This window comes from Mesoplodon mirus (assembly GCF_964341445.2).
Source record: "Mesoplodon mirus genome assembly, chromosome: 6".
NCBI classification, from domain to species: domain Eukaryota; kingdom Metazoa; phylum Chordata; class Mammalia; order Artiodactyla; family Ziphiidae; genus Mesoplodon; species Mesoplodon mirus.
This window is the reverse complement of record NC_138982.1, coordinates 111,041,262-111,113,350: the sequence shown is the minus strand read 5'-3', so window position 1 is coordinate 111,113,350 and position 72,089 is coordinate 111,041,262. Positions and strand designations below refer to the sequence as shown.

The 72,089-nt window shown below is 34.0% G+C and overlaps 1 pseudogene across 1 annotated transcript; it reads right to left on the bottom strand.

The window, feature by feature from the left end:
* Positions 1-70,433: 70,433 nt before the first annotated feature.
* Positions 70,434-71,436, bottom strand: LOC309806008 (small ribosomal subunit protein eS6-like; annotated as a pseudogene). Its single transcript has one exon. The product of its transcript is annotated as a small ribosomal subunit protein eS6-like (transcript).
* Positions 71,437-72,089: the final 653 nt, after the last annotated feature.

The window sequence follows — 72,089 nt, the reverse complement described above, 5'->3', positions numbered from 1 at the left end:
TGGAAAAATCAATAAAACCAAAAGGTTTTTTTTGAAAAATATTGACCTGTAAATAAACCTAAAAAGGAAAAAGAGAGAGAGGATTAAAATTAACAAATTAAATAACTGAAAATTGGATATCATTATAATCACTACAGAGATTAAAAATATTTTAAGGGAATACTATTAACAATTATGTGCTTTCATTAGAAAAATTAAATGAGATAGACAATTTCATAGAGAGTCACAAATAACTGAAACTGAAGAAGCAGAAAATATAAATAGACCGATAACACACTAAAAATGCACTAGTAACTAGAGAATTTCCACAAAGAAATGTCTAGGCCCAGATGGGCTCACACATGAATTATATCAGACATTTAAAGTAGAAATAATGACAACACTTAAAGAAACAACAAAAAAAAAGAAAATGAATCACTTGTAAACACCTTTTAGGAGACAAGTATTACTCTGAGATCAAAGTCAGGCAAAGAAACAGAAGGAAAAACAAAGGAAAATAACAATAACAAAAAATGCAAACTCATATTTCTCATGATTATAGATGTAAAAATTCTTAATAAAGGAGTATTAAATCATTTCAACAACCTGTAAAAGTTGTTATACAGAATGCAGAAATATACTTTGTCATAAGAATGAAAAGTTGGTATACATCCAAAAATCAATTAATAAAAAAATTAATAGAATAAAATACAAAAAATGCCCTCCCTTAACCACTCCCAAAACTGTTAGAATAGCCAAAATCCATATCACAACCAAATGCTGGTGAGTATGGGGAGGAATAGAAACTCTCATTCATGGCTAGTGAGAATGCAAAATTGTATACTGCCACTATGGAAGATAATTTAGTGGTTTCTTACAAAATTAAAATATTCTTACTGTACGAAGAAGCAATCTTACTCCTTGGTATTTACCCAAAGAGTGAAAACTTATGTCCACATGAAAACCTGCACACAGATGACTATAGTAGTTTTATTGATGGTTTCTAAAAGTTGGAAGCAACCAAGATGTACTTCATTAGGTAAATGGATAAATAAATGGTGGTACATCTGCACAGTGGAATATTATTCAGCACTTAAAAAAAAGCTATCAAGTCATGAAAAAAATGGGGGAATCTTAAATACATATTATTAAATGAAAGAAGCCAGTCTGAAAACTCAACATACCATATGATTCCAACCAGATGACATTCTAGAAAAAGGAAAACTATGGAGACAATAAAATCCAGGGGTTAGAGGTTAAGGAGGGCTGAATAGGTGGAGCCCAAGAATTTGTAGAGCAGTGAAGCTACTCTATGACACTATAATGGTGGGTGCATGTCATTATACATTTGCTCAAACCCATAGAATGTACAACACCAAGAGTGAACCATAATGTAAACAAAGGATTCTGGGTGGTAATGATGTGTCAATGTAGGCTCATCGATTGTAACAAATGTATTACTCTGGTGGAGAATGTTGATATTAAGGGAGGTTATGCATGTGTGTGTGTGTGTGTGTAGGGGGTAATGGGAAATCTCTGTACCTTCCAATCAATTTTGCTGTACACCTAAAACTACTCTTAAGAAAAGCTCTCAACAGTGTAGTAATTCAGACGTTTTTCAACCTTAGAGTGGACATCTATGAAGATTCTACAGGTAACATCATACTTAAAAGTAAAGACTGAATGCTTGTCCCCTAAGGTGAGGAGCTATTCAAGGATGTCTGTGCTTGTCACTTCTCTTCAACATTGTACAGAAGGCTATAGCCAAAGGAATTAGTAGTAAGAAAGGGGAGTGAAGATAAAAGGAAAAGAAATAATTAAAAGGCATCCATATTAGGAAGAAAGAGGTAAAAATGCCATTGTTTACAGACAACTTGATCCTATATGAAGCAAACCCTAAGGTATTCTGTACTAGAACTACTAAACAAATTCAGCAATATTACCACATATAAGATTAATATATAGAGTTTGTTTTTATATAATAGCAATAAAATCTAAAAATGAATTTAATAAATTAATTCCAGTCATAACAGTATCACAAAGAATAAGATACTTAAGTATAACTTTAATCAAAGAAGTATAAGAGGGGCTTTCCTGGTGGAGCAGTTGTTGAGAGTCCACCTGCCAATGCAGGACTCATGGGTTCGAGCCCTGGTCTGGGAAGATCCCACATGCCACGGAGCAGCTGGCCCCGTGAACCACAATTACTGAGCCTGGGCCTATGGAGTCTGTGCACCACAACAAGATATGCCGCAATGGTGAGAGGCCCGTGCACCACAATGAGGAGTGGCCCCCACTTGCCACAACTAGAGAAAGCCCTCACACAGAAATGAAGACCCAACACAGCCATAAATAAATAAATAAAAATTTTAAAAAAGTATGAGTAGTATACTAAAAACTATAAAATATTACTAACAGAACTTAAAATCTCAATAAATGGAGACATATTCCATGTTCATGGATTAGAAAACTCAATATTGTTAAGATGAAATTCTCCCCAGTTTGATCTACATGTTCAATGAAATCCCTATCAACATATCAGCAGTTTTTTTTAGACTTATACTTCCTGATTTCAAAACTTACTATAAAGTGTAAAACTACAGTAATCAATACTGTGTGGTACTGGTATAACAACAGACATGTAGATAAATGGAATAGAATTGAGAGTCCAGAAATATATCCTCAGAACATAACAGATTTTGGACAAAGGTATGAATAACATGAATGGAAAAATGGTAATATTTTAAACAAATACATTTAATAATTGTATACATACATACAAAAACATACATACATAAAAATTCATTTAAGATTTAATATAGACCTAAGTGGAAAAGGTATAACTATGAAACTTTTGGAAGAAAATGTAGAAGAAAATCTTCTTAAACTTGAATTATGCAAAAAGTTCTTGCATAATGATATGAGGCAAGATATGATGCCAAAAGCATATTACAATTAGAAAAAATGTCTTCCTCATCCCAATAAATAAAATTATTGAATCTGCCTATTTTTTATATCATGCTTAAAAAAGTTACTTAGATGTTCCCTATAATATAGTGATTAAGCTATGCGTTTCCACTCTCTTCACTTCAACATTTTGTGGAATTCCTTGAATTGCAATAAGACAAAAACAACAAATAAAGTGTATATAGATTAGAAAGAAAGAATATGTTTTAATTCACAGGTCATATAATTATGTGTAAAGAAAAATCCAAAAAGACTTCAAGAAAACTCCATCAATGAATATTTTAAATTAGCATGATCACAGGATACAAGGCCAATTTACCAAAATTAATTATATCTATAAATTAGCAATAGATGCTTGGAATATGAAGTTCTAAAAATAATAATGTTTAATATTTAAAGATAAATTGAACAAAATATGTTTAAGACCTGAATACTAAAACTACAACATTCAGGTTGAAATTACAGAGGATCCAAATAAATAGAGATAGGTAATTTTCAAAGAATAGAAAACTCAATATGACTAAGATATCAATTTTTTACAGTAGATTTGTTGATTCAACATATTCCCAATCAAATTCTATCAGGGACATGTAATAGGTAACTGACTCAAAAATATTTATGAAAATGTAAGTAACCTATAATAGCTGAAACAAAATTGATTATAGAAGAAAAAGATGTAAGATTTCACTATCTGATTTCAAGGCTTACTTTAAGAACATATAAAAATCAATGAAATAATAAGAGTTCAAAATCAAAGCCATGCATATATGATAGATTGACAAAGTTACTGATGTAATGCAGTGGGGTATAAAATTATTTTCAACAAATGGCTCAGAAACAACTCTTGTTTTTAATAGAGAGAAATACCTTGATCCTTAACAGAGGCTATGCCCAGAAATTAACTAAATCTTGATAAAATATCTACATGTAATGGCTGAAACTCTAAAATACCTAGGAGAAAATCTTGGTAAACTTGGGTTGGGCATAATTTCCTTTGATGAAATACAGAAAGTATGAACAACAATAGAAAAGAAATAATTAATACATTAGACTTTTGGTCATTGAAAGTGATCATTAATAAGATGAAAATCCAAGTCCTGGAGAGCAATATAACAACAATTATAAAAAACAGAAAACAGCAGATTACATATGTTCACATTAAAATGGAGAATACGATTGATATTTTTATGAAAGTCACCATTTGCCATTTCATCAGAATAAGTATAATTATGATAAATATCGCCAGCCTTTTTGCAACAGTAGCAGTAGCGTAATACAGGTAACTTTCTACTTTTTAATTCTTCTGGGTTTATTTTTACTACCTGTTGTAATAGAGGGGATAGAATTGTGGAATCCAAGCTCTGGAATCTTATTGGTGAGAGTCAAGCAGGACATAGGATTTTAAAATTAGATGTAAATACAGTACCATGTGTAAAATAGATAGCTAGTGGGAACCTGCTGTATAAGGGGCTCAGCTCGGTGCTCTGTGATGACCTAGATGGGTGGGATGGGAGGCAGGGAAGTCCAAGAGGGAAAGGATATATGTATACATATAGCTGATTCACTTTGTTATAAAGCAGAAACCAACACACCATTGTAAAGCAATTATACTCCAATAAAGATGTTTAAAAAAATAAATATAGGACATGTACTTTTTTGTCTGACAATTATCTTGTGGTCTCTAACAATGCACTATTTTAATATGAACATATTCTTTCCTTTCTTTCTACAGTCTCAATTATGTATTGGGTAATTTTCTTCAATATAATTGTTACCTCCTATAAGATGAAAACATATATTCTGTAAGCAGTATCACTTTGTCATCCACTATACTTCTGTACTATACTCATTAACCCAGAAATAAAGTGGCATTATATGTTTTTAAAAATGCAATCTTAATGCTGCCTATGTTTACAAACACTGATCACCAACAACACAGTTCAGTCATTGACAAAGCACATTAATTCCAGGTACATTAGTGTATAAAGGCAGAAGACATGTTTCCCACTGTGGTCAAATAGAAAAATGTCAATTACAAAAGGTTAGGTGAACACAATAGCCAGAATATTTAGAAAGATATCCACATGCTATGACCTTTCACCTAAGATGGTAATGTTGGGTGGTATGTGAAAGCAAACCTAACTTCTGGAATTTTTTAAGTCTTTTCTAATGCTTAATAATAAAGTCACAGTAGTATATTGTATAATATCAGTGAATTTGTAAAGAAAGGAACATAGAAAATAACTATTCACAGGTCTATCATTTTCTAAGTGCATCAGCCTTACACAATCTTCAATATTTGAATCTTCTTCATCTTATGAGTGAGGTTCAATGACCAGACCTGAAAGTTCCATTGGGATAGTACAGGATTAATGGTCTTGTACTGCTTGTGTGCTGACATACTCTGCTGATTACTGTGCAAATCCTACCTTTCTCATTAATGGTAGAGAAGGGAAGAGCACTCTTTTCAACTTCTATCACAACTTATTTTCTGCTGTAAAAATGTTCTAGTCAACTCCTAGTAGAAAAGAATTACAAGATTTGTAGTCACTTGATCCTGTTTAAAGGTCATCAAGGATGAATAAATCAAAATGTTTAAGGAGAGTAATATGTCCATAGTTGAGGAAGACAGTTTACAAAGTTTTCAATACAAAAAAAGGTTAATTCAAAGAAGACCTTCTTATTGACAACCAGGAATGTTCAGTATTGCTTAGTTAGAAATTTGTCACTGAAAGTTTCAAAACAATACTTTGAGGGCTTCCCTGGTGGTGCAATGGTTGAGAGTCTGCCTGCCAATTCAGGGGACACGGGTTTGTGCCCCGGTCCGGGAAGATCCCACATGCCGCGGAGTGGCTGGGCCCATGAGCCATGGCTGCTGAGCCTGCGCATCCAGAGCCTGTGCTCTGGCAATGAGAGAGGCCACAACAGGGAGAGACCCGTGTACCACAAAACAAAACAAAACAAACAAACAAACAAAAACCAAAAAACACCAAACAAACAAACAAACAAAAAAACAACTTTGAGACACCCTAGGACATCAGGCAAATTTTACTTGTCACATGCCCAAGTAGTCTCAGGACATAATTAGGAGCTTCCAGTTGGATGTCACTACAGGTAGGGAAATCAAGTCGGAAATGGGTTGCTGACCTACCTACGTGCTTAAGAGAAAAACAAATGTCAACAATATATTGCTCCAAAGTGACTGTGGCCCTATGGACCTCTCAACTTGCAGTTGGTATCAGAAGTCTTAGGCAGACTTGGCAGTCTGGCAAAATGAAAACTAAGAGTTTGTATAAACCTGGATAATATCTTAGGTGGAAGAGATATTTATTTGATGGTTCTATATATGATTTGGCATTCTGATTAGTCATGTCAAATAACTGGTTTACATTTCCTAATCACTGTGTACTATTTGACATGAACACCATCACTTTCATCAACCTGTGTAATGGTCAATGTTATGTATCAACTTACCTAAGCTGTAATCTCCAGTTATTCAATCAAAAACTAATCTAGATTTTGCTGTGAATGTGTTCTGTTGATGTACTAAACTTCACAGTCAAATGACTTTAAAGGAGATTATTCCAGGTATTCTGGATGGGTCTTATTCAATTAGTTTAACAGCCTTAAAAAGCAGAGCTGAAGCTTCCCTGCAGAAGAAGAAATTCCCCCTGTGGATAGTAGCTCCAGCTTATGACTGAGAGTCCTAGTCTGTGATTCCTGATGTTGTGGCCTACAGATTTTGGACATATCTTGCCTCTCTCACATTTGCATATATCAATCCCATGCAATGATTCTCTTAACATGTATCCCTATGATTTTGTTTCTCTCATTGATATCTGATTCAACTTGGAAAACAATAATTTTATTTTAAGCAAAAGGTCATATGTATTATTTGAAATTATCCTCTGTCTCTAAGAGCAAAACTTCATTTTAATAAAATTAATTCACTTACATGTTTAACAAAGTTTGGTAGAGTTATAAATATGTTTTGGTCAACTATGTGTGTGCTTGTTGAAATGCAAAGTTAAATAAAACAAAAATCCTGCCCTCAAAGATTTGTGTGAAAATATGTTTATGAATACCTAAAATACAAGGTAGGAAATGTGAAGCACTATAAAACCTAGGCAGGTAAATTACTGTGAGAGCTCTGATGAAGAAAATATTACTTCCATTTGGGGGAATTTGATTTTCCCTCAAAGTTATATAATAGAATTTCATCTCAATCCATACTCAACCTTTGACTTTGGTGTTGAAACAAGCCATAGTGGTACTTATTGTATAGTCAGCTATGTGGGGACACTTAACAGAGACAAGCCGTTCACTTCCCATGAACCAAGGTTATTCCACAATGATTTTGTGTCACAATTGACATGAACCACATTTGAAAGAGTCTGAAAGGTGAAAGGATCACTAGAAACATCCATGAATCTTGTAAAAGATTACTTTTGTGGAATAGGATTTTTTAGTATTACTAACATACAACTTAGAAATGACAGATAGCATAAGAGTTCAAATGTCACTGATAACTTTCATTTTCTGCATCTTGAGAGAGGAGAAAGCACATTTAATCTTGTCTACTCTTGGGGTTTGGGTTTTTCTGTATAAGATTCATTATTATAATAAATGGGTTGCTAGAATATGTGTTAGAAAATTATTTAAATATTCCTTACATGATGTTGTACTGCAATTTTAGCATGATGGACTTGAGATATTTTACACTTAAATAAATAAAATGCAAAATTGTCTTCTCTGCTCCAGAGAGTATATGGATAATAACAATAATTTTAAAAGCTTTTAAAATTTAGAAACTCAACATGAGAAATACTGACCCAAGTGCTAAAAACAAAACAAAAAAATTGAAGGTCACCTATCTACTCTCTATGAACGTGCATATTTAATATGCACTGACATTCACTTTTCAGTCTGAAAAATCATTTCTAAATTGACATGGTACTAATTATTCACTGGAGATGTTTTCTGAACACCAGCTTTTCTTGATGATTCCATATTTTCATAGATCTGGAAGTTAAACTTTTCTTTCTGCAGCAAAAACTTTCTTACTAAAGACTACTGGAGTTTTAATTAGAAGAAATATACTAGCACTGAGAAAACTGGGTTCTCCTTATGTAGCCTTTTTCATTAAAATCGCCATACAATCTCAAGCAAGATCTGGGCCTCAATTTTCTCAACTTGTTTGAACTACATGAACTAATATTATTGTTTTGTATTTTAGTCTTTTGTCTTTATCATATGCTTCTTGATTCATAGAACAGTAAAGTATAAGTCTGTTGAGAAACAATGTAAAATGGCCTTTTCTTATATACATATTAATAACAATATAATAAGTTTTTGACCTATAAACTGCATCCTCTCTGTGCGTCAAGATTCTTCTTAACTCAGTCCATTCTTCACAGCAAAAATAATAATTTTCATAATATGTCATTTGAACATATAACTACCACATTAAAATGTATTCCATGGCCCCTTGTTAACTATCAAATGAGATCTAGGCCAAAACTAGTAAAACTTGTCAAATCACTGGTCTAAGAATATAGATTTTGATTTAGAGTCCTAGTTTCAAATCCTTTTCTAACACTTATTAGATATATGTCTCAATTTCAACATCTGTAAAATAGTGACAGTAACATTGTATATTCCATAGGATGATAGGGAAAATAACAAATGTTATATTTGAAAACTGCTTGGAACTATGCTTATTACTTGTAAGCATTCAATATATATCACCTATTACTAGTAGCAGTATCATTCCCAATGCCTTTCTGTTCCTTACATATGTTCCTGTTTTATGTCTCAATCTTTTCTTATACTATCAATCTTTCAAGACCAACTTAATGTCAATTCCTCTAATAATAATTCCAAGTAGTCAATTAATATTTATTAATGATGGAGTATGTTTTATCCCTTATAAATACATGAAAGGAATTTATAATCTTGTAGTGAACCTTACAAGTAAAAACAAAATTCAGTAAATTAATTAGATATGCATGAAATTTAGAAGGACATAATAGAGAATATAAGCCTGTATTTGGGAATCACAGAAAAGAATGTTTAAGTTTGATGAGTAAATGAATAGAACATGTCCAAGTTATTAGAGCATTCCGAGTTGAGAGAAACTGACAAGGTCATTCCAAAAACAAGGAATTGCTTATGAAAAAGACAGAATACTTGGCATGATTAGTTGACTAAAACTGCAACTGAATATAATTTACTTAATCTCCTTAATTTTCTTCTAATACTTACCTAATATCTAGGTGAATCTAACTATTGTCTTATTTTTTCCAACTTTAAAATGGGGATAATAATAGTGCAAATATCATAAATATTTTCTGAGGACTAAATGAGTTCATGTAGAAAAAATGATTACATCAATATCTAACACAAAATTCCAGCCGATTATTAAGTTATATGAAAAAAATATCATTATCATTATTATCATCATCTTGGCAAGAAAGTAGAGAGGTGATGGGGTGGGAACTTGGGTAGCCATTGATGGGGCAGGAAATGGGACCCATTACAAAGGATCTTGATCAAGAATGGCCTTTTATATCTATCATCTTATAAAATAATTTGGATTTTATCACTGAACCTTAGAAAGTCATGGAATTCTTTGGGACAGGGAGTGAAGGATCATATTTTCAAGTAAGAATGATAATCTGTAAAACACAGCCACCAAGATGGTCCTCAGTGATGCTATTTCCTGGTTTTCATGCTCTTATTTTTTCTGTCTCCTCTCCCCTTTATACCAGAGTTTGTTTCCATGAGTTATAGGTTATGGCACATATGATGATATATGACTTCTAAGGCTAAATCCTATAAGACATGTCTCTGTCTTAGAACACTCACCCTGGGTGACATCAGTTGCCATGTGAAAAGGAAACCAAAACATCCCTAAGAAGAGTCCACTGGTGAGGAACTGAAACTTCCTGCCAATAACTAATGAGAAACTGAGGCATGCAGCCAACAACCATGTTAGTAAGCCATCTTGGGAAGGGCTGCTTCTTCAGCTTTATTTAGACTGTCAGATAGCTACAGTGCTGGTTGATGCCCTGACCACAGTCTATGAGAGACCCTAGCCAGAACCAGTAATCTAAGCTGTTGTTGAGTTCTTACTGTAAAGAAACTATGAAATAATAAATGTTTGTTCTTTTATGTTGCCAAATTTGGGGATACTTTGTAACATAGTATTAGGTAAGTAATAAAAAGTTCAAGAAACTTTCATTGATATATATATTTTTTCCACTTGTTTACCAGAGCAGAAGCATTGTATTTGAATATAATTTACCTTCCCTGGTTATAAGTCAAGAACTGCTAATAAATGTGCTTATTAGGATGCTTTGCTCATAATACTTAAGGAATAAGTGAATTAGTGCATTTGTACCATCACATGAGAATTACAATGATGAATATTTAAATGAATTAAAGGAAAATCTAATTATGAAACAGTATATAGTCAAAATACCAGTCAATTTTGCTAGACTCACAAAAATATTTGAACATTTGATAGGAGGCTCCAACACAATATTTTAAATTCTATTAGTATGTTAAAACAAACTTTAATTTGCCTGCATCTAAGTTTTCTTTTATTGTCTGGGGAAAAATATTAATCATAGTTTTTCATTTCTTTGAGGAAAAACAATTTTCATTGGTTTCTTGCTTTGAATATAAAAGAAAGATATTGTGTGTTGCAATGACACTGCAGCTAGATATTGCCGAGAAAATTTTCCTACTTAAAGTCATTAAATGGCAGAAACCATATGGATGCTATCATGAGATGATTGTGATAATAAGCAATGGCTGCAAAACAGTGGGGAGGGCCTAGCTGAGACTGAGATGAAGAATATGTGATACAACCAATATAAGATTAACAAGATTGAATATGTCTTACATAGTAACTGTTTGACTAACATTAAGTTATGTATATAAAATCCATCTCCATGTGAATGAGAACATTTCATAATAGCAGGATCCTGACTGAGAAAACCATACATGGAAAGTTATTTTTAAAAGGCATGAAATTTTGTATTTCTAAAATTAATCAATCCTCCTCAACCCCAGTGGCATGATTAGGACTCATATTGTAATCTTCTGTTTCTCCCCTATGGGTTTCTATGTTACAACTAACTGCATTATTAACAGTCCTCAAGTGTATCTTAACTGTCTGTTATAGAACATTGAAACAACTGAATAATAGAAGTTATTTTCAAATGCAGATGCAAAATACACCCAAATAGACCATGTGTAGTTCCTTAGAACAAATTTCAACAAATTTCAAAAGATTGAAATCATACAGAGTATGCTATCTACTATGATAAAATAAAATTAAAAATGAATAAAACAAGGAAACCAAAGATACCAAAATAATTAAAAATTAAATCATATACTTCAAAATAGTTCACAAGTATAAAAAAATAAAAATATGATAAAAATAAAACAGCAAAACTTGTAGGCTCTAGCTAAATTGATACTTAAAAAGAAATTATTCTTTTTACATCTACATATGAGAAACACTGCATATTTCTGTCTCTTTCTCCATTTTGAATACTACAAATGCTAAGAAAAGTGGATGCAATCATCCTTTATTAAAAACAAATGAAAAGAGCCAATAAAAACAAATGAAATTTTGCTTTGATTCAAGCAAAACTGATCCAGAAAAAACATAAAATTCATCAAGATCAGGCTTCCCTGGTGGCGCAGTGGTTGAGAGTCTGCCTGCCAATGCAGGGGACACGGATTCGTGCCCCAGTCCGGGAAGATCCCACATGCCGCGGAGAGGCTGGGCCCGTGAGCCATGGCCGCTGAGCCTGCATGTCCGGAGCCTGTGCTCCACAATGGGAGAGGCCACAACAGTGAGAGGCCCGCGTACCGCAAAAAAAAAAAAAAGAAAATTCATCAAGATCAAAAATAAAATAAAAATCACTAGATAGTATACAGACAATAAAATGACAATAAGATATTATAAAAAATTTCATACAAATAAATTAGACATCAATGAGGAAGTTGAAATATTCTTTGAAAAATGAAACTTATTGAAACAGATACAAGAAGAAATAGGTGATTCAAATAGTTCAATATCTGTCAAAACTTTAATAATCTTACTATGAAGGAATTTTCAAGCTCTGATGACTTCATTGGTATAGCCTACAAAAGATATATGAAAAAAATATACTATATATTTTGAACATGCTTTTTGGACAGTAGAACAGAACATCTAGCATTTGTTCAATGAAGCCAGCCCAATGAAAATAACACATCCTTATAAGGATATTAAAATAGATGAGTCTTATAATCAGTATCCCTCATAAATACAGTGTTTTTCATATTTTAATAAATTGAATAAAAAATTATAAAATATATTAACTTCATGACAAGGCAAGTGTACACAAAGAATACAAAGTTAAAGGTAATCAATTCAACTAACCACATTAAGAGATTAAAAGATAAAAAAATGCTAAAATCAATGGCTCCAATTTAAATAAATGAAAAAAATAAATTATCAGCAAACTAGGAGGAGGTATTCTGGGTAAGAGAATGTCTTCAATATATGGTGCTGAAATGACTGGGTTACAATATGGGGAAAGTAAACCTTTATCAATACCTCACACCACACACACACACACACACACACATATGTGGTGGATTACATACATATAAATGTATAAAAAAGATAGATTAATTATCTTCATGGTGTTAGGGAAAGAGTTTTTCATATCAGTAACAAACATATTATAACAGAAGACAAAAGATAAATTGGACTACAGGAGAAATAGAAGTTAAAAATTTCAAAACTTATCTTAAACCAAAAAAATATTAAGCAAGTGATAAGTCAGATACTGGGAAAAAGGTACTCACACTTCACAAATCTGAATAATGACTCAGACTAACAATATTACAACTTTTACAGATATATATTTATATATATATATATATATATATATATATATATATATATATATATATATATATATACAATTTAAAATGGACAAAATATTTGAACAAGTACTTCAAAAGAAATATCTAAGTTGCCAAAAAACATAGGAAAAGTTGTTCTGCATTATTACTCAGTTCAAATTAAAATCACAATGGGATATACATACACATTGACTAAAATGGCTAAAATTAGGGAAGTACATGTTAATTGAGAATATGCAGTGACTGGATTTTCATTCATTATAGTGTAATTGTAAAATTGTACAATTAAGTTGGAAATTATTTGGTAGTATTTGTTATAGATAACCATATACTTTCCCTATAATGCAGTGACTCTACTTTAAGTTTTTATAAGAGAAATATGTGTTTGTGTCTATAAAAATGACTTGTTCAAGAATATTCAGTGAATATTTATATAAAATGACCCACATGGGAAACATTTCAAGTGTGCACCAAGAAGAGAATGAACACACTTTGTAGTATATATACAGTACTTTACAGCAATAAAAAAGATCTAATTATTCATATGGGCATTAAAATAATTTACTCTCAAAGCTAGCCTGGGGAGAGAAAGAAGACAGTCATGAAAGAAAGAGTGCATTCTGGATTAGGCAGGTGTTATTCATATCAACAGAAGTCAGATTTGCAGTTACTTCTCCAGGTTATTTGCTGGAAAATAATGATAGAGATATTCTATAATATTATTTTTAATGTGATTAAAAGGTTTTTACATATTTTAAATGCCTTTAGCTCTATGCTTAGGACTTGTGCTTTTTATTATATGTAGATGATATCTCAGTTTAAATTGAGAAATAATCTTAGCCTAAAATATAAAATTTTCAACCATCCTTTTATAATCCTTGCTCCAAAACCTTGACTTTCAGATAATGCCTTTTGTTACTGTGAGAGCTCACTAAACTTATGTTTCCATTTTCTTAATGTTCACTGTAGTTATTTACATTATTTATACCACTGCCAAGTTGATGATATAAATTATTTTTCTACATATTATTTTCCATTGCTAAAGGAAAGTGTGAATTTTACTGCTACTTTGACAAGAAGTCATCAGGGGAATTTGTGAAAGTGCCAATCAGTACATATTTATTATTGGGTAAAATCTTTCAGGATTTTCTCATTTCTCTAATTCTGTATTCCTCCTCAGCTTTATTTTTTACCAAAAGGAATGCTCCTCTGCATCTCAGCCACACCAGGATCCCCTGGGTTTTTTCTGCACATCAACATTACCTTCTGTCACATTCTACTATTGATATGTTTCATTTTTGCAGACATATTGCACTGGAAATTTGCATTTGTTTGATTATTTATTCAATGTTTATTTATGCCACTAAATTGTAAGTTTCATAAGCGAAGACCTCATGGTTTGAATTTGTGAGTTTTTGGCTTGTTTCGTTGGTTGACTGGTTATTACTAGGTTGGTTGATGGTGGTTCTTGTTGTTTTACTCAGTAACTTTTTGTTTCCAGCACCTTATAGTTGGTACAACATACAGTAGGAACTTAGTATCCATTAATAAATGAATATTAATAACATTTGGTTTAATCAGTTTGAGACACTAAAAATTACCTAGACTAGTTGGCTTAAACAACAGAAATTTATCATGGTTCTGGAGCTTGGAAAGTTTGCGATCAGCTTACTGACATGGCCATGTTCTGGTGAGAATTCTCTTCCTGACTTGCAGTTGGTCATCTTCCTGCTACTGCACATAACAGAGAGCAGAGAGAGAGAAAGCAATCTCTCTCATATTTTTTTTTCTTAAATAAGCCTACCTCATTTTATTGTGCTTCATTTTATTGAGCTTCACATATACTGCATTTTTTTACAAATTGAAGGCTTGTGGCAATTCTGCATACAATTCCATTGGTGCCGTTTTTCCAATGGCATTTGTTCACTTCATGTCTCTGTATCACATTTTGGTAATTCTCATAATACTTCAAACTTTTCTACTGTTATTATATTTGTTATGGTGCTCTGTGATCAGTGGCCTTTGATATTACAATTGCAACAAGATTATGACTTGCTGAGGGCTCAGAAAATGGTATTTTTCTAGAAATTTTTTTAGGTATGTACATTTTTTTTCAAGATATATTGCTACTGAACACGTATAGACTACAGTAAAATATAAACGTAACTTTTATATGCACTTGGAAACCAAAAAAATTATGTGACTCACTTTATTGTGATATTTGCTTTGTTGTAGTGGTCTGGAATCAAACATTCAATATATCCAAAATATGTCTATAATTGCACTAATTCTAATTCTATTATAGGGACCTTATGATCATAATTCCCTCATGATCTAATTATCTCCCAAAGGTCCCATCTCCAAATATGACATTTGGAATTAGGTTCAAAGTATGAACTCAAGTGGGACACAAACATTCAGTCTATAGCAACACTGTAAATATAAGTAGTCTTGGTTTTACAGACCCTTAGTACAGCCGCTGTTTCTATATCTCAGCAATGTACTCAAGATTTCCTCAGCCTTCAAAAATTAAAGCCTCTAGGTTTTTGGTTCAAGACGGTAATGTAAAAATTCCTTAACCTACCTCCATCTATGGAACTGAATCTTCAGCTACGTATGGAACAATTTTCTCTAAAAAAAAAAATCTCCTGAAAACTAGCTGAACAACTCCTACACATCAGGCAAATGAGAAAAAAAATAAAAACACACCAAATCAGGTAGGAGAGGCTGAGATACAGTCTTGCCATAAACCCTACTCTTGGCAAAGTGACCCACAATTGGAAAAGAACTCAAAACATGGAGCTTCTCCCTGAGGAGTGAAGAGTTTGAACACTAGTTATGACACCTCAACTTTTAAGACCTGCATTTGAAGGACGAGTCCCCAAAACATCTACCTTTGAAAGCTAATGGGGCTCACATCCACCAGAATCAAGAGGCCATAGTAAACTAAGAAATAGCTCTTAAAGGGTATGCATGCCAAGATTCACTTGCCCCTGGGACCAGAACAGAGACAACAGATTGAGAGGTACCCAGACTTTAGGTGAAAGAGCTTATTTTTTGTCTTAAGGTATCAGCTTGAGGGGTAGGTGTCAAATTTAACACATATCTAGGGGCTTCCTGGGATATTTTCTGAGGATACAGGCTTGGGGGCACCATCTTTGGTGTGTTCTCCCTCAGCCTTGCTTCGGCTGGTGGGCACCACATTTGTGGTCTTCTCTGCCACAGTCCAGCTCACTTGTATCTCTCAGAAAGAAGCTTGTATCCTCCTCTAGCACAACACTTTTTTGTGGCTACCACCCAGGGAACACCTCTAGATTACCTGGCTCTGGTTGTCACCAGGGCTAACACTCAAGGGTCACACAGGACTACAGTCAATAGAGAAATAGAGTTCTTAAACAGCAATACACCCAGGTGATAGCAAGAGGAAATCCTTCTAGAAGCCAATACTTTCTGTGAAAGAGGCCTATTAGCTTATCTTCATAGCTGTGACCTGAGGGGCAGTGTTCTAATTAAACACTCATCTAACGGATGACACTAATCTTTCTAGAGACCTTGGAGGGTGGGCACTATCTTCATGCTCTCCCACTGCTGCATTCCAGAGTGCGAGTATCTCCTAGAGAGGAGCCTTTATATGTGTCTGATGCCCCAGATTTTATGTCTGGTGCCGTGGATTTTGAAGCTTCCACAAGGGATGCCTCTTGATTGCCCAGCTCTGGTGACTAGGAAAGCTTGTGATTCTGGATCCAATGGGACTTTAACAATTGGAGAGATAGTTCTCGTCAGGCTACCACCCAAGGGCATTTCACAGGTAGCAGACTGATACACCCTTAGTTTTTCTGTAAAAGAAGCCTATTTGCTTGTCCAAAATATTCAACCTGAGAGTCTAAAGCATAGATCAGACAAAATATATGTAAAAATAGACTTACATTCACATCAGACAAAATAGACTATAGAACAAAGACTGTAATAAGAGACCAAGAAGAGAATTACAAAGTGATAATCAATCCAACAGGAAGCTAGGCTACAACATTTGTAAAGATTTATGCACTAAACACATGAGCACCTAAATATATAAAGTGAACATTAACAGACCTAAAGGGAGAAAAATACAGCAATATAACAATAGTAGGGGATTTTAATACCCCACTTTCATCAATGGATAGATTATTCAGACAGAAAATCAATAAGTAAACACTGGTCTTAATAGATATAGAGAAAGCACTTGACAAAATTCAAGATCCATTTCTAATAAAACCTCTCAACAAAGTGGATACAGAGGGAAGTTACCTCAGCATGACAAAGATCATACACTCCCTCTTGCTAACGTCAAAATTATTACAGAGCTATAGCAATCAAAACAGTATGGTATTGGCATAAATCATACAATAGATCAATGGAACAAGACAGAGAGCCCAGAAATAAACCCACACATATATGGTCATTTAATTAGGGAAAAGAAGCCAAGAGCATATAAAGGGGGAAGGATAGTCTCTTCAATAAATGGTGTTGAGAAAACTGTCGACAGTCACATGCAAAATGATGCAACTAGATTACTATCTTACACCCTACACAAAATTTAACACAAAGCAGACTAAAGACTTGGATGTAAGACATGAAACCATAAAACTCCTAGAAGAAAACATAGGTAGTAACCTCACTGACATCAATCTTATTGATATTTTTGTGGATCTGCCTCCCAAGGCAATGGAAACTAAAGCAGGAAAAAAAAGGGGGGGGAGAATTACAGCAATCTAAAAATGTTCTGCACAGCAAAGGAACTCACCTTCAAAATGAAAAAAGAATTTACTGAATGGGAGAAAATATTTGCAAATGATATGATCAATAAAGGGTTAATATTCAAAATATATAAAGAACTCACACAACTCAATAGTAAAAAAACAAACAAGTTGATTAAAAACTGGGCAGAAGATCTGACAGACATTTTCCCAAAGAAAACATACAGATGGTCAATGGGTACATGAAAAGATTCTCAGCCATCAAGAAAATGCAAACCAAAACCACAATGAGATATCACCTCACACCTGTTAGACTGATTATTATGAAAAAGACAAGAAACTACAAGTGTTGGTGAGAATGTGGAGAAAAGAGAACACTTGGGCACTGTTGATGGGTAAGTAAATTGGTGTAGTCACTACAAAAATAGTATTGAAATTCCCTCTAAAATTACCAATAGAACTATAAAATAACAGAGAAGTATACTTTGACACATTTCTGATATTTCTTTTATTGTTGCAGTGAAGTTACATGCTGATTATAGGCACTTTATTTATTCCTGTATAACCTTAACTATTCAGTTGTGGAGGCATAAATATATTGTAAATTGTATGCTGCAGGAAGTATTAAAGAGAAGCAGGGAACATACTTACTTACTTAGATTAAGTAAGCCTTCCCAATGCTGGCATTTATTGTACACATTTACATATTGTAAAAAGCTTTAAAAATACATGGAGTTAGTTAGAAAAAAAAAAGAATAATGTGTTCTCAAAATCATTGGTGGCTGGAGTACATTGTTTTTATAAGTATATGTTTATGTGTCTTTTTCTGGTAACTTAGACTCAACCTGTGTTTGAATTTATATTAATAATTATGCTTACTAATTTAGATGGGTTTAAGAATCAATGTTCAGTTGTGAGAGCATATACCTGCTTACCTTCACTTGTTCTTAAAATACTGATTTATAAAATAATCAACACTAATATGAGTAAGTCCATTAAATAATTTAGGAAAGGAACACAAGGAACCAACTTATTTTTTACTTTTGGATGATAAACAGCAGAATGGCAGGATTTTTTATTTTCTCATCTTATTACATGAAAGGTTAGCTCTATAAATCTCCATGCATATCACTGCTTGTTAAATGGCACAAAATAAAATCAATAGTCAATGAAATTGTATTTTCAAGCTTCAAAGTGCTATAAACAATAGAAAACTATTTTTTAAATCTTTTGTAAAGAATGTAATTGACAGCTTCTTTTCTGGTGGTGATAGTGGTGGTATGATTTGAATAACAGTAAAGATACTATTATAATAATAGCTATAATGTGCTACTTCAGTTTCTAAAATGATTGTGACTTATACATAGGTTGATAATATTTTCTGTCAATTGCCTAAGCACAGTCTGTTTCACTGACTGAGAAAGTGTAGACTAGGAGACTTGGAGTCAGTTGTGACCACTGCAAAGAAGTGTGATCTTGAAGGCAGTCACATTTATTTCAGAAGGAGGTAGGCCAGATGTGGCAGTTAAATGTGCCAGCTCAGACCAATAAACATTAAGTTGATTTAATGCTCAGTCCAAGAAGGTTCACAGAGAGTCCCTTAAATTTATTTTACTTGGGGTCAATATCTCTCTAGAAAAAACTCAGTAGATTAGAGATGCTTAAAACCAGGCCTGAAAAAAATAAATGTCTCCAAAGATTCAAAAATTTTAGAAAAAGAATAAATTTACTAATAATCTCTTAACTTAATATTACTAAGAATGTCAGATAACATTTTCCTCAATCTTCCTAATGCCACCTGAATTTCTGAAATAAAATGAAGACTTTTGTACACATACAGAAACTGCCAAAACACCAATATTCCCCTTGAGAGGGGAAAGTAATAAAATAGAAGAAAAAAATGAAACCTAAGATCATACTAGAATACAGAAAAGTGTTGGTTCATACAGATTTCAGATAATATGTGATAAAAGGGAAAACAAATCAAGACCAGATCTTGTGAATAAGTTTTGGGGTCATACCTGAAAAGCACCTGAAAGACACCAACAACTGTCCAGGACTCAGATGGTGAAGACTACCTCTAATCATATTCTGTGATAAAATAACTATTTTAACATAGCTTGAATGATTATTGCAACCAAGTGTGAGTGAAGAGTGAGTGAAGTAAGAGAAGTGATGTCAGCAAGACAGCAGCCAATGAAAATCCAGCCCTCACTCTCAAACAAAAACAATAATCAAGTCAACTATCTACCAATGTGTATAGTTCTGAGAGATACTGGAATACATTTAGGGGCAGCAACAACTCAGAGGAATGCAGAGACTAGGGATAGCTGTACAGAAATGGACAGGAACATTCCACCTATATCTTATCATTTCTGATACCAGCTCAGTGCTGTGGAGAATTCCACTAACTCTAAGTTCCCCCAGGGAGAAAATGGAGAGGGTGGACTTCAGCAGCCTTTTGCCATAGAGGATTCCCAAAAGCCCTAGCTACAACCACAGAGTCTCCCAAAGTTTTCACTGATACAGACTCCAGCTGCTGGAGTTGCCCAGATCCATAGCTCCTGCATGCCTTGGAGCTAGAACCTCTAAGTACTGACTCTCTCCATCATGGATTTAGAGCCACAGTACCCCTGCAGACTAGGTGTTCCTGAGCCCATGAGCCATGATCACCACCAAGTGCACAATCATGTACTGCTCCCATCATATAGCAGTGCCACTGTGCAGTCTCATGCCTGCAACAAGTACCTGCCACAAAACACACTTATGAGGTCAGATGTCTGCCACAACTAGACTCAACCCATGCATGCCCCCCTAAGACAGTGTCACCACACACCCCCAGAACCTGTGTCTTTCTAAGTTCCTCAACGTGGATCTGACTGAGAGCCACAGTATACCTCACCCAGCTGTTGTCCTTATGGCCACCAATGTAAGGAAGTCTTTTTCTACCTAGACCAGTTTGTGATATTTGAAAGAGTTGACTGCTTCTTCAAATGAAAATACAGCAGCACAGGGCAAAAAGGAACATGAAAAATCAGGGAACATGACACCTCCAAAGGAACACAATAATGCTCCAGTAACCAGTCTTAAAGAAATAGAAATGTGTGAAATACCAAAGAATCCAAAATAATTATTTTAAAGAAGATAATTGGTGCTAAAAGAGAACAGAGCTAGACACCTCAGCAAAAAGCAGGAAAATGATACAAGAACAAAATGAGAAGTTCAACAGAGAGAAAAATTATATAAAAAAAAAACACTAGAGCTGAAAAATGAAAAATACAATAGAGAGCTTCAATAACAGATTTGATCAAGCAGAATAAAAAATAAGTGGGGCTTCCCTGGTGGCACAGTGGTTGAGAATCTGCCTGCCAATGCAGGGGACACGGGTTCGAGCCCTGTTCTGGGAAGATCCCACATGCCATGGAGCAACTAGGCCCATGAACCACAGCTACTGAGCCTGCAGGTCTGGAGCCTGCGCTCCACAACAAGAGAGGCCGTGACAGTGAGAGGCCCACACACCGTGATGAGAGTAGCCCCCACTTGCTGCAAATAGAGAAAGCCCTCACACAGAAACGGAGACCCAACACAGCCAAAAAATTAATTAATTAATTAAAAAAAAGAATAAGAATAAGGGAATTAAAATACCAATCATTTGAAATTTTCCAGACAGAGGAGAAAAAGAAAGAAAAGAAAAAAAGGATGAAAAAGAATATAGAGCTCTTGCAGTATTTATGGGATACTGTCAAGAGAACCAATAAACACTTTATAAAGCCTCAGAAGGAGAAGAAAAAGAAAGGGAAAGAAAGCTTATTTAAAGAAATAATGGCTAAAAACTCCCTAAATATGTGGAAGCCAATCAGCATTCAGTTCCATGAAGTTTAAAAGTCCCTGTACAGTATCAACCACAATAAGACACTGCCAAGACACATAATAATCAATTTGTTGAAAGTCAAGGACAAAGAGAATTTTGAAAGCAGCAAAAGTGACATATAAGGGAAGCCCCATAAGACCATAATCAGATTTCACAGCAGAAACTTTGCAGGACAGGAGAGTCAGATTAAATATTCAAAGTTCTGAAAGAAAAAGCCTGCCCACCAAAATACCAGGAAAAATATCCTTTAAAATGAAGGAGAGTAGTCTTTCCCAAACAAACAAAAACTGAGAGACTTTGTAACCAATTTCTTACAAGAAATGCTTAAAGGAGTTATTCAAATTGAACTAAAAACAAGATTAACAGCAGCATGAAAGTCAGTGAAGACATAAATAAGGCTAATGTTGAATACATAATCAACATAGAACAATTCAATACAATAATGATGGTGCATAAATTATTTTTCACCCTGATATAAAAATTACAAGACAAAGATATTAAGAATAACTATAATCACAAAAGTTTGCTAATGGATACAATATAAAAACAAGTAAACTATGACTACAAGAAAACAAAGTGCATGTGTATGAGTGTAGTAAAAGTGTAGAGGTTTTATATGTACCTGAAGTCGCTACTATCAACTTAAAAGAGACAATTTTAACTATAAAATACTTTATGCAAGTCTCATAGTAACTGCATAGAAAAAAAAAAACACTATGCAGATGTCAAAAAAATAAAATCAAGAGCATCAACTAAAATAATTATAAAAATTATCATATAACAAAGGAATACATCAAGAGAGGCAGAGGGGAACTTAACATCAGCAAAACAGACAGAAAATTATTAACAAAATGGTAGTAGTAAATTCTTATCTATCAATAATTACTCTAAATATAAATAGATTAAACTCCCTAGTCAAAAGACGTAGGGTGGCTGATTGGAGTTTAAAGAAACAAGCTACAGTGATTTGTTGTCTAGAAGAGACTCACTTCAGATTTAAGGACATGTGTAGGCTAAAACTGAAAGGACAAATGGTAACCAAAAGAAACCAGGAGTAGTTATGCTTACATCAAACAAGATAGACTTTAAATCAAAAACTCTCTCTAAAAAAGGAGGAGCTCCTTATATAATGATGAAAGAGTCAATTCAACAGGAAGATACAAGTATTCATATATATTACATATATATATATATATATATATATATATATATATGTATACATATATATGTGACCAACATCAAAACACCTAAAAATGTATAGCATATATTGACAGATCTGAATAGAGAAATTAACAACAATACAGTAACAGGAGGCTTCAATATCCCCATGTTCAATGATGGATAGGACATCAAAACAGAAACTCAATAAACAGTAGTTTTGAACAACACTATAGGCCAAACAGACCTAACAGACATATTTACAGACATACAGACATATGAACTTCCCATAAAAAAGAAGAGTACATATTCTTCTCATGTACACACAGAATACTTTCCAGAATAGATCATATATTAGGTCACAAAACAAGTCTCAACAATTTAAGAAGATTGAAATCATTCCAAGTACTTATTCAGACCACAATGTAATGAGTTTAGAAATCAATAATAGTGAGAAAATTAACAAATATGTGGAAACTGAAAAACTAATTCTTTAATAACCATTGGGTCAAAGGGGAAGTCAATAGGGAATTTGAAAATCTCTCAAAAGAAATGAAAACAAAACTATAACATACCAAAACTTACAGAATGCAGCAAAAGCGATGGATATGGAAACAACCTAAGTTTCTGTTGGTGGATAAATGTATATACATATGTATATACATGCACACACACACAAAATGTTACTCAGTCTTTAAAAAAGAGATCTACTATTTACAAAAACATGGATTAACCTCGAGGGCATTATGTTCAGTGAAATAAACCAGACATAGAAAGAAAAATACTCTATGATCTCACATATATGTGGAATCTAAAAAATTTATAAATTTTATTAAATTTATAGAAACAGAGATTGGAACGGTGGTTACCAGGGTCAGAGGGTGTGAGAAATGGTAAGATATTGCCAAATGATACAAAGTTTCAGTTTTGTATGATGAATAAATTCTACATAGCTAATGGTTACTATAGCTAATGACATTGTATTGTATATGTGAGATTTGCTAAGAGAGTAGATCATAAGTTTTCTCTCCACCCACACACAAAAACATGACTATGTGAGGATTTGGATTTGTGTTAATTAGCTTGGCTATAGTCATCATTTCACAAAGCATGTGTATATCAAACATCATGTTGTACACCCTAAATATAAACATTTTTTTAAAAAGAGTAAATGCAGTAAGGATGATACTCTTCGGAATAAAAGAATAATACCCTCGGTTACTACTATTTCTCTGTCCATAATACTGCCAGTTTGCTATATTCCTGAATTGGCAGAGTAGAGCTGTTAAAAATCTTACCTTACCTCTTTTATCTCATTTTATCTGAACTAGAATATTTCAAGAAGGACCTATAAATGTCTCATCCAATAGATACATCATTCCTCAAGAATGGGAAAACAATTACTGAAGAATAAAAGAGAAAAACAACACAACAAAAGGAAATACCTTTAGTGATTTAAAGAAAGAAATAGCAAACAAACCAATCAAAAATGTACACAGAATTAAGTAAGACTTTATAAATAGTGAAAGTAAAGACAAATTAAGTGTTGTTGCTCTTATTGTAAGTCCCTGAGATTTTTGTGATTTTTGTTAAGCAGCATTATTGAAGTATGCTGTTTAGTACAAGGTCACAATCCACAATTAGCTGATAGGTTTAATTCAATCATGATCATATTACTGAGATGATATTTTAAATGTCTAATCAGGGGCTTCCCTGGTGGCACAGTGGTTGAGAGTTCGCCTGCCAATGCAGGGGACACGGGTTTGTGCCCCGGTCCAGGAGGATCCCACATGCCGCAGAGCGGCTGGGCCCGTGGGCCATGGCCGCTGGGCCTGTGCGTCTGGAGCCTGTGCTCCACATCGGGAGAGGCCACAACAGTGAGAGGCCCGCATACCGCAAAAAAAAAAAAATAATAATAATAATAAATGTCTAATCATAAATGACACTAATAAAATTAGTGTCATTTATACAATTGTTAAGTACTACACTGAGTTGTACTTGAATAAGCATTATTTTTTCAATAAAATAATCTACAACTAAAGAGTGTACAGTACCAGAGAACACAAGTTAATCAATGTACAGTTTGCAAAGTTCTAAGAAAAGTTTCAATTCTGTGTGTATATTTCATTCATTTGTGAAATTTGCATTTCACAGTAGCAGAGAAATCTTGAGTGTTCAGCTGCTTATTTGAGGTTGTTTTTACTTCATGGGAATAGTAAACAACAAATTGAGATTACTTAAGATATAACATAAAAGATATAATAAAATAAATACACTGAAAAGAAAAATAACACACTTTGAATTTCATAATTTAAAAAATTTGAAATACAATACATAATACCAATATGTATTAAATGCCTTCAGTTTGTTAAAATCTTCAAGTTTTAAGAGTAAAATTTTAAAAAGTAGAAATGTGCAAGTCCTCTGTGTTAATATATTATTTGGCATATTGTATAAGTAAATAGACTGAATATCAATTAATAAATGACTAAATAATAGTAACTTAATAATAAAATAATGCCTAAATAAATTGAGTGTGATGAAAAAAGTATACTTAATATGGAACCATTAGAATCGTGTTTTTAAGTAGTATATACTGGTCATAGTATGATACATTTTACAAAAGAAAAGGACATGTGTGTACAATGAGATTCCAGTTTCATATATCATAATTTTAGGACTGGTTTTCTATGGCAGAAGAATTGTTAGCAAGTTTTAAATTCATGAGAGATATATGTATTGTACAAATGTTTTGCTCTAAAATATAAATTATTTCAAAATAATAAAAAGCAAATATTATTAAAATATTTAATTTACTCTAGATGTTTTTGCATCTAAAATATAACATGGCACTATTTCCTTTTAAATTTTTCTAATACACAAAATGGCTTCTAACTTTTCCAGTTTTAATTATCTATAGCGTAATACATTTTATAAATTATTTTTGGCCTATATTTCAGCTATTATTAACTATCACCAATACCCATAATGACCTTCAGAGGCCAGTGAAGAAAATATAATATCATCATAATTCTTTCATTTCTAAATTCAAGCAACCTTAATTATACAATCTAGGTTTTCAGCATATGAAAGTGAGAAAATTAGAGACCAGGCATAGAGATTTAAAATAATAATATTCAATTTAATGTTATTCAAGGAATCAAGAAAACCCAGGCAATGAATTTCCAGTTATAAGATACAACACATTTCTAGAATCCCCATTTTTTATTTACCTCCTTGGATTAGGCAGGTAGGCAGTAATGAAAGCCTGACTTTTGAGAAAAAATAAATGGTAAAATTACACAAAATACCTAATCAGTGGAATAATGTTAATCACTTATCCATTCATATTAGGACTCTCACAAGAAATGTGTTCTACTAAATATTCTTTTTCTTGGCAAGTTTTTGGAGGGATTATTTTTTAAATGTGAATTTACATATTATAACTTGAGTTGGTAATATTTATATATCACACATTTAAAAATCATGTGACATTACTTAAAAGAGAATTTAAACATACACCATAATCAATGCCCTAAATTTTAAAATATATTGTTTTCAAGCAAAATTGGTAGGAGATAAGGAAGCAGTCATTAGAAATAAGACAAAGTATTAAAATAATTGGATGTTTTCAACCTTAATTTTTATCTCAAGCTCTCATAGAAAGGAGACAAATACTATATAGTAATTTTGAATAGTTCAATTCAGAATTTGTATGTGTAAAAAGAAGCCAGATGCCATTCTACTTTCTTTTAATGAAACTTTCCCTCCATAATATTATAGTTACTTAATAAAGTTGTTGGAAATCAACTGAATTACTGACACTATCTCAAAGACAAAGAAATAGGTTGCTTCCATGTCCTGACTATTGTAAATAGAGCTGCAATGAACATATTGGTACATGACACCTTTTGAATTATGGTTTGCTCAGGGTATATGCCTAGTAGTGGGATTGCTGGGTTGTATGGTAGTTCTATTTGTAGTTTTTTAAGGAACTTCCATACTGTTCTCCATAGTGCTTGTATCAATTTACATTCCCACCAACAGTGCAAGAGTGTTCCCTTTTCTCCACACCTGCTTCCGCATTTATTGTTTCTAGATTTTTTGATGATGGCCATTCTGACCGGTGCGAGATGATATCTCATTGTAGTTTTGATTTGCATTTCTCTAATGATTAATGATGTTGAGCATTCTTTCATGTGTTTGTTGGCAGTCTGTATATCTTCTTTGGAGAAATGTCTATTTATTATTTCCACCCATTTTTGGATTGTGGTTTTTTTTTTTTTGGTATTGAGCTGAATGAGCTGCTTGTAAATTTTGGAGATTAATCCTTTGTCAGTTGCTTCATTTGCAAATAATTTCTCCCATTCTGAGGGTTGTCTTTTGGTCTTGTTTATGGTTTCCTTTGCTGTGCAGAAGCTTTTAAGTTTCATTAGGCCCCAACCTAAGTGTCCATCAACAGATGAATGGATAAAGATGTGGCACATATATACAATGGAATATTACTCAGTGTAAAATAGATAGCTAGTGGGAAGCAGCCACATAGCATAGGGAGATCAGCTCGGTGCTTTGTGACATCCTAGAGCGGTGGGATAGGGAGGGTGGGAGGAAGGGAGATGCAAGAGGGAAGAGATATGGGAACATATGTATATGTATAAATGATTCACTTTGTTATAAAGCAGAAACTAACACCATTATAAAACAATTATACTCCAATAAAGACGTTAAAATAAAAAAAAGACAAAGAAATAAAGTTAGGCTGCAATATGTTTCCGTTGAAATAAATTGAAGAAATATGTCTTTATGCTATTTCATTCTTACATGTAAGATATAGTCTTCTAGTCCTCAGTGGTGGGTATTATTTGTCACACTGAGTGAAAAATTTGTTTCACATTATGGTAATCTAAAGTGGTAAAAAAACAAAACAAAACAAAACAAAACATTGTTTTTAAAAAATCTGAGACTTATAGAAGATCAAAAATCAACTGAAATTTTAAGACAAGAAAAATCTCTATACATGCCCTTCTTAATGACAGCACATGTCTGAAACTTCAAATTAAAAAATGTGTTCTCAGTTGGGTGCCTCTTCAAATGAGTAGTTCATGACACTACTTTTAAAAATATCTCTTTTGCTTTTGGCTTATTTTTGCTTGCTTAGATAGGAATTCACTTGACTACAGAGAAATACTACTTCTTCTCAGATAAACTCAAAGAAACTTAGACTAAGTTACACTGTGATCTGAATCATTGTGAATAGACAATTCATGCAGGTGAACAATAAAATCTTCAAAATTCCTGAATAGTTAAATTACTTTTATTTCATTAATTCTTGGACTATTTATCTATAATCCTTATAAAGATAGTGCTTTGGTTTTAACTTTGCAGACTTCTCTTTGGCTTATTTTTTTAGAAAATGTCCCTATACTGTACCTCTTTAAATTTTTAATAATAACAAATTACAAATTTCTAAGTCTTAATAAATGTTAAAGTAATTGTGCTCAATTAAGAATAAGTTAACCTAGAGATTTTGTGAATTAAAACCTGCAAAATAGGAAATCATATTTTCAATATTTGCAAACTGAGAACATTTGCACAGTCTTAAATATTTGCACTAGGAACATATGGGCATTAAAACATTTAACTTTGTTTTCCTTTCTGTCCATATGCAAAGATTAGAAACCAGGTTTTTAATCTGGATTTTATTTTTATTTTCAAATTTTGTCAAAGAATGTGTTCAAACAACTTAATAGAATTTATAATAAAAAATGGAGTACAGCTATTTTAATTTTACCCTGAATCATGAATTGTCTATAAGAAAATTTTAGTAAAAAGGACAATAGAATTCCATCTCTATTCAAACAAAGGAATGGCTACAACCCTTAACCACAGATTTATATATATTGTAAAGACACACAGAAAATAGAGGTAATACAGGGAGGATACTAATCATAGAGTTGGTACTCACCCCTTTTGACCAAGCACATAATTTCAACCCCTCTATTAAAAGTGACAAGTACCTGATAAACTCAACCAACAATCTGTTATATGAGATTAAAATGTCTAAAGGAATAAACAGTGCAAGAGTAACAGAGACTATCTCATGAAAATGAAATAGAATGATTAAAAATGGTATCTTTATTTTGAAAACATCAGAAATAATTATTACACATAAGAGCCTAAGTGCTTAGAAGTATGAGGCAAGACAAGGCTAACCCAAGAATCTTTGATACTACATAGTAGTGTCTGAAAGTGTGAGGAGATATGGAATAGAGTATCTCTCAAAACTTTAACAATAATAAAAACTTAATTTCCAATGAATTATGTTAAGTAAAAACCAATTTGAAAATGTCTAAATATAAGAACTGAATCAAATAAAATATGAAATTAATAAATCTGGATAATTCTCATTAAGAATATAGGTATACCTCAGAGATATGGTGGGTTTGGTTCCAGGCCACTGCAGTAAAGAATATACCTCAACAAAACCAGTCACATGAATTGCTTGGTTTCCCAGTGCATAAAAAATTATTTACACTATATTGTAGTCTATTAACTATGAAATAGCATTATGTCTAAGAAAGCAATGTATATACCTTAATTCAAAAAACTTTGTTGCTAAAAAATAATAACCGTCATCTGAGCTTTCAGTGAGTCATAAACTTTTTGCTGGTGGATGGTTCAACATCAGTGTCATTGGCTGCTAACTGATCAGAGTGGTGGTTGCTGAAGGCTGGGGTGGCTGTGGCAATTGCTTAAAACAAAACAACAATAACACTTGCCATGTCAACTGAGTCTTCCTTTCATGGACAATTTCTCTGTAGCATGCAATACTGTTTTTTGTTTGTTTTTTTTTTTTCTTTTTTCTTTTTTGTGGTACACAGGCCTCTCACTGTTGTGGCCTCTCCTGCTGCGGAGCACAGGCTCCAGACGTGCAGGCTTAGCGGCCATGGCTCACAGGCCCAGCCGCTCCATGGCATGTGGGGTCCTCCCGGACTGGGGCACGAACCTGTGTCCCCTGCATTGGCAGGCGGACTGTCAACCACTGCGCCACCAGGGAAGCTCTGCAATGCTATTTATTAGCATTCTACTTACAGTAAAACTTTTCAAACTTGGAGCCAATCCTCTAAAACCCTGCCTCTGCTTTATCAACTAAGTTTACATAATATTCTAAATCCTTTGTTGTCATTACAACAATCTTCACAGCATCTTCATCAGGAGTATATTCCACCTCAAAAAGCCATTTTCATTGCTCTTCCATAAGAAGCAACTCCTCATCCATTCATGTTTTATAATGAGATTGCAGCTATTCAGTCATATCTTCAAGCTCCACATCTAAACCTAGTTCTGCTATTTCCACCACATCTGTAATTATTTCCTCCACTGAAATCCTGAACCCCTTAAAGGCACCGATGAGGGCTGGAATCAACTTTTTCCAAATTCTTGTTAATGCCAATATTTTAACCTCTTCCCATGAATCAGAAATGTTTTTCATGGCATCTAGAATGGTGAATCCTTTCCAGAGGTTTTCAATTTACTTTTCCAAGATCAATCAGAGGAATAAATCTCTATGGCACCTATAGTCTTAAGAAATTTATTTCTTAAATAATATAACTCAAAAGTCAACATTATTCCTTGATCTATCCAGAATGGATGCTGCGATAGGAGGTATGAAAAGAATATTCATCTCATTGTACATCTCCATCAGAGCTCTTGGGTGACCAGGTGTATTGTCAGTGAGGAGTCATGTTTTGAAAGAAATTCTTTTTTTTTTTCTTAGCCGTAGGTCTACACAGAGGGCTTAAAGTATTCAGTGAACTATACTGTAAACAATTTCCCTGTTATCTGTGCTTTGTTGTTACATTTATAGAACAGGCAGAGTTAATTTAACATAATTCTTAAAGACCCTAGGATTTTAGGAATGGTAAAGGAGCATTGGCTTCAACTTAAAGTTACCAGTTACATTTGCCCCTAACAAGAGTATCAGCATGTCCTTTGAGACTTTAAAGTCAGTCACTGAACTTTCCTCTCTGGCTAGGAAAATCCTAGATGGTATCTTCTTCCAAAATAAGGTTGTTCTGTTAACATTAAAAATCTGTTGTTTAGTTTAGCCATCTTCATTAATCATCTTAGCTAGATCTTCTGAATAACTTGCTACAGCTTTTACATCAACACTTGCTGCTTCACCTTTCACTTTTATGTTATGGAGATGGCTTCTTTCCTAAAACCTTATGAAACCTTGTAGCTTCAAACTTTTTCTCTGAAGCTTCCTCACCTCTCTCAGTTTTCAAAGAACTGAATAGAGTTACAGCGTTTCTCTGGATTATGTTTTAGCTTAAAGGAATGTTGTTGTATCTGGATTGATCTCATATCCAGACCACTAAAACTGTCTCCATATCATCATTACACCTGTTTCACTTTCTATCATTCACTTTTTATCAATCCTATTATTGTTACTGAAGTAGCACTTTTAATTTTCTTTAAGAACTTTACCTTTGCATTCACAACTTGACTAACTGCCTCAAGAGGCCTAGCTTTCTGCCTCTCTCACCTTACAACATGCCTTCCTTACTAAGAATAATCATTTCTAGCTTTTGATTTAAACTGAGAGACATGGGATTCTTCCTTTCACTTGAAGATTCAGAGTCCATTGTAAGGTTACTATTTGGCCTAATTTCAATATCATTATGTCTCAGGGAATAGGAAGACCTGAGGAGAGGGAGAAAAATGGGGGTATGGCGGGTGGGTGGAGCAGTCACAACACAGACAACATTCATCAATCAAGTTTGCCATTTCATAAGGGTGAAGTTTGTAGTTCTCCAAAACAATTACAATGGCAATATCAAAAATCAGTGGTCGCAGATCACCATAGCAAATGCAATAATAATGAAAAATATATAAATATTGAGAGAATTACCAAAATGTGACACAGAGACAAGGAAGAATTGAGCAACTGTTGTTGGAAAACGGGTACCAATATACTTGCTTGATCAAGTGTGGCCACAAACTTTCAACTTGTAAAAAAATGTAATACTTGCAAAGCATAATAAAGCAAAGTGCAATAAAACAAGGTATGCCTGTAGACTGCAAATTTTATGACTGTTCATTCTATAAAATCAATGATACAACTAAAATATACAAAAGTAGGTCTTCCCTGGTGGTGTAGTGGTTGAGAGTCCGCCTGTTGATGCAGGGGACACGGGTTCGTGCCCCGGTCCAGGAAGATCTCACATGCCATGGAGCGGCTAGGCCCATGAGCCATGGCCACTGAGCTTGTGCAGCAGGATCCTGTGCTCCACAATGGGAGAGGCCACAACAGTGAGAGGCCCATATACCGCAAAAAAAAAATAAAAAAATAAAATAAAATATACAGAAGTAGATGATATAAAGAGGTGTGAAAATGAAAGTACAATTTCTTTATTGAGAATCAATGGACCTTGCAATTAGAGAATAAATAGATTAGCTATTATTCAAAATAATTAAAGTAAATCCTATAAGACCTCAAAGCAGACATACAGATTCTAAATATATTCACCCCCACAATACCAAAATAACCACAAATCATATAATGAGGGAAATCAAAGGAAGCATTTGAAAGAGATATTGTGACAAATAGAAGATGACATAATCAAGAATACATATGATTTTACAATAAATATAAAGATCTATTTATGAAAATAAATGTTTCATTGTTTATATTACAGGGAAAAAGAAGCCCTTTAAGTCAACATGAAACAAAATCTGATGACATGGTATTAAGGGTTGAAGACAAAGTAAATAAATTGAACAAGAAAATGAATGTCATCTTATAATTATTAAATTGCAATGAAATTGCAAGTAAAATTATATACACCTTATAGGATAACCAACACAATACTAAGGAGAAAAACTAAGTTAGAGGACTGACAATACCCAATTTCAACACTTACTTTAAGCTACAGTAATCAAGACAGTATAGTGCTCGTAAAAGAATAGACAATTAGACCAATTGAAAAAAATAGAAAGCCTGGAAATACACCCCCACCCTGCAAATATCATCAAGGGACATTTGACAATGAAGCAAAGAGAATAAAATGGAGCAAAGATAGTCTTTTCAACAAATTGTACTGGAACACCTGGACTTCCACATGAAAAATAATAAACCTCTACACTCATTTACTCTTCACAAAAGTAACTCAAAACTGATCATAAACCTAAATGTAAAATGCAAAACTACGAAACTCCTAGAAGATAACATAAGAGAAAACCTAGATAACCTTGGGTATGGTGATGCTTTTATAAACAACACCAAAGGACCAATCAACAAAAGGAATAACTGAAAGCTGAACTCCATTAAAATTAAGACTTCTGTTCTGTGAAAGACAATATGAAGAGAATGAGAAGGCAAGACAGACTTGGAGAATATATTTGTAAAAGACATATCTGATAAAAGACCATAATCCAAAATATACAAAGAACTTTAAAAACTCAACAGTAAGAAAACAAACAGCCCCATTATAAAATGGGTCAACTAGCTTAACAGACACCTCATTGAAGAAGATATCCAGATGGCAAATGGCATGTGAAAAGTTGCTCCATATAATTTGTCATCAGAGAAATGCAAATAAAAACAAAAATGAGATACCATTACATAACTATTGGAATGGCCAAAATCCAGAACACTAACAATGCTGAAAGCTGGTGAGAACATGGAACAACAATCATACATTTTTGGTGGGAATACATTGCTGGTGAGAATGCAAAATGGAGTAGCCACTTTGGAAGACAGCTTGGTGGTTTCTTAAATAACTAAACATAGTCTTAGCATACAATCAGCAGTTGCACTCCTTGGTATTTACTCAATAGAACTTAAAACCTATGTCCACACAAAAACCTGCACATGGATGTTTATAGCAGCTTTATCCATAATTGTCAAATCCTGAAAGCAACCAAGACATTCCTTAGTAGGTGAATGGATAAATAAATGGTGGTACTTCCAGACACTGGGATATTATCAGTGTTAGAAATAAATGAGCTATCACACCATGAATAGACATGGAGAAATTTTAAATACATATTACTAAGTAAAGGAAGCTAATCTGAGAACGTTACTGTGTGATTCCAATTATATGACATTTGAAAAAGGCAAAACTATGGAGACAATAAAAAGATCAGTGTGTGCTAGGGGCTGAGAAGTGGAGAAATTAATAGGCAGAGCACAGAGGGCTTTTAGGACAGTGAAAACACTCTTCATGATATTATAATGATAAGGATATGTCAGTATACATTTGTCCAAACCTTAAAATATGTGCATAATGCAAAGAGTGAACCCTAAGATAAATGGACTTTGAGTAATTATCATGTGTCAATGTATTAGATATTCATCCTTGGTAACAAATCTACCACTCTGGTGAGTGATGTAGATAATGGGGGAGGCTATACATGTGTGGGGGTAGAAGATATATGGGAAATCTTAGTACCTTCCTCTCAATTTTACTGAAAAACTAAAAATTCCCTAAAAAGGTAAAGAGTTAAAAATAAAGAAAATAAACAAATAATAAAATGTCTTTCCTTACAAGGAAAATAACTAGAAACAATGGTAGAAATTGACCCCTGCTATTCTCTCTCACTTTATACATAAAATGAAAAAAAATAATCACAAATAATAAAAACACTGTAGCTAAAGAAATTTTGTTTTTGTCTTTCCTTGTGTGTATATATATATATATATATATATATATATATATATATATATAAAGCTTAGAATTAGGGAATATAATTTCTAAGTGTTATGATTATTTAAAGCACATGGAATTACATTAATAACAAATCAGATTGTTAGTGGGACTATTCACCTTCATGCCTCTCTCCTTGTCTACATACCATCAGTGCAATCATTGAGAAAACTTCTGAAATGGACAGTGTGTTTTAGTGATAAATTGTGTTTTCAGTGCAACTCACTTGTAGTAAATGGCTCTCATTCTTTAGCATAATAGTTTACATAATATTTTGAAGGGATGTTATGACCCTCACTGGGCAAGAAAAGGAAAATAGAAAGAGAAGTTAATTAACATTAAGTTACGTTAGTTTCCTTCCTCCTAGGGAGAAGAGAGTGGCACTGTTTAATAAAAACATGGGTAGAAAAATTATAAACCTGTTTATCTTCTTGTTTTCTAAGAAAATTATAGAGAAAAGACACCCCCATCTATAAAAATAATCATATAGTACATATTGCTAAACAAGTGACCAAAGAAAAATTAATGGACTGAGCTCTTCACCGAATAAGAAAGAATGAAAATACACTATGAGTAATTAGCTCAAAAAGCCAGAAAACTACCAAAGGGGGAAGAAATCACAGGAATAGAGAGAGAAAGATTTCATATGTAAAACCCACAAATTAACAAACTGAATTACTTAAAAATCTGAAGTCTTTCCTTTATGGAAAAATTTTTAAATTTAAAAGTATAAATTCAAGCTACTCTTATTTTGAAAAGAAAAAACATTGAATTACACATGTGAATAAATATTAGATGAGTAAGCAATCATTTTTCTTATACACAAAAAATATGTATATATCAAAAATTGGATTTAATGGGTTCAACTTATATTTTGTGAATAATAAAACTGACTCAAGATCACAGAACAACTGTAATACAACAGCTGAAGATTAATCAATATGTTATAATAATAACAAAAGATCAAGACCAGGAAGTTTTGCAGTATCTCCCTTAGGTCCTCTATGAAGCCACTAAGGAAAAGAGGATGATAATACTAGTTTAAATTTGTGGAGATTGCAGAAAATATAGAAGTGTGAAAATATTTTTTAACATTTTATTAAACATATGTTTCATTAAACATAACATTAAAGATGCCCAACATCACTAATCATCTGGCAAATGCAAATCAAAATCACAATGAGAAATCACCTCACACCTGTTAGAATGCTGATGACTTGAACCCATATTAATACTAAGAACTTGTAGTTTTATAAAACACCAATAAGAGAGTGATTATTTAACCAAAAGAGTACAAGTTATATACACTATATATTTCTGAAGAGAGGTGATTTGCTTTTTTTTCCTTTAAAGTCTGTCAAGATGGTGATATAGGTCTTCCCTAACTTCAGTCCCCCTCACAAGAAGAAGAACTAGCAACTATCCATGGACAAGACACCATTGTGAAAATTCCTAGAGCCCAGTGGAGTGGGCTGAAGCACTCTTATGGACCACAGAGATCAAGCAGGACCACATTAGAAGGGAAAGAGAAGTGGCTCTTCTCTGACTGCATCTCCCCTCTTGTAGGCAGGCACAATGTTTCACCAAGGAAGTTTCCCTGGGCCTAAGGTTTCTCCAGTGGGAAAAAGAAACCAGAAGGTGAACATCCAGAAACCCCAGTATTGAAGGATGCTTCCCCAAATCCCACTCAGGACTTGCCTCACAGAGATTACGGGGGGAACCTGGAAGTCTTGACAACAGGGGATCTGATAGGGACTAAGAAGGCAAGTGAAAATCATTTTATGAATATGACACCAAAAGCTCAAGCAACAAAAACAAAAATAAGCAAGTGGGACTATATCAAACTTAAAAGCTTTTGCACAGCAAAAGAAATATTAACAAAATGAAAAGGCAACATAGAGAATGGGAGAAAATATGTGCAAACCACATATCTGACAAAGGGTTGATATCCAAACTATATAAGAAACTCATACAACTCAGTAGCAAAAAAATAAATGAGTATATAAACTGATTAAAAAATGAGCAAAGTATCTGAATAGACATTTTTCCAAAGAAGGTATTCAAATGGGCAATAGGTACATGAAAAATTGCTCAACATCACTAATCATCAAGGAAAGGCAAATCAAAACCACAGTGAGAAATCACCTCACACCTGTAAGAATGTCTGTTAGCAAAAAGACTAGATAACAAGTTCTGGAGAGAACGTGGGGAAAAGGAAGCAGAAAATCCTGTGCACTGTTGGTATGATGTAATTGGTACAGCCTCTATGGAAAACAGTGTGCAACTCTTAAAACAAAACAAAACAACTCGACCTACCGTGTGACCCAGCAATTACATTCTGGATATATATATGAAGGAAATTAAATTTTATCTCAAAGTGATATCTACACCTCCATGTCCACTGCAGCATTATTTGCCATGACCAAGACATGGAAACAACCTAAGTGTTCATCAATGGGTGTATGGCTAAAGAAAATGTGAGATATACATATAGCTAAATATTATTCAGCCATAGAAAAGAAGGAAATCTGCCGTTTGCAAAAACAAACAATGAATGAAACTTGAAGACATTATACTAAGCAAAATAAGTCAGAGAAAGACAAATACTGTATGATCTCACTTTTGTGTGTAATCTAAAGACAAACAAACACACTGAAATAGAGAGCAGCTTGGTTGTTGCCAGGGGTGGACAGTGATGTTTGAGGGAAATGAGTGAATGGTGTCAGAGGGTAGAAACTTGACAAAATTATAAGAAAAACGATTTGTGGAGATGTAATATACAGCATGGTGACTGTAGTTTACAACACAGTGTTGCATATTTGAAACTTACTAAGAGAACAGATCCTTAAGGTTCTCACCACACACACAAATAGCCCTGAAATTATGTGAGGTGATTGGATGTGTTAACTACACTTAATTGGTAATTACTTTGAAATGTAAACATACATCAAATCTTTATATGTGTATCTTAAACTTACACAATGTCACGTTAATTATATATCAATAAAAATGGAAAAAATAAAACCTCACATAATCTAGAGCAAACATCTAAAACATTTAAAGTCCAGTGTTATAGACTATGTAAAATAATAAGCAAAATAGTTGATCATATCACCATATGTTTAAATATAGTAATGCTAAGACACCAAGATACCATATATATTTCATTGACTTATATAACATTTTATAGCAAAGCTTTCTCTAAATCTGATATACTTTCGCTTTGAAGACAATAATTAAAAAGAAATTTTCAGTATTTATAACATATATTTTGTATATTAATTTTTCAAGAAAGTTTAAAATGCTATGAAATACTTTATGAAGACTATGTGACGAAAAGGGAAGTTATAATGCAACGTATAAGATACTATTCCCCTTTCAGGTATCATATTTCCTATCAAAGAAAATAAATCTAACTTTTTGAATGCTCCAAGATGATGAAATATTTTATACCAATCAAAAGCAAAGGAAAAATTAAAGACAAGAACATATACTAGGTAATTTTCATTGAAAAACATATCAAGAATATTTTCTATTTGAAATAAGAATAAAACATGAAACACATGTAACATATTGAATATATGCTTTTAAACAAAAAACACAAAATTTAACACAAATATTCTCTAACAGGAGGATGAATTGGCCATTATTTACTAAATATACTGGAACTTTGTAATTCCTGCACAAGAAACTTTGTCTTTCCAAAAGTAAATAATGTGCTAAAGTGAATGATTACTTTCTAATCATGAATGGCAACAATCTTCTTGTCAAGACATATGTCAGTAATTTTTTAAGCCTAGACAGTAGTTTTCAATTTTTTCTTTCATTTTTTCATACCTGGGTTATTACAGACAATATATTGTGTTTTGGAAAACTCTTTCCTGTACTTTCTAGCATGAAACAAACAGGCTTATTTCATTGATTAGAAAAGAGTGCATATATTATACAAAATATTCTAATTATTCTGAAGAGATAAGTTGGAATATAACAGTATAATCCAAATATTTAAGAAGTGTAGAATTGAGTTTTAATAAAACCATACCAAGTTTGATGGTGCTTATATCTATAAATACTTTGAGAAATTTTTAGAAGGGGATAATTTTAGATAAATTATAAATCATACTATGAGTTTGGTATTTGAAAAGCATTCATTATATTAATTCATTAATTTTTATCATGGGTTCCTAGCTTACAGAATGAAATATTTATATTTGGAAATTATTACTACATAATTAATATTATAGAGAATGAAATATACTGTATTCTGTCACATAAAACCTTACCTGCCAACATTTTACTATTTTGACCCATAAAAACATCAATTCCATATGTTTCAACTAATATATCTATGAAGTAGAAAACAAGTAGTTTTACTGAATGTCATACTTAGAAAACCTCTCTCCATATATATTGAAAAATAAAGTGCTCAAAAATTTTTATATAAATTTGTAATTGTGTTTGCATGAAACTATTTCTACTCAGTGGAAAAACTTATCAGTAGTTATTTGATATCAAAAATTATATTGAACTCCAAGTACTGACAATAAAGATCTTTAATTTTATATAGAACGGGCAAAATTTTCCTATTGACAAAGTCAATTACTTGGACTGTTTAAAAAGCTTAACACTGGAAGTTGTGATATAGGCTCTCAATCTATTGGCTAGTTTAGTTGACATTAGGTATCAATTAGATATCAGTACAATTGAGTAGTTAGAGTCAATCCTAACATCCAAGTTTCTATCTTAAAGTCTTAGGGAATAATGCCAGTAAATAAGAAACAGGAGAACAGAAAATCAAGACATTTAGGGTGAAAAGATCTGAGATCAGTTTGGGACATGATGAATTTAAGATACCTATGACTTATCTAAATAAACCTGACTAGGAGGAAGGTATACGTACATGGAGTTTCAGAAGAAGAGTTAAACAGGAGTTGAAATTTTTGGAATTATCAGCATATTAAGTATATGGAAATTATAAGAAAAGATAGAATCTTCCATAAAATCTATCAAAAAAAACAACTGATTCCAGTCAAGTATATAAAAAGGAAAAGTTTCCTTTACAGAGCTCTCATTTCAAAAGATAAAACACTATGTAAATGTCTTATATATAGCAAGGAAGATCAACAAAAATGACACCAAATTTAAACCCTTTAAAATTTAAGGAATGAATCCAATACCATTTGACCAATAAGTTAGAGAAAGAAAATGTAAAATTATAGCTTTATTATAACATATAGATCATACAATTTAACAATTGAGAGTATGCAATTCAGTGTTTTTTAAAGTAAATTTATAGATGTGTGCAAATATAATCCAGTGTAAGAACATTTTTATTATCTGTAAATATCCCTCAAAATTCATTTTTACTCAATCCTCAATCACACCCTCCTACTCCCAGGCAAACACTGATCCAATTATTATATCTATATGTGTCTTTTCCAGAAACTTCAAATGAAATGGACTCATAGAATATTTAATATTTTTCATCTAACTTTTACAATTAGAATGGTGTATTTTTGAGGTTTACCATGCCAAGGAGTGTATCAGAAGTTTGCTCATTTTTACTGCCAAATGGTATTCCATTGTATGGATTTGTGACATTCTGTTTATTCAAAAGTTGAACAACATTTGATGTATCCTAAAGTAAATTTCAGCATCTATTGGAACATTCTTCTTAATCTAGTAATATTTAAAAGAAAATAATTGCCCCTACCACCCTTCATTACTTAACCAGTAAAATCAGATTATTATTATTATTATTTTTATTAGTTTCTGCTTTATAACAAAGTGGATCAGTCATACATATACATCTGTTCCCACATCCCTTCCCTCATGCATCTCCCTCCCTCCCACCCTCCCAATCCCACCCCTCCAGGCGGTCACAAAGCACCGAGCTGATCTCCCTGTGCTATGCGGCTGCTTCCCACTATCTATCTACCTTACGTTTGGTAGTGTATATATGTCCAAGCCTCTCTTTCGCTTTGTCACAGCTTACCCTTCCCCCTCTCCATATCCTCAAGTCCATTCTCAGGTAGGTCTGTGTCTTTATTCCCGTTTTACCCCTAGGTTCTTCATGACATTTTTTTTTTAATTCCATATATATGTGTTAGCATACAGTATTTGTCTTTCTCTTTCTGACTTACTTCACTCTGTATGACAGACTCTAGGTCTATCCACCTTATTACAAATAGCTCAGTTTCATTTCTTTTTATGGCTGAGTAATATTCCATTGTATATATGTGCCACATCTTCTTTATCCATTCATCTGATGATGGACACTTAGGTTGTTTCCAGCTCCGGGCTATTGTGAATAGAGCTGCAATGAACATTTTGGTACATGTCTCTTTTTGAATCATGGTTTTCTCAGGGTATATGCCTAGTAGTGGGATTGCTGGGTCATATGGTAGTTCTACTTTTAGTTTTCTAAGGAACTTCCATACTGTTCTCCATAGTGGCTGTACCAATTCACATTCCCACCAGCAGTGCAAGAGTGTTCCCTTTTCTCCACACGCTCTCCAGCATTTATTGTTTCTAGATTTCATTTTTTTTTTTTTTTTGCGGTATGCGGGCCTCTCACTGTTGTGGCCTCTCCCATTGCGGAGCACAGGCTCCGGATGCGCAGGCTCAGCGGCCATGGCTCACGGGCCCAGCCGCTCCGCGGCATATGGGATCCTCCCGGACCGGGGCACGAACCCGTATCCCCTGCATCGGCAGGCGGACTCTCAACCACTGCGCCACCAGAGAGGCCCTAGATTTCTTGATGATGGCCATTCTGACTGGTGTGAGATGATATCTCATTGTAGTTTTGATTTGCATTTCTCTAATGATTAATGATGTTGAGCATTCTTTCATGTGTTTGTTGGCAGTCTGTATATCTTCTTTGGAGAAATGCCTATTTAAGTCTTCTGCCCATTTTTGGATTGGGTTGTTTGTTTTTTTGCTATTGAGTTGCATGAGCTGTTTATAAATTTTAGAGATTAATCCTTTGTCAGTTGCTTCATTTGCAAATATTTTCTCCCATTCTGAGGGTTGTCTTCTGGTCTTGTTTATGGTTTCCTTTGCTGTGCAAAAGCTTTGAAGTTTCATTAGGTCCCATTTGTTTATCTTTGTTTTTATTTCCATTTCTCTAGGAGGTGGGTCCAAAAGGATCTTGCTGTGATTTATGTCATAGAGTGTTCTGCCTATCTTTTCCTCTAACAGTTTGATAGTTTCTGGCCTTACATTTAGGTCTTTAATCCATTTTGAGCTTATTTTTGTGTATGGTGTTAGGGAATGATCTAATCTCATACTTTTACATGTCCCTATCCAGTTTTCCCAGCACCACTTATTGAAGAGGCTGTCCTTTCTCCACTGTACATTCCTGCCTCCGTTATCAAAGATAAGTTGACCATATGTGCGTGGGTTTATCTCTGGGCTTTCTATCATGTTCCATTGATCTATCTTTCTGTTTTTGTGCCAGTACCACACTGTCTTGATTACTGTAGCTTTGTAATATAGTCTGAAGTCAGGGAGCCTGATTCCTCCAGCTCCGTTTTTCGTTCTCAAGATTGCTTTGGCTATTCGGGGTCTTTTGTTTTTCCAAACAAATTTTGAAATTTTTTGTTTTGGTTCTGTGAAAAATGCCAGTGGTAGTTTGATAGGGATTGCATTGAATCTGTAGATTGCTTTGGGTAGTAGAGTCATTTTCACAATATTGATTCTTCCAATCCAGGAGCATGGTATATCTCTCCATCTATTTGTATCATCTTTAATTTCTTTCATCAGTGTCTTATAATTTTCTGCATACAGGTCTTTTGTCTCCTTAGGTAGGTTTATTCCTAGATATTTTATTATTTTTGTTGCAGTGGTAAATGGGAGTGTTTTCTTGATTTCATTTTCAGATTTTTCATCATTTGTGTACAGGAATGCGAGAGATATCTGTGCATTAATTTTGTATCCTGCTACTTTACCAAATTCATTGATTAGCTCTAGTAGTTTTATGGTAGCATCTTTAGGATTCTCTATGTATAGTATCATGTCATCTGCAAAGAGTGACAGTTTTACTTCTTTTTTTCTGATTTGGATTCCTTTTATTTCCTTTTCTTCTCTGATTGCTGTGGCTAGAACTTCCGAAACTACGTTGAATAAGAGTGGTGAGAGTGGGCAGCCTTGTCTTCTTCCTGATCTTAGTGGAAATGGTTTCAGTTTTTCACCATTGAGGATGATGTTGTCTGTGTGTTTGTCATATATGGCCTTTATTATGTTGAGGAAAGTTCCCTCTATGCCTACTTTCTGCAGGGTTTTTATCATAAATGGGTGTTGAATTTTGTCGAAAGATTTCTCTGCATCTATTGAGATGATCATATGTTTTTTCTCCTTCAACTTGTTAATATGGTGTATCACACTGATTGATTTGCATATATTGAAGAATCCTTGCATTCCTGGAATAAACCCCACTTGATCATGGTGTATGATCCTTTTAATGTGCTGTTGGATTCTGTTTGCTAGTATTTTGTTGAGGATTTTTGCATCTATGTTCATCAGTGATATTGGCCTGTAGTGTTCTTTCTTTGTGACATCCTTGCCTGGTTTTGGTATCAAGGTGAAGGTGGCCTTGTAGAATGAGTTTGGGAGTGTTCCTTCCTCTGATATTGTTTGGAAGAGTTTGAGAAGGATGGGTGTTAGCTCTTCTCTAATTGTTTGATAGAATTCGCCTGTGAAGCCATCTGGTCCTGGGCTTTTGTTTGTTGGAAGATTTTTAATCACAGTTTCAATTTCAGTGCTTCTGATGGGTCTATTCATATTTTCTATTTCTTCCTGATTCAGTCTTGGCAGGTTGTGCATTTCTAAGAATTTGTCCATTTCTTCCAGGTTGTCCATTTTATTGGCATAGAGTTGCTTGTAGTAATCTCTCATGATCTTTTGTATTTCTGCAGTGTCAGTTGTTACTTCTCCTTTTTCATTTCTAATTCTATTGATTTGAGTCTTCTCCCTTTTTTTCTTGATGAGTCTGGCTAATGGTTTATCAATTTTGTTTATCTTCTCAAAGAACCAGCTTTTAGTTTTATTGATCTTTGCTATCATTTCCTTCATTTCTTTTTCATTTATTTCTGATCTGATCTTTATGATTTATTTCCTTCTGCTAACTTTGGGGGTTTATTGTTCTTCTTTCTCTAATTGCTTTAGGTGCAGGTTCAGGTTGTTTGCTCGAGATGTTTCCTGTTTCTTAAGGTGGAATTGTATTGCTATAAACTTCCCCCTTAGAACTGCTTTTGCTGCGTCCCATAGGTTTTGGGTCGTCGTGTCTCCATTGTCATTTGTTTCTAGGTATTTTTTAATTTCCTCTTTGATTTCTTCAGTGATCACTTCGTTATTGAGTAGTGTATTGTTTAGCCTCCATGTGTTTGTATTTTTTACAGATCTTTTCCTGTAATTGATGTCTAGTGTCATAGCATTGTGGTCGGAAAAGATACTTGATCCAATTTCAATTTTCTTAAATTTACCAAGGCTTGATTTGTGACCCAAGATATGATCTATCCTGGAGAATGTTCCATGAGCACTTGAGAAAAATGTGTATTCTGTTGTTTTTGGATGGAATGTCCTATAAATATCAACTAAGTCCATCTTGTTTAATGTATCATTTAAGGCTTGTGTTTCCTTATTTATTTTCATTTTGGATGATCTGTCCATTGGTGAAAGTGGGGTGTTAAAGTCCCCTACTATGATTGTGTTACTGTCGATTTCCCCTTTTATGGCTGTTAGTATTTGCCTTATGTATTGAGGTGCTCCTATGTTGTGTGCATAAATATTTACAATGGTTAGATCTTCTTCTTGGATCGATCCCTTTATCATTATGTAGTGTCCTTCTTTGTCTCTTCTAATAGTCTTTATTTTAAAGTCTATTTTGTCTGATATAAGAATTGCTACTCCACTTTTCTTTTGATTTCCATTTGCATGGAATATCTTTTTCCATCCAATTACTTTCAAACTGTATGTGTCTCTAGGTCTGAAGTGGGTCTCTTGTAGACAGCATATATATGGGTCTTGTTTTTGTATCCATTCAGCCACTCTCTGTCTTTCGGTGGGAGCATTTAGTCCATTTACATTTAAGGTAATTATTGATATGTATGTTCCTATTCCCATTTCCTTAATTGCTTTGGGTTCGTTATTGTAGGTATATTCCTTCTGTTGTGTTTCTTGCCTGGAGAAGTTCCTTTAGCATTTGTTGTAAAGCTGGTTTGGTGGTGCTGAACTCTCTCAGCTTTTGCTTGTCTGTAAAGGTTTTAATTTCTCCATCAAATCTGAATGAGATCCTTGCTGGGTAGAGCAATCTTGGTTGCAGTTTTCTCTCCTTCATCACTTTAATTATGTCCTGCCACTCCCTTCTGGCTTGTAGAGTTTCTGCTGAGGGATCAGCTGTTAACCTGATGGGGATTCCCTTGTGTGTTATTTGTTGCGTTTCCCTTGCTGCTTTTAATATGATTTCATTGTGTTTAATTTTTGACAGTTTGATTAATATGTGTCTTGGCGTATTTCTCCTTGGATTTATTCTGTATGGGACTCTCTGTGCCTCCTGGACTTGATTAACTATTTCCTTTCCCATATTAGGGAAGTTTTCAACTATAATCTCTTCAAATATTTTCTCAGTCCCTTTCTTTTTCTCTTCTTCTTCTGGAACCCCTATAATTCGAATGTTGGTGTGTTTAATGTTGTCCCAGAGGTCTCTGAGACTGTCCTGTGTTCTTTTCATTCTTTTTTCTTTATTTTGCTCTGCAGCAGTTATTTCCACTATTTTATCTTCCACCTCACTTATCCGTTCTTCTGCCTCAGTTATTCTGCTATTGATCCCACCTAGAGTATTTTTCATTTTATTTATTGTGTTTTTAATTGATGCTTGATTCATCTTTAGTTTTTCTAGGTCCTTGTTAACTGTTTATTGCCTTTTGTCTATTCTATTTCCAAGATTTTGGATCTTGGAAATAGAATCATTCATCATCTTTACTATCATTATTCTGAATTCATTTTCAGGTAGACTGCCTATTACCTCTTCATTTGTTAGGTCTGGTAGGTTTTTATCCTGCTCCTTCACCTGTTGTGTGTTTTTCTATCTTCTCATTTTGCTTATGTTACTGTGTTTGGGGTCTCCTTTTTGCAGGCTGCAGATTCATATTTCCCGTTGTTTTTGGTGTCTGTCCCCAGTGGCTAAGGTTGTTTCAGTAGGTTGTGTAGGCTTACTAGTGGGGGGACTAATGCCTGTGTTCTGGTGGTTGAGGCTCGATCTTGTCTTTCTGATGGAAAGGTCCACGTGTGGTGGTGTGTTTTGGGGTGCCTGTGGCCTTATTATGTTTTTAGGTAGCCTCTCTGCTAATGGGTGGGGTTGTGTTCCTGCCTTGCTAGTTGCTTGGCATAGGGTGACCAGCACTGTAGCTTGCTGGTCGTTGACTGATGCTGGGTGCTGGTGTTGAGATGGAGATCTCTGGGAGATTTTTACTGCTTGATATTATGTGGAGCTGGGAGGTCTCTTGTGGACCCGTGTCCTGAAGTTGGCTCTCCCACTTCAGAGGCACTGCACTGACTCCTGGCTGCAGCACCAAGAGCCTTTCATCCATCCAGCTCAGAATAACAGGGAGAAAAAGTAGAAAGAAAGAATTAGTAGAAAGAAAGAAAGAGAGAGGGAAAGAAAGGAAGAAGGGAAGAAAGGAAGGAAGGAGGAAAGAAAGAAAGGAGGGAGGGAGGAAGGATGGAAAGAAAGAAAGAAAGAAAGAAAGGAGGGAGGGAGGGAGGAATGAAAGCAAAAGGAAGAGTGAATGGAAGAATGGAGGGAGGTAGGAAAGAAAGAAAGAAAGACAGGAGGGAGGGAGGGAGGGAGGAAAGAAAAGGAAAGTGGAGAGAAGAAGGGTGGGAGGGAGGGAGGGAGGAAAGAAAAAAAGAAGGAAAGGAGGAGCGGAGGAAGGGAGGGAGGAAGAGAAGGTAGGAAAAAAAGAAAGAGCAGGTAAAGTAAATAAAATAAAATATGAAATATAGTAGCGTTATTAAAATTAAAAAGTAATTTTTGAAAAAAAAACGGACCAATAGAACCCTGGGACATATGGTGGAAACAAAGCTATACAGAGAGAATCTTTCACAAAAGCATACACATACACATTCACAAAAAGAGAGCAGGGGGAACAATCAAAAATCTTGCTCTCCAAGTCCACCTCCTCAATTTGGGATAATTCGTTGTAAAAAGAGGAAAAGGGTGAGAGGTCTGAAATCTTGCTCTCTAAGTCCACCTCCTTAATTTGGGATAATTCGTTGTAAAAAGAGGAAAAGGGGGGAAAGTCTTAAATCTTTTCCTCAAAGTCCACTTCCTCAATTTGGGATGATTCGCTGTCCATTTATGCACTCCACAGACACAGGGCACATCAAGTGGACCGTGGAGCTTTAATCCGCTGCCTCAGAGGCTGCACAGAGAGATTTCCCTGTCTCTGCTCTCACAGCTCCCGGGTCTCAGCCTAGGACCTGGCCCCGCCTCTGCGCATAGGTCGCCAGAGGGTAGGTCGCCGGAGGGCGTCCGTTCTTCGCTCAGACAGGACGGGTTTAAAGGAGCTGCTGATTCGGGGGCTCTGGCTCACTCAGGCAGAGGGGAGGTAGGGGCGCGCAGTGTGGGGCGGGCCTGCGGCTGCAGAGGCTGGCGTGACATTGCAGCAGCCTGAGGCGCTCCGTGCGCTTTCCCGGGAAAGCCGTCCCCGGGTCTCGGGACCCTGGCAGTGGCGGGGTGCACAGGCCCCCCGGAAGGCGGGGCGGACAATGACCCGCGCTCGCACACAGGCCCTGCGGTGGCGGCTGCAGCAGCAGTCCCAGTGTCCCACGCCCATCTCTGGGGTCCGCGCCTGTCTCTGGTGCTTCCCCAAGCAGCCCTCTTAATGCCCTCTCCTCGCGCACCAGGAAACAAAAGGGAAAAAAGTCTCTTGCCTCTTCGGCAGCTCCAGACCCTTTCCCCGGACTCCCTCCGGGCTAGCCGTGGTGCACTAACCCCTTCAGGCTCTCTTCCTGCCACCAGCCCCAGTCCTCTCCCTGCGCTCCGACTGAAAGTGGATACCCGAGGCTCAGCTCCCAGCCCCGCCTGCCCCGGCGGCCAAGCAGACAAGCCTCTCGGGCTGGTGTGTGCCTGAGGGCACCGATCCTCTGTGCCGGAATCTCTCCTCTTTGCCCTCCGCACCCCTGTTGCTGTGCTCTCCTCTGCTACTCCGAAGCTTTCCCCCTCCGCCACCTGCAGTCTCCGCCCGTGAAGGGGCTTGTAGTGTGTAGAAACCTTCCCTCCTTCATGGCTCCCTCCCACTGGTGCAGGTCCAGTCCCTATCCTATTGTCTCTGTTTATTCTTTTTTTCTTTTGCCCTACCCAGGTATGTGGGGAGTTTTTTGCCTTTTGGGGGGGGTCTGAGGTCTTCTGTCAGCGTTCAGTAGGTGTTCTGTAGGAGTTGTTCCACGTGTAGATGAATTTCTGATGTATCTGTGGGGAGGAAGGTGATCTCCCCGTCTTACTCTTCCGCCATCTTCCCAGATTATTTTAAAGACACCTCAAATTTTAGAAAACTGACTTGGCCTTCATCTCAGGTTTTCAAGTTTTAAACATTGGATGAATAAACATTATCTTTCTGTTCCCTTTTCCAAGTTTCCCTTTTGCACATAAATTTTGAAGTCTATTAAATTCTCCCTCTTCTCTGTCTCAGACATCTCTCTCTTTCCATTTGAAAAGTCAGAAGTCTAAGAACTAATCATTTAGACATACTTTCTGGTAGAAAAGTATGTTCTGTGTTTTTGCTCAGAAAAAAAAAAATCTTTCATTTTCAGTAAAGAATTCTGCAGATATAAGTGTTTATGACCTCAAGAATGTGCCCTGTTTTGATCCTTGTGCAATGGGATAGAAATGTGCACAGTTAATTGGAAATTTTTTCTTACTGTCTAGAAGTTGAATATATCTCTCTAGTATATCATTCCTTAATATAACATAGGCATCTATTTTCAGTTATAAAACACTCCTCATCAACAGATGTATATGTATGACTGATTCACTTTGTTATAAAGCAGAAACTAATAAAAAAAAACAAACGCTCCTCATCCAAACTATATAAATCAGAGAGTTTCTTTACAAGGAAATTTAAACACACTGTCCTTCTGCTAACAAAATATACAGCTTAGAATATGTGAGAAATGGAAAGAAAATATACAGTATTTTTTAAAGGCAATATAAAGAAAATTTAATATCAGAAGAAAAAAGGCCCAAACAATGTAAAAGCAATTTTATATTAGTAAGAGTTTCAACTGACAAAGAATGTAAGGGGCAAGTATTTCTATGCATAGAAGACACATAAATGCATTTTGAAAAATTGAAATATGAGAGAAAACTGATAGTAACAGCTTAAATTGCAGATTTTAATAGACATCTCTTTGACAAAACAAATAAATGAACAAAATGATTCTATATGATATTTATAATTTTTGACAATACATATCAAATACTATGCCTTATCAACAGAAAATTCTTTACAACTAGGCCACCAAAAATCCCATTTGTTTCCAAAAAATAAAAAGCAATTCTCTTATTTTAATAAAATAATCAAAATGGTAGTCTTAAAGAGATCACAAAGATAAATAAACCAACTGAAATTTTGCAGGAAAAATATCTTTATCATTTATGAATTTAAAGTGGTACTCATAATAGCAGTCATAGTTCATATAGAAAATTGATTATGAAAATACATGCATCAAATCAAATCAATTGCAGTCAAAGCTGCTATTAGAAACATAACTATAGTCTGAAAACTCTGAATTGTAGACTAAAATAATTAATGTAGAAATTTATGTAAAATAATAAAGCAGAAAAAAAATACCATAAACCTAAGAAATAAACTGAATAAGTTAAGATTAATATCAAACTAAGGAATTAGGGAATCAATCTTAGCATTTCTTTCTTACTTAATAAATCCAAACTCTGATTCTCAGGGAGAGGGGGTAAAAATAACAAAAAGTAACACAAAACTGGGAAGTTTGATAAAGAATGAGAGAGTTTACAAACACAAACTTGAGAAGGGAAAATGGAATATATGAAAAAGGTAGAAAGTATTTTGTTTGTGTTTGTTTTTGTCTGTAATTATTTTTTAAACTAGATGATATTTATGCAACTCTATAATAATTTTTTTTATAAAACAAATTATTTTCTTAGAAAATGTATGTTAAAATGGACTGAAAGGAGAATGGTAAAAATCTGATTAGAGCAATAATCATCAAAGATTTAGAAAAAAACCTTTCAGTGTAATCAAAAGCCCATTTTCCTATTATGTTCCATTTATTTAAGTTAAAATACTTCTGATAAATTCTATCCTATATTTTTTAAAACTTGAAAGAGGAAAAGTGCCTAAAGTATATGATATGCAGTAATAGCCTAGATTTTTGTGCTCTACTAAAAAAGAAAAGTTACAAATCTGCTTCAACTATTAGCATTAATACAAAATGATAAGTGAAATATAATTAATTAATCAATAATTATCTGGTCAAAGAGAATTTACTAGAGTAACAGAATTATTTAAGATCATATAACTTTTAATATAATTTATTATATCATCTGTTCATAGGAAAATTACAATAAAAATTAACAATTCTAAATATGTATTGGTTCTATTTACATATGTGTGTTAACATTTTCTCTGGAAATATATTTTATTTATTTTCCAAATTCTAAAATATATTTAACTTATTTGCAACAAAGTTCTTTTCTAGGAATTTATGCTACATAAGTAAAAATATTCTAAAAGCTGGGCATCAATTCTTAATTTAAAAAATGCTAATATGGATTAAATGAACTGTAATAGATAATAATGTATTATTTTAGTATATCTGCTTATAATAGAATTGTATGAAGAGATTAATATTGTAGCCATGTTGTAAAAGAAGATTCAATGACTAAGGAATACGTTCAGTTTACATAGCACAGAAATAAAGGCAGATGGGTGAAGAGCAGACGATGCTATCTTTTTAAAACAAGTTAACAAGTGAACTGTCTGCTGTAGACATGTAGATGGGCAGAGGAGAATGACCCTCCCCCCAAAAAGGTCAAGAAAATGCTATTTTTTTCCTCAGGCGTTGATTAAGCAATTTCAATTTACTTATTTGTTTTCAAAAGATCATATATACCATCTCTAAGTTAGATAAAATTTAAATGAATATTTTTAATTGATAACCTTGGTAACCAAGATAAGGATATCAATATAGCTATTAGTAAGTATAATATAAAATAACAGACAGAAATTCAAAATGAACAGCTATGTTATCAGCATCACTGATTCCTATCTTCTTCTATGCTGTACTTTATTATTTCCTACAAATGTAGATATATGCTACTTTATTTTCACTCTCTATTGTGTTTTTTCACCAACTCCACTTACAGAGCTATAAAACCTCACAGCTCACATAAAGAAAATCTACATATGTAAAAATGAAGCTAAACACTGTCCAAAAATTTTTCAGAATGCTTTGCTGTGTTTAGCACAGGATGTACTTTACAGAGATTTGATGTAATACTGACAGCAGAAGTCCTTATTCCAATTTGATACTAGTATAATTTGTCATATAACTCTAGTCTTTTGCCTGACATGCCTCAAATTTTTCATTTGACACTACTTCTTTATGGAATATTCACAATGTGACTGAAAATTGGCATGTTTTCAGTTATTCAGAATAATGTTGACATATAACTGTCCATTTTTCCTTTATTTTAATTTTAAATGTCTCACATTTAGAAATAGGTTACCTGTAAAATGGACTAGTGTTTGTATAATCACCAACAGTATGCTAGTATTTAATTCCCCTCATTTTATTACTCTGAGGATTAAATTCTTGTGGTCCTGACTATGATGCTATTAGATTAGAAACCAATTACCAAAAAAAAAAGTGTTAAAAAACACAAACACATGGAGATTAAACAATATGTTACTAGATGACTAACTGATCACAGAAGAAATCAAAGAGGACATCATATCCTGAACAAAATACTAATAAGCAGAATTCAACAACACATGGTGTATGATCAATTCCAATTGATCATACACCATGCTCAAGTGGGATTTATCCCGGGGATGCAAGGATTCTTCAATATAAGCAAATCAAACAATGTGATATACCACATTAACAAATTAAGGAACAAAAACAATATGATCATCTCAACAGATGCAGAAAAAAGCTTTTGACAAAATTCAACACCTATTTATGATTTAAAAAAAAACTCTCCATAAAATAGGCATAGAGGGAACCTACCTTAACATAATAAAGGTTGTATATGAAAAACCACAGCAAGCATCATACTCAGTAGTGAAAAACTGAAAGCATTTCCAATAAGATCAGGAACAAGACAAGGATGTCCAGTTGTGCCACTCTTATTCAGCATAGTTTTGGAAGTCCTAGCCACGGCAATCAGACAGGGAAAAGTAATAAAAGGAATACAAATTGGCAAAGCAAAAGTAAAACCATCACTGTTTGCAGATGACATGATACTATACATGGAAAATGCTAAAGATGTCACCAGAAAACTACTAGAACTAATCAATGAATTTGGTAAGGTTGCAGGATACAAAATTAATGCACAGAAATCTCTGGCATTCCTACACACCAACAATGAAAAATCAGAAAGAGAAATTAAGGAAAAAATCCGATTTACCATCAAAACAAAAAGAATAAAATACCTAGGAAAAACCTGCCTATTAGGCAAAAGACTTGTACTCAGAACTCTAAAACACTGAAGAAAGAAATCAAAGATGACATAAACAGGGGGAGGAGGAACAAAGATTGCAGAGTAGAAGGATGTGCTCTCACTCCCTCTTGCACTCTCACTCCCTCTTGCAAGAACACCAGAATCACAACAAGCTGCTAGACAATCATCGACAGGAAGACACTGGAACTCACCAAAAAAGATACCCCACATCCAAAGACAAAGGAGAAGCCACAGTGAGATGGTAGGAGGGGTGAAATCACAGTAAAATCAAATTCCATAACGGGTGGCTGGCTGGCTCACAGACTGGCAAACACTTATACCACAGAAGTCAACCCACTGGAGTGAAGGTTCTGAGCCCCACGTAAGGCTTCACAACATCGGGGTCCAGCAACGGGAGGAGGAATTCCTAGAGAATCAGACTTTGAAGCCTAGTGGGAATTGATTACAGGACTTCGACAGGACTGGGGAAAACAGACTCCACTCTTGCAGGGCACATACAAAGTAGTGCATGAGTCGGGACCCAGGGGAAGGAACAGTGACCCCAGGGGAGACTTAAGCAGACTTACCTGTTAGTCCTGGAGGGTCTCCTGTACAGGCAGGTGGTGGCTCTCTTTCACAATGGGGACAAGGACATTGGCAGCAGAAGTTCTTGGAAGTACTCCTGGGTGTGAGCCTTCCCAGAGTCTGTCATTAGTCCCAGCAAAGAGCCCAGATAGGCTCAGTGTTGGGTTGCCTCAGGCCAAACAACCAACAAGGAGGGAACACAGACCCACCTGTAAACAGTCAAGATGATTAAAGTTTTACTAAGCTCTGCCCTCCAGAGCAACAGTCAGCTCTACCCACCAACAGTCCCTCCCATCAAGCCTCTTAGATAGCCTCATCCACCAGAGGGCAGACAGCAGAAGCAAGAAGAACTCCAGTTCTGCAGCCTGTGGAACAAAAAACACATTCACAGAAAGATAGACAAGATGAAAAGGCAGTGGGCTATATACCAGATGAAGAAACAAGATAAAACCACAGAAAAACAACTAAATGAAGTGGAGATAGGCAACCTTACAGAAAAAGAATTCAGAATAATGATAGTGAAGATGATCAAGGGCCTCGGAAAATGAATGGGGGCAAAGATTGAGAAGATGCAAAAAATGTTTAACAAAGAAATGAATGTACAATAACTGAAATGAAAACTACACTAGAAGGAATCAATAGCAGAATAGCTGAGGCAGAAGAACTGATAAGTCAACTGGAAGACAGAATGGAGGAATTCACTGCTACAGGACTAAAGAAAAAAGAATGAAAAGAAATGAAGACAGCCTAAGAGACCTCTGGGACAACATTAAACACAACAACATTCACATTATAGGGGTCCCTGAAGGAGAAGAGAGAGAGAAAGGACCAGAGAAAATATTTGAAGAGATTATTCTCAAAAACTTCCCTAACATGTGAAAATAAATAGCCACCCAAGTCCAGGAAGTGCAGCGAGTCTCATACAGGATAAACGAAAGGAGAAACACGTCAAGACACCTAGTAATCAAATTGGCAAAAATTAAAGACAAAGAAAAATTATTGAAAGCAGCAAGGGAACAACAACAAATAACATACAAGGGAACTCCAATAAGGTTAACAGCTGATTTCGCAGCAGAAACTCTAAAAGCCGGAAGGGAGTGGCATGATATACTTAAAGTGATGAAAGGGAAGAACCTACAACCAAGATTACTCTACCTGGCAAAGATCTCATTCAGATTCAATGGAGAAATCAAAAACTTTACAGACAAGCCAAAGCTAAGAGAATTCAGCACCACCAAACCAGCTCTACAACAAATGCTAAAATAACTTCTCTAAGTGGGAAACAAAAGAGAAGAAAAGAACCTACAAAAACAAACCCAAAACAATTAAGAAAATGGTAATATGTACATACTTATCGATAATTACCTTAAACGTGAATGGATTAAATGCTCCAACCAAAAGACCCAGGCTTGCTGAATGCATACAAAACATGACTCACATATATGCTGTCTACAAGAGACACACTTCAGACCTAAGGACACATACAGACTGAAAGTGAAGGGATGGAAAAAAGATATTCCATGCAAATGGAAATCAAAAGAAAGCTGGAGTAGCTATACTCATATCAGATAAAATAGACTTTAAAATAAAATATGTTACAAGAGACAAGGAAGGACACTACATAATGATCAAGGGATCAATCCAAAAGAAGATATAACAATTATAAATATACATGCAACCAACATAGGAGCACCTCAATACATAAGGCAACTAACAGCTATAAAAGAGGAAATCGACAGTAACACAATAATAGTGGGGGATTTTAACACCTCACTTATGCCAATGGACAGATCATCCAAAATGAAAATAAATTAGGAAACAGAAGCTTTAAATGACACAATAGACCAAATAGATTTAATTGATATTTCTAGGACATTTCATCCAATAACAGCAGATTACACTTTCTTCTCAAGTGTGCATGGAACATTCTCCAGGATATATCACATCTTGGGTCACAAATCAAGACTCAGTAAATTTAAGAAAATTGAAATCACATCAAGCATCTTTTCTGACCACAACACTATGAGAGTAGAAATGAATTACAGGGGAAAAAAACATTAAAAAAACACACACACATGGAGGCTAAATAATACATTACTAAATAACCAAGATATCACGGAAGAAATCAAAGAGGAAATCAAATAATACCTACAGACAAATAACAATGAAAACACGATGATCCAAAACCTATGGGATGCAGCAAAAACAGTTCTAAGCAGGAAGTTTACAGCTATACAAGCCTACCTCAAGAAACAAGAAAAATCTCAAGTAAACAATCTAACCTTACACCTAAAGGAACTAGAGAAAGAAGAAAAAACAAAAGCCAAAGTGAGCAGAAGGAAAGAAATCATAAAGATCAGAGCAGAAATAAGTGAAATAGAAACAAAGAAAACAATAGCAAAGATGAATAAAACTAAAAGGTAGTTCTTTGAGATGATAAACAAAATAGATAAACCATTAGCCAGACTCATCAAGAAAAAGAGGGAGAGGACTCAAATCAATAAAATTAGAAATGAAAAAGGAGAAGTTACAACAGACACTGCAGAAATACAAAGCATCCTAAGAGACTACTACAAGAAACTCTATGCCAATAAAATGGACAACCTGGAAGAAATGGACAAATTCTTAGAAAGGTGTAACCTTCCAAGACTGAACCAGGAAGAAACAGAAAATATGAACAGACCAATCCCAAGTAATGAAATTAAAACTGTGATTGAAAATCTTCCAACAAACAAAAGTCCAGGACCAGATGGCTTCACAGGTGAATTCTATCAAACATTTAGAGAAGAGCTAACGCCCATTCTTCTCAAACTCTTCCAAAATAATTGCAGAGGAAGGAACAGTCCCAAACTCATTCTATGAGGCCACCATCACCCTGATACCAAAACCAGTCAAAGATCCTTCAAAAACAGAAAATTACAGACCAAAGTCACTGATGAATATAGATGCAAAAACCCTAACATAATACTAGCAAACAGAATCCAACAACACAGTAAAAAGATCATACACCATGTCCATTGGGATTTAGCCCAGGGACACAAAGATTCTTCAGTATAAACAAATCAATTAATGTGATACAGCATATTAACAAATTGAAGAATAAAAACCATATGATCATCTCAATAGTTGCAGAAAAAGCTTTGACAAAATTCAACAACCATTTAAGATAAAAACTCTCCAGAAAGTGGGCATAGAGGGAACCTACCTCAACATTATAAAGGCCATATACAGCAAACCCACAGCAAACATCATTCTCAATGATGAAGAAATGAAAGCATTTCCTCTAAGATCAGTAATGAGACAAGGATGTCCATTCTCACCACTATTATTCAACATAGTTTTGGAACTCTTAGCCATGGCAACAGAGAAGAAAAAGAAATAAAAGGATTACAAATTGGAAAAGAAGAATTAAAACTGTCACTGTTTGCAGATGACATGGTACTATTCATAGAGAATCCTAAAAATGCCCAAAGAAAATTACTAGAGCTAATCAATGAATTTGGTAAAGTTGCAGGATACAAAATTAATGCACAGAAATCTCTTGCATTCCTATACACTAATGATGAAAAGTCTGAAAGAGAAATTATGGAAATGCTCCCATTTACCATTGCAACAAAAAGAATAAAATACCTAGGAATAAACCTACCTAAGGAGACAAAAGACCTATATGCCGAAAACTATAAGACACTGATGAAAGAAATTAAAGATGATACAAACAGATGGAGAGATATACCATGTTCTTGGATTGGAAGAATCAATATTGTGAAAATGACTATACTATCCAAAGCAATCTACAGATTCAATGCAAATAGAACAAACAATGGCATTCTTCACAGAATTAGAATAGAATTTTTACAATTCATGTGGAAACACGAAAGACCCTGAAGAGCAAAAGCAATCTTGAGAAAGAAAAATGGAATGGGAGGAATCAGGCTCCCTGACTTCATACTATACCACAAAGCTACAATAATCAAGACAGTATAGTACTGGCACAAAAACAGAAATATAGACCAATGGTATAAGATGGAATTCCCAGAGATAAGCCCACCCACATATGGTCACCTAATTTATGACAAAGGAGGCAAGAACATACAATGGAGAAAAGGCAGTCTCTTCAATAAGTGGTGCAGGGAAAACTGGACAGCTACATGTAAAAGAATGAAACTAGAACTCTACCTAACATCATACACAAAAATAAACTCAAAATGGATTAAAGACCTAAATGTAAGACCAGACACAAGCACTCTTTGACATAACCCACAGCAAGATAATTTTTGACCCATCTCCTAGAGTAATGGATATAAAAACAAAAATAAACAAACAGGACTTAATTAAACTTAAAAGCTTTTGCACAGCAAAGGAAACCATAAACAAGACAAAAAGACAACCCTCAGAATGGGAGAAAATATTTGCAAATGAAACAACAGACAAAGGATTTAATCTACAAATCATACAAACAGCTCATGGACTTCAATATCAAAAAAAACAAACAAGTTAAAAAATGGGCAGAAGACCTAAATAGACATTTCACCAAGGAAAACATTCAGATGGCCAAGAGGCAAAGGAAAAGATGCTCAACATCACTAATTATTAGAGAAGTGCAAATCAAAACTACAATGAGTTATCACCTCATTCCAGTCAGAATGACCATTATCAAAATATCTAGAAACCATAAATGCTGGAAAGGGTGTGGTGAAAAGGGAACTCTCCTGCACTGTTGGTGGGAATGTAAATTGATACAACCACTATGGGGAAAAGTGAGGAAGTTCCTTAAAATATGAAAAATAAAACTACCATATGACCCAGCAATCTCACCACCATATTACCCAGCATATACCCTGAGAAAACCATAACTCAAAAATAGACATGCCACAATGTTCATTGCAGCACTATTTACAATAGCTAGGATATGGAACCAACCTAAATGTCCAATGAGAGATGAATTGATAAAGAAGATGTGGCACATATATACAATGGAATATTACTCAGCCATAAAAAGTAATGAAATTGAATTATTTGTAGTGAGGTGGATGGACCTAGAGTCTATCATACAGAGTGAAATAAGTCAGAAAGAGAAAAACAAATACCATATGCTAACGCGTATATAAGGAATCTAAAAAAAAAAAAAAATCGTTCTGATGAACCTAGGCCAGAGCAGGAATAAAGATGTAGACATAGAGAATGGACTTGAGGACATGGGGTGGGAGGGGGAAGCTGGGGTGAAGTGAGAGCGACAACATATATACACTAATGAATGTAAAATAGCTAGTGGGAAGCAGCAGCATAGCACAGGGAGATCACCTCAGTGCTTTGTGATAACCTACAGGGGTGGGATAAGGAGGTTGGGAGGGAGGCTCAAGAGGGAGAGGATATGGGGACATATGTATGCATATGGCTGATTCATTTTAGTGTACAACAGAAAGTAACAAAGTATTGTGAAGCAATTATACTCCTGTAGAGATCTATTAAAAAAAAAAACATACACAGGGACAAATGACTATGAAAACACAATGATCCAAAACCTATGGGATGCAGCAAAAGCAGTTCTAAGAAGGAAATTTATAGCAATACAATCTCACCTCAGGGAACAAGAAAAATATCAAATAAACAACCTAAAGCAAGTAGAGAAAGAAGAACAAACAAAACCCAAAATTAGTAGAAGGAAAGAAATCATAAAGATCAGAGCAGAAATAAAAGAAATAGACATGAAGAAAACAATAGCAAAGATGAATGAAACTAAAAGTTAGTTCTTTGAGATGATAAAAAAAAAAAATCTTGGGCCTCCCTGGTGGCGCAGTGGTTGAGAGTCCGCCTGCCGGTGCAGGGGATGCGGGTTCGTGCCCCGGTCTGGGAGGATCCCGTGTGCCGCGGAGCGGCTGGGCCCGTGAGCCATGGCTGCTGGGCCTGCGCGTCCGGAGCCTGTGCTCCGCAACGGGAGAGGCCACAGCAGTGAGAGGCCCGCGTATGGAAAAAAAAAAAAAAAAAAAAAATCTTTAGCCAGACTCCTTGAGTAAAAAAGGGAGAGGACTCAAATCAATAAAATTAAAAATGAAAAAGAAGAAGTTACAATGGACACCACAGAAATACAAAGGATCATAAGAGACTACTATAAGCCATAGCAAACATCATTCTCAATGGTGAAAAACTGAAAGCATTTCCTCTAAGATCAGGAACAATACAATATGTCCACTCTCACCACTATGGTTCAACATAGTTTTGGAAGTTTTAGCCACAGCAATAAGAGAAGAAAAAGAGATAAAAAGAATACAAATAGGAAAAGAAGAAGTAAAACAGTCACTGTTTGCAGATGACAAACAGTCATCTTTACAGCAAAAGTTACTATACATCAAAAATTCTAAAGAAGTTACCAGAAAACTACTAGAGTTCATCAATGAATTTTTTTAAAGGTGCAGGATACAAAATTAATACACAGAAATTTCTTGCATTTCTATACATTAACAATGAAAGATCAAAAAGAGAAATTAAGGAAACAATCCTATTTACCATTGAAACAAAAAGAATAAAATACCTAGTAATAAACCTACCTAAGGAGACAAAAGACCTCTACTCAGAAAAATATAAGATACTCATGAAAGAAATCAAATATGACACAGACAGAGAGATATACATTTTCTTAGATTGGAAGAATCAATATTGCCAAAATGACTATACTACCCAAGGCAATATACAGATTCAGTACAATCCTTATAAAATTACAAATAGCCCTTTTCATAGAATTAGAACAATTTTTTTTCTTTTAATTTTTATGGAAACACAGAACCCCTGAATAGACAATGCAATCCTAAGAAAGAAAAAAAGGAACTGGAGGAATCAGGCTCCCTGACTTCAGACTTTACTACAAAGCCACAGTAATCAAAACAGCGTGGTACTGGCACAAAAACAGAAATATAGATAAAAGGAAGAGTATAGAAAGTCCAGAGATAAACCCATGCACCTATGGCCACCTAATCTATGACAAAGGAGGCAAGAATATACAATGGAGAAAAGACAGTCTCTTCAATAAGTGGTGCTGGGAAGACCAGACAGCTACATGTAAGGGAATAAAATTAGAACACTCCCTAACACCATACAAAAAAATAAACTCAAAATGTAGTAAAGATCTAAATGTAAGGCTAGACACTATAAAACTCTTAGAGGAAAACATAGGTAGAACACTCTCTGACATAAATGGCAACAATACCCTTTTTGGTCCACCTCTAGAGTTATGAAAATTAAAACAAATAAACAAATGGGACCCAATTAAACTTGAAAGCTTTTGCAAAACAAAAAAACCATAAACAAAATTAAAACACAACCCACATAATGGGAGAAAATATTTGCAAATGAATCAACTGGCAAGGGATTAATCTCCAAAATACACAAACAGCTCAAGCAACTTAATATGAAAAAAACAAACAACACAATCAAAAAATGGGCAAAAGATCTAAATAGACATTTCTCCAAAGAAGACATTCAGCTGGGCAAGAGGCACGTGAAAAGATGTTCAATATCATCAATTATCAGAGAAATGAAAATCAAAAGTACAATGAGGTATGTACTCACACCGGTCAGAATGGCCATCATTAAACAATCTACAAACAATAAATGCTGGAGAGAGTGTGGAGAAAAGGGAACCATCCTACACTGTTGTTGGGAATGTAAATTGGTGTAGCCACTATGGAGGATAGTATAGATGTTCCTTAAAAAAACTAAAAATAGAGCTATGATATGACCCAGCAATTCCCCTCCTGGGCATATATCTAGAGAAAAACATAATTAAAAAAGATACATCCACTGCAATATTCATTGTAACACTATTTATTATAGAGAGGACATGGAAGCAACCTAAATGTCCATTGACAGAGGAATGGATAAAGAAGAAGTGGTACATTATACAATGGAACATTACTGAGCCATAAAAAAGAATGAAATTATGTCATTTGCAGCAACAGGGATAGACCTGGAGATTGTCATACTGAGTGAAGTAAGTCAGACAGAGAAAGACATATATCATATGATATTGCTTATATGTGGAATCTTAAAAAAAATTGTCCAAATGAACTTATTTACAAAACAGAAATAGAGTCACAGATGTAAAAAATATACTTATGGTTACCAGGGGAGAAAGGAGGGGGAGAGGGATAAATTGGGAGATTAGGATTGACATATACACACTACTATATATAAAATAGATAACTAATAAGGACCTACTGTATAGCACAGGGAACTCTACTCAATACTCTGTAATGGCCTATATGGGAAAAAAAATCTAAAAAAGAGTGGATACATGTATATGTATAACTCATTCACATTGCTGTACATCAGAAATTAACACAAAATTGTAAAGCAACTCTAATAAAAATTTTAAAAAAAGACTGTATTCACATTCACTCAGTGTGCTGCTTGAGAATTCTAAAATTATGACTATATGACCAAAATTACTATTTAAAATATCCAAATTAAAAACTTTTATTGGAGTTAGTGTTTCTTAATTTGCTCTGATTTGTAAAGCATTTTAAAATGTGAATAAGAAGTGTTATATAAATACAAATGATTGACTGAGAGATAAGTTGTTATGGATTAGTGAACAGTTATTAACAGAAATTATGCTAGAAACAAAAATTCTTCCTAGAGAATGGTAAAAAACAAAACACCTCAAACACCTCTAAATCAAAAATTCAGTTACTAAAAAACCCACTAAAATTGTATATATTTAAAAACAATAGCAACAAATACATTTTTAAACAGACATTTCAAATTACAGAAAATTTAATGGATATTCAACTTAAATATCTTGTATTGAATATAAAGTCACAGAGCAACAAACATCTTGAACTTTGTTACCTTGTTATTTACCAGCAGAATTAGAACTTAAACCTGGTCATTCCAGTTTCCAATTCAATATTTTCTGGGCAATATATATTTGAATTTAGATAGAATAAGAGAGAAAACAATTAAAATTCTAATTTTAATGTATTTTTAAAAACACACAATATCATCAATGACATTATGAAAAGGGACTGTGATTTTTTTTCTTTAAAGAAATGTGGTTCAATGAAATGTTCTGTGACATCTCTCTCTTTCTCTCTCTCCCTCCATCCCTCCCTCTCTCTCTCTCCCTCTCCACCAGATTTTTATTAGATGGAACTGAACACCTGAAAAAAAAAAAAGGCATTGAAATGTTGATATTAAACATTTTCATTAAAACAGGGGTGGGGAGTAAATTATTTTTTCGCTGAAGTCTTCTAAGATTAGAACATTTAAATGTTTGCAATGGGTTGATAATCTTAAAAAAAACCTCCAATTAGTCTAAATTCTAATGAAAATATGTTTAATGTGATTATGTTCACAGTATTTAATAATAATAGAAGTACGTTTTTCTCCTGATTAGCTTCTTGTATATATGTTGGCTAAGCCAGACTAGATTAAAATGGGTTCTCTTTAGGACAAAATATTTACTAATGCAAAGGGTCACCTTAAGCTTCACTAAAAGAATAATTTAGTATTTGGGATGTTTTTGTGCATGCACAAAACATTCACCATTGTGCTTCTACTCTACAGTGGGGACTAGTCCAGATTTTTCTCAGCAAAAGGATTCTTGTTCACTGAGCCCCCTTTCATTGCCTGTTTATTTCTACCAGTGTTGTCATTTTTCAGAGGTTTAAAAATGCTGAATTATGAAATCAGTGGAATATTGGTTTCAACTGGTTTTAGACAAACTACCACTCTGTTTTAAGAAATTAGACTGGCTCAGTATGGTTTTCACGTCACTTCTCTAAATCAAGCATGTTACATTAGATTAGGAAATGCATATTAGAAGTATGTCACTAAAGCACTCAACTTCTCTACTGAAGTTCAACTGCAATTACATTTTAACATTTTTTTTCAACCGTATTATTATATACATTATGATACAGTTAGCTTTCGTTATTACCCTAATATTTTTCCTTCCAATGCAGTTGAAAAGTGTGTGGAAGCAGAGAAGCTCATGATATCTGAAGGACAACATGACAAAGCAGCATTCCAACACCAGACTCAACAAAGTGTAGCAAAAGGAGAGAGATAAAAACCTAAGTGAGAAAGTGAAATAGGCTTCTATTGAAGTATGTTAGATTGCAGAGTGGTATCCCATGGGAAGTAGCAGAAGCTCTTTTACTGGAATCATTTAAAAGCTTTCTTAGACAGAATATTTAAGCATATATTTCCTGGAACAATCTCATATTGGAACAGAGAGAGATAAGATGACCTAGAAATCTTTACTTTCTCTAGCTTCTAATACTTTATGATTCTGTACATATCAAAAGTATATTAAAGTCTGAGGTGCAGTTTTGGACAGCATTAAATTGTTTGTATAGTTTTATAGTTGTGTACAGAAATGTCAGGTAGTGGTCTATAGGCAGAAGTACTGCAGAAGAGCACCCTGAAATTTACAAATGGATTATGTTAATATACCAATGCAAGTTTCTACTGAACTTAACCACCTTTTATATTCATGCAGGATAATGTGGTCCTTTAAAAACAAGGTACTGAAATGTATACTGAGTTCTGTGTGCAGTGTACTGAACCTATGAAATATGGTGATAAAATTTTTATTGAAAATCTAGTTTATAAAATAAAAGGAAAATAAACTCTAGTTATTCTTATTGACATGTCTTCCAGACATTAGAAATGTCTTTGAATAAATTTAAAAATTATAAGTGAATATATGAGAAATTCAAAATTATTTATACTTTTCAAAACTAATATTATAACAATTTAATTTTAAATATAGTTAACTCTAAAAACAGTCTGAAACCTTGCATGTTTACCTCAAACTATCATAAATATGTACTTACTCTGCTATGGAAAATGTACTTACTGAGTAAAAATATTCTTTGAGCTTGTTCTTAGATGATTCATTGTATGATTACAACTTGATAAATCTAAAAAAAAAAAAAAAAAGAAAGATGATTTGAGTAAAAAGCTTACCTAAAATACAGAATGACATTCCTTTTAAGTAGTACATTTTAGGCAGAATTTTTGCACAGGCTCAGCGGCCATGGCTCACGGGCCTAGCTGCTCCGCGGCATGTGGGAGCTTCCCAGACCGGGGCATGAACCCTTGTCCCCTGCATCGGCAGGTGGACTCTCAACCACTGCACCACCAGGGAAGGCCTAGGCAGAAGTACTGATTATCTTTAATAGCACGAATTTGTTAAAATGTAATATATATGACTTTTTTTCTTTTTATTCAAAAAGCTAGAATTAAAAAGGTGACAAGGTGGGAATGATGAACAAATTACAGATAAAAAGAAAGTTAAGGGACACATAAACAATCATAGTAGGTGTATATATACCAATAATAATAGGTGAGACCCATTTGTAATCAAATTTGAATGAATTAACTTAAACGCATTTTCAGATAAGCAGAGAAATTTGAACAGAAACCAGATATTGGATATTATTAGAGAATTGGTTATAGTTAAAGATCTGTATGTGTTCATGTTACATAGTGGGACTTTACTGAAAAAAATGGTATGGTGTCTGTGATTACTTTTAAATAATATGTAGGTGGGCCCTGGCAAGCATATACACAAAATAGTACTTTAAAAGAGGTAGTGTTGAAGTTTCATGATGGGTTCAAAGAAATTCATGATGCTATTCTCCCTATATTTATGTATGCTTAGAACACTTTCATATTTTTAAAAGTAATATCTGATCATCATAAGAAAGTTGTAAACTGTATAAAGAAAAAAAGCACTCATAAGCAATTACTTGAAGCTTCTGTATTCATTTACAGTGTTTATTGCAGTTGTTTTTCTACATTTTTACTATTATTGATGCTCAGATTAATATCGCACCAGTACAGATTTTCCCTCTTTTGCACTATGAATGATAATATAGGAAAGTATACAAAATATAAATTTATTTTCTTCATGGACTTTTTTTTCCTTTCTGGAGATTCTATTTAAGAGGCATTTTATACAGACAGTTTGTCTTTATGTTGTCTTTCTTGGGTTTTATCAATAATTGTGTTTATCAGTTGCAAAATGATATGTATGCATTTCAATAACATATAAATACATACAAATTTCAGGCTGTATAAATCATTTAACAAACTTTCTATGATTGCTCCTAAATCTACTTCACACAAACAAATTTGGGTGCTAGGTGTATAGTCAGTGACACTGGATCAATATTGTAAAATCTCATGGGGTAAAAAAGGTTTATTATATTATACACATACTCAAAAATTTTAGACCTTGAATTTCTAGAGGGTGATTGTCAATGTCTACAACAGCTGCCTGAAACATTAATGTTGGTCATTTCAGTTGCTCTTCAAGGGGTTCTGAATAGCATTTTTGCTTAAATATCTACTTCTTCCACCTTAAACATAATCCCTGCCATTAATAACTCCTCATAATTAAGGCTACAGGCACCTATCAATTGTTTTTCCTTTTGAAGTTAAGGTAGATACTGCAAAATAAAATAAACATTTTATAGATTAAGTTTATAGAGTCATTAGAAAACTTTTCTAACCAAAATCCAAGAGAGTTACCATTAATCACATTTAAATTCTGCATGTATTGCAGAAGAAAATGCTTCAGTGAACTTTGGTAAGCCAATGACACACTCAGTAAGACTTTTCTAACATTTACTGAGGTCTACTATGGGACTCAAATTTCTTAAGTGTTTTTGAAATTGAAATGTAAACTAATGGCTGATATTCTTAATATTCCTAATATGTTAAACAAGTATTATGAGCAAGTTTAAATACATATATGGTTATATATTTATCTTAATGTTCATTAAGAATAAAGACAATAAAGCTTAATGGGAAATATTAAAATAGGTGTGAAATATAATACTAATTGAGAATAAGTCACAAATTTGTATAGAGGGAGCATAAAGAGAGAAAACACATACTTACACAATTCAGAAAAGCACTTTCAAAAGAGAGGAGATAAATTTGCCTAGGTCACTTATTTTCAAAGCTAATCAACTACACAGTTGGAAAAGTGGCCCACATAATATTTCTAATTCTCTTGGGGAAGAAAAGTAAAATCTTGATGTTCTCATCCCCATTGTAATGATCTACCTGTGGGACAAAATACTGTCTATAAATAATTTTAGTAATTTATCAAGTTCACTGAAAATGGTGATATATGGATGGTGAATTTAACATGATATTAAAGAAGTATAACAAATTATTTCTAGAAAAGATAGAAAAACAGGAAAGTTTATCTTCTGTGAGGCTGGAGAAAAAAATATTATATTTCTTCACAGTTAGGGCTTTCTGAGTTAATTTTACTAAAACTAAATTTTATTTACTAAAATAAAAGCCTAAAATTTAAATTATGACTAATTAGCCCGTGAGATAAATATCCCTGGAGTTTTATGTTTACATATCAAGAGTAAATAAATCACCCCTTCTGTGAGTATACCCCCAGATTAAAAATCTGCAGATACTAGTATCATCTTTCCCCTGAAAAATTTTACTTACATCCCAAAAGACTAGGGTAAGAACACAAGATCTTTCCCATTATATTTCTGAGGAGACTCGGAGTGGGAAGGGAGACTCTTTCCTATATAAATATCCACATTCACTTTTTTTGGATTTCTCCTTTACATTAAACTACATTATATATAAAATGACATCTTCCAGTTCTCCTTATTTTACCCCAGGGAGAAATATTGGGGCAAAGACAAAAGCACATTTGTTATTTGCTATATATAAATAGTATTTGCTTTGCCTCTCTCCATGCACCTTGTGTTGGAATTCATGACAATATTAATACATATAGATATTAAAAATTGAACATCCATATTGTGGAAATTTACAGGAAACTGGCAAAACAAATACAGTCCTTTTAAATAGAGTCATTCAATACTACATAGAAATTCAATAATTCAATAATATTTTAAGTATCCAGGAAGAGAAAAAAATTAAAACCTTTAGTTTTACATAATTTAGATTTCACAGAATGTTATTTCATGGATGCTTCCTCCAGCTTAAACCAGTGTAACATCTTACATAACTATAGCACAATGTCTAAACCAGGGAATAGACATTGATACAAACCATAGACATTATGCAGATTTCATCAGTTATACCTGCACACGTCTGTACATATAACTTTGCACATAGTTTTGAGTGTGTGTAGCTCTATGTAATCTTATCACAGTTGGGACTTCACTTGATGGAGGCTTCACCACTAAAATCAAATTACTATTGCACCTTGATCACAAGACTCCAACATGTTACCCTTATAGTGCCATATCCTACCCTTCACCATCTCAAAACCCTAATGATCATTAGTCTGTTTTTCATCTTTATAATGATGTTATATATATTCACATACATTACATATATACTCACGAATGTTATATAAGTGCAATCATGCAGTATGTATTCTTTTAGATAAGTTTTTTTTTCCCCATTCAGCATGATTTGAGATTCACACAATTTGTGTGTATCAATAGTTTGTTACCTTGTATTGCTGATTAGTATCCCGTGATATGGATGTACCACAGATTGCTTAACAGTTCAGCATTGAAGGACATTTGGATAGTTTCCAGTTTCTGGCTATAATTAATAAAACTTTTATGAATATTCATTAATAAATGTTAAAAAATGAAAATAACTTTTAATTTCTCTAGGATATTTTCTCAAGAATGTAATTGCTGCGACATATGGTAAGTCCATTTTTATTTTTTAAAAGAATTTGCCAAACTATTTTGCCGAGTGGCTCTACACTTCTACATTTCCACCAACAATGTGTCAGTGATCCAGTTCCTCTGCATCCTCACCAGCATTTGGTGGGATCATTAATTTTATATTTAGTCATTCTGATAGGTGTATAGTGATATCTCATGGTATTTTAAATTTGCATTTCTAGATGTTGACGTTTTTCTCATTTGTTTATTTCTCATCTATTTATCCTCTGTAGTAAGATTTCTGTTTATGCACCTTAACGATTTTCTAATTATATTGCTGTTGAGGTTTCAGGGTACTTTTTGTTTTGCTATTAGTTTTGGCAAATGTTTTCTTCCAGTCTATAATTTGCCTTTTCATCCTCTTCACACAATCTTTCACAGAGCAAATTTTTTAATTTGATGAGGTCAAATTTATCAATTTTTTTAATGTATTGTATTTTTGGTGTCAAGTCTAAGAATTATTTTCCTAGTACTAGTTCACAAATATTTTCTATTTTTTTCCTATAAGTTTTATAGTTTTGTGTTATACATCTAAATTCATGATCCATTTGAGTTAAGTTTTGTATATAGGGTAAGGTTTAGTTAAGTTTCATCTGTTTGTCTATGAATGCCCTATTTATCCAGCATCATTTGTTGAAAAAAATAACCCTCCTCAATTGAATTGTTTTTGCTCCTTTGTCAAAAATTAAATGGGCATATTTATGTGGATATATTTCTGTGTTCTTAAGCTATTTTTTATGAAGATATCTCTATGGCATTATATCACTCAGAAAAAAAAAAAGAAATAAAGGCAGGTAATCAACTTGCATTTAAGCTAAGAAAGGAGGACAAACCAGCCTCTCAAAGACTATACTTCCTGTCCTGATTCTATTATTTAGAATTGTTCGATAATTGGGAAATATCACATCAGTACAGTATGACTGAATCAATTAGAATTCATTGTTAATCAAGGGAATAATATCCATATGCATGATCTCAATTTCTGTCTATAAGATGATGGTCTTCAAGACCTGCCACATCTCTGTATGGAGCCAAAATATATATTTCGAATTTTCCCTATTCTTCAATTGAATGTCCATAAATCTCAATATCTTTAAGTTTAAATCTGAATTTATGGGGGTTCCCTGATGGTCTAGTGGTTAAAGACTCTGTGATTCCAATGCAGGGGTTGTGGGTTCAATCCCTGGTGGAGAAACTAAGATCCCACATGCTGTGTGGTGTGGCCAAATAAAAATAAAAATTGAAAAAATCTGAATTTATGATTTCCTCAAGATAAGAATGAGACACGTTCTTTTCACTGCTTTCACAATTTTAGTTAATAGCAGTTTTATTTATTCAGGCACCTAAACACATGGTCAAATGTGACTATTTTTTTCCTGATTTTAAGATCCAGCAGATTACCATATTCTGTCAGCTAAGGATCCCAAATATCACATAAATCATGTATGCTATCACCATTTTCTAATGCTACTGCATTAATTTGTGTTTTTAATATTTCTTCCTTGGATGTCTATAGTAATATCACCTTGGCATTCTAAAACAATGACCATGTCACTATTTCTTAATTCTGATTTCCTCAGTGCTTTTGGTCACATTGCCAGAAAATAAAATCCATAACTAAGATATTTAGCTTCTCTTTCATCATCTGTAAAATGACAGTTAATTTACCAATGTTTTAATGCCATTCAAAATATAAAATAAAAAACAATTGACACAAGCTACTTAGATGAGTGACTGGCATGTAACTGCTCAAGAAATGGTAACTATTTTCATTATCATTAGTAAATTATACAAAACGTTTGATATTTGAAACCTTGACTACATTTTCAAACTAATATTACTCAAACTTCCATGAGTAGTTTAAACTCACCCTAATGTATCCCAGTAGCCCTGTTAATGACTGAACTACAACCCATTCTTTGGGATTCTGATCAAACATCATCTGCTTGGTAAACCATTGCCTGTTCTCTCTGGACAGTTAGGCATTTTCTCTTCCTTCTCTAAAGTAATATATAATGTGTATATTAAATTGTTATATATTTTTTTCAATATTTTTACAATTTATTTCCTTCCCTAAGCTGAGTTTCTAAAGATCTGGTACCTGAGCTATTATTTTCTGTGCTTAAATGTCTAGTTAAATTAATGGAAACTTTAGTTATTAAATATAATTAAATAAGAAACATGAGATTAAAATATGTATTAAAACACTTTGTTGAAAATTAGAAATAATGACACTTCCAAAATGAGTTAAAATAGTATTTTTTCATAATTTTCTAATATTACCCTCACACTTTCTCAACACATTCCCCTTAGACTAGAATAAGCAAAATTGTGGTTTCAATTTCCCTTGTTTATATACTTACATGCATGACTATATCCTAATAAAGCTCTCTTTTATAGCTTTATTTTCTAAGGAAAAATACTCTAAATATAATCTTCAACTTGTTTTTCTTTTCTTTTGTTAAATCATGGATATACCTACAAATCTGTAGCTAGAGTGATCAGTGATCCAACAATATCTTCTTTTTTAAAAAGAATTGTTTATTTATTTTTTTATTAAAGAATAGCTGATTTACAATATTATATTAGTTTCTAGTGTACAATAGACTGATGTGATATTTTTATAGATTATACTTCATTTAGAGTTATTACAAAACTGGCTATATTTACCTATGCCGTATAATATATCCTACTTGCTTATCTATTTTGTACATAGTAGTTTGTACCTCTTAATTCCATACCCTTATCTTGTCCCTCCCCCTTTCTCCCTCCCCAGTGATAACCACTAGTTTATTCTCTGTGTCTGTGAGTCTGCTTCTGTTTTGTTACATACATTCACTTGTTTCATTTTTTAGATATCATATATAAGTGATAACATAGAGAATTTGTCTTTATCTGATATTTCATTAAGCATAATACTCTCTAGGTCTATCCAAGTTTTTGCAAATGAGAGAATCTCATTCTTTTTTATGGCTGAGTAATATCCCATTATATATAGATATAGATATAGACACACACATACACACACACACCACATCTTCTTTATCTACTCATCTGTTGATGGACATTAGGATGCTTCCATATCTTGGCCATTGTAAATAATGCTGTGAACATTGGGATCCATATATATTTTCAAAACAGTGTTTTCATTTTTTTTCCAGATATATACCCAGGAGTAGAATTGCTAGATCTTATGGTAGTGCTATTTTTATTTTATTTATTTATTTATTGTTTTTTTTATTTCTGATCTTATTATTTGTTACTTTAGCACATCTCATTTTTGACTAGACTCAGACTTAAAGGTAGAAGCTCTCAGAGAGGACAGCCTCGACTCTTGGCAGTCTGTTCCTGGCATTTTTCTTTGGCCTCCTTCATTCCCTTGTTCAAAAGTTTAGTATATTCTGCAGGCTTTTCCTTATTTTTCTTAGTACACTGTTCCTTCAGAGCAATATGCCAACGTTTGTGTTGCAGAACACGTGGAGTAACAAGATGCTGAATCCTGGGTACTTTGGTCCTAGGTTTCTTACCTTCTTTGTTTATGGGCTTTCTCACAACATACTGGCAGACATCGTCTTCTTTAGAGAGATTGAAAAGCTTGCAGATTCTGCTAGCCCTTTTGGGCCCCTGATGACGAGGCACAGTAGTATCAGTGAGTCCAGGAATATCCTTCTCCCCTTTTTTTATGGTGACCCAGTTGAATACTGAGATTGGCATCCACAATGAAACCCTGTACAGATTTGCACGTTCTTTCTTCAGTCCTCCTTGGTCTGTAACAGGAATGCCCATTACTCAGTAGCAGGAGGACTTGGCCATGGATCAAGACACCTGCTTCCTGGTGAAACCTTTTTTTGTCATTCTCAACACTGTTTCAAACCACATAACCCTTCCATTCTTCACCCAGAACATCAGTAGCAACTCCTGTGGCCATACCATTCTCATAAAAGGTATGAAGTTTTCATTCATCATCCACTTCAATGAGTTTCTGACAGCCAGTGGCTGGGAAAGAGATATTCACCTTCGTCCTGAAGCAGCTGATGGCCTCCAAGTCACCACGAAGAAGAGTGGTAGTACTATTTTTAGTTTGAGGAATCTCCATACTGTTTTCCATAGCAGCGGCACCAATTTACATTCCCACCAACAATGTACAAGTGTTCCCTTTTCTCTACATCCTAGCCAACATTTATTTGTAGATTTTTGATGATAGCCATTCTGATAAGTGTGAGGTGATATCTCACTGTGGTTTTGATGTTCATTTCTCTGATAATTAATGATGTTAAACATCTTTTCATGTGCCTGTTGGCCATCTGTATGTCTTCTTTGGAAAAATATCTATTCAGGTCTTCTGACCATTTTTAATTGTTATATACACACACACACACACACACACACACACACACACACACACACATACAGTTCTATGAGCTGTTTATATATTTTGGATATTGACCCCTTATCAATAATATCAGTTGCAAATATTTTCTCCTATTCAGAAGGTTTTATTTTCATTTTGTCAATGGTTTCTTTTGCTGTGTAAAAGCTTTTAAGTTTAATTAGGTCCCATTTATTTATTTTTGCTGTTATTTCTTTTGATTTAAAAAAAACATTGTTATGATTTATATTAATGAGTGTTCTGCCTATGTTCTCTTTTAGGAGTTTATGGTTTCAGGTCTTACAGTTAAGTCTTTAATCCATTCTGAGCTTATTTTTTTATATGGTGTGAGGAAATGGCTTAATTCATTTACATGTATC